This window comes from Octopus sinensis, linkage group LG1 (assembly GCF_006345805.1).
Source record: "Octopus sinensis linkage group LG1, ASM634580v1, whole genome shotgun sequence".
Taxonomy (NCBI): Eukaryota; Metazoa; Mollusca; class Cephalopoda; order Octopoda; family Octopodidae; genus Octopus; species Octopus sinensis.
In genome coordinates, this window is record NC_042997.1 from 81248565 (window position 1) to 81320653 (window position 72089).

General features: G+C 34.3%; 1 protein-coding gene across 5 annotated transcripts; it reads right to left on the reverse strand.

Moving 5' to 3' along the window:
* Nucleotides 1–28388: 28388 nt before the first annotated feature.
* LOC115218143 (transformer-2 protein homolog alpha) lies at nucleotides 28389–48232 on the reverse strand. 5 transcript variants are annotated; one of them, XM_029787943.2, is made up of 10 exons: nucleotides 47800–48227; nucleotides 41797–42038; nucleotides 40556–40627; nucleotides 40435–40449; nucleotides 40101–40239; nucleotides 38501–38629; nucleotides 35233–35292; nucleotides 34782–34897; nucleotides 34579–34667; nucleotides 28389–30992 (listed from the first exon to the last, which is right to left on the reverse strand). In XM_029787943.2, the coding sequence occupies exons 1-10, from the start codon at nucleotides 47818–47820 to the stop codon at nucleotides 30961–30963; spliced, it is 915 nt and encodes a 304-aa protein (XP_029643803.1). In that variant the 5' UTR covers nucleotides 47821–48227; the 3' UTR covers nucleotides 28389–30960. The 5 variants fall into 5 exon arrangements, with proteins under 5 accessions (XP_029643803.1, XP_029643805.1, XP_036358186.1 ...); XM_029787945.2 differs by having other exon boundaries at nucleotides 40101–40197; nucleotides 47800–48220; XM_029787944.2 differs by lacking the exon at nucleotides 28389–30992 and adding an exon at nucleotides 31108–31379 and having other exon boundaries at nucleotides 47800–48219.
* Between the last annotated feature and the right edge of the window lie 23857 nt (nucleotides 48233–72089).

A 72089-nucleotide genomic window follows, 5' to 3' on the forward strand; every position in this document is an offset into this window, starting at 1 on the left:
AAACAAACGAGAAAAACAAACGAAAAGGCCTTTTTTCTGGCTTAGACGGAAGATGTTCTAGCAGCGCATGGAAGCATGACTTTACAGTTTGAAAGCAGCGTGCAAAAGGAAGTGGTTTTGGCTAGCAGTGAGGAGGAGTGAGATATATATATATAGATATTCCAACCCATGCTTGCATGGAAAGCTGATGTTAAATGATGATGATAATGATGATGATGATGTATGTATATATCTGTATATGTATATCTATACCTATCTATCTATATATATGTATACAATTTTGTATGTAACACAATTTTTAATCTTCGGATTTTTAAATATGCTAAGCCACTGGTTTTAATTGATTAACATCAATTTCAACCCTTATTATTTAATTTTATGTATGTATGTATGTATGTATGTATGTATGTATTTTTCCTTGGGGCTGGCCGTGTTGGAGCAAATATCAGAATTAATCAGCTGAAATTTGCTTTGATGATCCGGTTTCTGACTGAAGATTAAAGGCTTTGAATTACCTGTCTGTTTTCTGTGTTCGTCTCTTTATATATAAATTTTTATTCCTAAATATATATATATATATATATATAATATATATATATATATATATATATATATAATATATATACAGGCTGCAGTGAATATAATGTTGTCTAAATTATACAAAAATGAAAACAACAATAACATCACATTTTAACAGAGATATATACCAAAATTACATAAAAAATATCTTGAAATATTAGAGAGTAAATACATTCAATAAAATTGCTATTGGTGACTTCAGACGACTTCAGAATCTCCTGACGACTTCAAATCAACAGATCAAGGTGTTATTGCAGTACTTAAAGTATATCATCTGCAGTGTATATTTGATCATGAATGTTATTCAATAAGGATGCCCAACACTAAAACTCTGGTAATTATTCAATGTTTTGCTTGCAGCTAAAATAATAAAAGGAGCTCAGAACAAAGTTACAAAGAATGAAAGGAAAAAACATATGCAAAAAATCCTTCTGTCGATTTATTGCAGTTTTGACAGGTATAAAGAACCAGAAGAAATTGTTTGAAATGAAACAGAAACAATCACTGATAATGGTTATAAATTACACCTTAGTTATTTCTATGAATGACATAAATAATCTTTCAATCAGACAACAATGAACTCACAGCTGAAGATCACATTGAAGTTAAAAAGCATGATCAAAGGACTGAAGAGACTCTTACAATGGAAACTCCTGTTTATTCTTTCACTCTTAAAGAGCTCGGCTGAATTTTTACACACATTCAAAAACAAACTGAAACATTCGAGTTGTAGGATTTAAATTTCAAGAGGAGTAGAAAAATTAATAAAGATCTAAATGTATCTCATGTCTGTTATCATGAAAGTTATATAGAAAAGACCATTGCAGATGCAAGCAACTCTTGATACATTTATAAATGCATTTTTCTACTTGGTTCAAGTGAGCCAAATATAAGCAGCAAAGTCTCATCCAAAGGGGGATCCAGAACGAATGGTAAAGAAACATCAAGGGACATATAAAATAAACTAGTGCGATTTCATTGTTTATTTGTTTATTATTTCCAAATGATTTATTTGATATGTACAGTCATGGCTGGGTGTTTAAGAACTTGCTTCTCTGCCATGTAGTCTTGAGTTCAGTTCCACTGCACAGCACTTTTGGCAAGTCTGATAAAGAGAGACAATAGGGTAGCACCATTAGTAGGAGAGGTTGGGAATGTAAAAGGGGAGAGTGAAGTGTAGTGTCACAATAAAATAGGGAACGCTAAGCTAAAAGAAGTTAAGAGAAATTTGTAAAAGTCAAGTTACTTGTTAAGAGAAGTTCACACCAACACATTGTACTTCAGCAAGTGTGTTCTACTATAATCTCAGGCCAACCATAGCTCTGAGTGGATTTGATGGACAGAAACTGAAAGCAGCTTGTCATATATATGTTTATTATATGTATGTGTGTGTGTGTGTGTGTGTGTGTGTGTGTGTGTATGTATGTATGTATCTATCTATCTATCTACATATATATATATATATATATTCTTTTTTATCTGAAGAAATTGACCCTAGGACTTATTCTTTATATATATAAGCCTGATACTTATTCTATTGGCCTTTTTTGCTGAACAGTTATGAGGACATAAACACATTAACATCAGTTGTCAAGTGATGGTGGGAGGACAAACACTGACACAAATGCACACACACACACATACAACAGGCTTCTTTCAGTTTCTGTCGACCAAACCCACTCATAAATCTTTGGTTAGTCCAAGGCTAAAGTAGAAGTGTTGTAGGGAATTAGGTATAATAGTACACCCCTCCCACGTGATGAGTGGAATGAAACAGCCACTATAAATAAGGTGATGTCAGCTGGTATCGAAAGAGTACATAGAGTATGTGTAAACTGTGTTGATAGTTATGTCTGTGCTGATATGGTAATTACACTGTAATATTGAGTGGATGTTATAACGATCCAAACTTTTGAGGATAATAATACTGTACTACTGGGGTGGGGGGCTTATACAGTTCCAGAAAGAAATATTCTATTGACAACTGTGTCACTGTGGCTTTGAACTGGTTGATCACTCTCCTTATTCTCCTGATTTGCCCTCATCTGACTATCGTCTGTTCCCCAGCATAAAACAACACTTTGCTGGATACCAGTATCACAGTGATGGTGACATCATATCTATTTTCGATGACTGTTTTGACCAACAGGGTGAATGCTACTTCACCAATGGGACTCAAGCACTGCAACACTGATAGAAGAAGTGTGGGGGTTACAAAAGGGACTATGTTGAGAAAAAAACTCATTTGGTCACATTCCATGAGAGTATCTTAGTCAACCAATGAACTTTGCAGCTTACCTTCGTACTATGATCTTCAGTCAACAGGCTACAAAAAGAATGCTTAATAACTCAAGATGTTTATAGAATATATCTTGTGTATACATGCACACTCATTATTTTGTATCATAGACATATAAAATGCTCTCACATAAAAGACACTTTTTAACTGTACAATAAAGAAAGAAAGGGAAAGAAAAGTTATACACTCATAATATAGACAAATATTTACGTGTTAGTCTATATAAATACTTCCCAAAGAAAACTCTTCAAATTGGAAAATGTATTATAATATCATAGAGTCATTGGCACAGCAACTCAAGAGATGATAACAACATAGATATAGCTAACAAGAGAGTAATTTAGTGATGAGAAAGTTCTGCAATTAACTGTATTATCTGAAGAATAGATCAGTAAGCAAAATATAGGAGATAATTTAGTGCCATAATTCGATATTCTCTTATTCAATATCTATTCATTTCTCTTTGAGAAGATATCCGACAGTTATTGACTGCCCAAACTCTTGAATCTGTTAATATAAATGTACAAAACCTATGGAGTGTAATTGAGACAGTTTTTCTTGAAATTGCAATCATTCATACCCAGATTTGTTTTGATTGAGTAGTTGTGTACAAATGGTGTTTTGTGGCTGATTTACAGAAAGCTGTCTCCTTTCTGTATAACATGGGCTATCTGCTTACTTTCCTATTTTCAAAAGTAAGTAAAAATTGATTCTTTGATATTCTACACACACACACACCACACACATAATTGCACATACACACAGATCTGTATACATTTATATATGTTTGTATGATTGTGTATAGAAGAATATATTAATCAATGAAATTCTAACAGTCTGATTTTCATGTTTTATTATTTACAATTTTTACAATTTTACAATATTATAATAATTGTGGAATATGACTGTCGCTACTACTACATAAACCTGATGATTGCATAATGCATGAAAGTACTAGTTTTATCACAATAAATATATAATATTCTATTGTTATAATAATGTAAAATTGTAAAAATTTCAAATAATAAAACATGAAAATCAGACTGTGTTGGAAGTTCATTGATTAATATATATATATATATATAATATATATATATATATATATATATATATAGGCGCAGGAGTGGCTGTGTGGTAAGTAGCTTGCTAACCAACCACATGGTTCCGGGTTCAGTCCCACTGCGTGGCATCTTGGGCAAGTGTCTTCTGCTATAGCCCCAGGCCGACCAATGCCTTGTGAGTGGATTTGGTAGACGGAAACTGAAAGAAGCCTGTCGTATATATATATATGTGTGTGTGTGTGTGTTTGTGTGTCTGTGTTTGTTCCCCTAGCATTGCTTGACAACCAATGCTGGTGTGTTTACGTCCCCGTCACTTAGCGGTTCGGCAAAAAGAGACTGATAGAATAAGTACTGGGCTTACAAAAGAATAAGTCCCGGGGTCGAGTTGCTCGACTAAAGGCGGTGCTCCAGCACGGCCGCAGTCAAATGACTGAAACAAGTAAAAGAGTAAAGAGTATATAAATATATACACACACACACACACACACATTTACATATATTTGGCACGTCTGTGTGGTCATGAAACTTGCTTCCCAGCCATGTGGTCTCAGAATGAGGCACCTTCTAGTTTGTTGTGTGTGCCTGATGATTGTAAATGAGCATTACTGTCATACAAGTGATGTTTGTTTCTATGTCTGGCCATGAGGAAATATTACTTTGCTTGGAAATTGGTGAGGGTTCATGACAGGAAGGGCATTCAGCTGTAAAAAGAAACTTGCCTCAAAAAACATGGAAAGTGGATATTAAATGATGAATGATAAATGAAGACGACAATGATAATGATGAAGACATATGATGGACTCTCCCATTGAAGATGTTGTATGAGTGTTCAGTGTTTGCTGAATGTCCTGCACAAATGATTTGTTTGTAGTGATCAAATGTATGTGCTGCACATTAGCGTACTCCTGCTATCAATTTGATATTGCCAGTACAGGTTCACAAGTGTGCCACGTGTCAGATGTCAAAATGATCACAAAACATTGTGAATTGAAAGTGCTTTGCTCAAGAACACAATGCATCGCTCATTCCAGGAATCGAACCCATGATCTAGTAAACATGAGTGCAACATCCAGTACAAATGAAGAACATAGTTGTTTGTATCACTTTTATTCCTTGGTTTACAGTTGTTTCAATAATGTATGGCTGACAAATCATGCAAGAGTTATGATACTGTCATATCAATTATGAATGATCCTCAGTCACCTCATAACCTTTGAGAAAAAATAAAAATATGATTACAAACTAGATGAATTCACTGTACGTATAGACGAACAGATGGTTTAGTGGAAAATGTTTGAGGAGTAAGCATTAGAAGTAGAAAAGAAGATGAGGTAAAATGACAGTTTAATTGTATCTCTTTACAAGATCATTTCTTAAGTTAAATTCATTAATCAGTCTGTATATTTAGATAGTTGTCTGGTCCAGAAGGTAAAACATCATTAGGTTTGTGTACTGTGGCACAGGCAGAATAATAAATTAGGTGGGAAATGCTTGTGTTAAATTGCTTCAAAGAAGATTTTAACTATTTCAAAGGTAAGAATAAACAACAGAGAGCTATGGGTGTACAAGCTGGAAAGTGTGATAAGAGCTGTAGCAATAATAAAGGCACAACTGGTGTATGTCTACATACATGTAAATATGTGTGTGTAAATATGTGTAAATATATAGTTGGATAGATAGATAGATAGATATAGATATAGATAGATGTATATTTTTTTGTGTCTAGGGAGAGTCATTAACATACCAGTTCGATTTCCACTCATTTATTTATGTAATAAATGAATAAGTAAATGAGTGGAGATCAAACTAGTGATTGTGTTAATTAATAAGGCATTAAAACAGAATGACACTCCCCAGACACAACAAAATATGCCTCAACACACGAATTCCCATAAAGAATCTTGCAAACCAGATACAAAAACGAAGTGTGTGTGTGTGAAACATCATCATCATCATCGTTTAATGTCTGCTTTCCATGCTAGAATGAGTTGAACGATTTGACTGAGGACTGGCGAACCAAATGGCTGCACCAGGCTCCAATCTGATCTGGCAGAGTTTCTACAGCTGGATGCCTTTCCTAACGCCAACCACTCCGAGAGTGTAATGGGTGCTTTTACGTGTCACCGGCATGGGAGCCAGTCACGCGGTACTGGCAACGTCCATGCTCAAATGGTGTTCTTTTACGTGCCACCTGCACAGGAGCCAGTCCAGCAGCACTGGCAACGACCTCACTCAAATGTTTTTTCACGTGCCAGTAAGGCGATGCTGGTAATGACCATGCTCGAATGGTGCTTTTTACGTGCCACTGGCATGGAAGCCAGTCAGCTGCTCTGACAACGATCATGTTCGGATGGTGTTCTTAGTGCTCCACTGGCACGGGTGCCAGTCATCGAATTTGATTCGATTTTGATTTCACTTGCCTCAACAGGTCTTCACAAGCAGAGTTTAGTGTCTTGCTTCAACAGGTCTTTGCAAGCAGAGTTTAGTGACCAATGAAGGAAAGGTATGCATAAGTGGGCTGGTTACATCCCTGGCATAGGTTACAGGTTGTGGTCTCACTTGGCTTGCCTGGTCTTCTCTAGCACTGCATATTTCCAAAGGTTTCGGTCGCTAGTCATTGCCTCGGTGAGGCCTAATGTTCGAAGGTCGTGCTTCACCACCTCGTCCCAGGTCTTCCTGGGTCTACCTCTTCCACAGGTTCCCTCAACCGTTAGGGTGTGGCACTTTTTCAAACAACTATCCTCATCCATTCTCGCCACATGACCATACCAGTGCAGTCGTCTCTCTTGCACACCACATCTTCTTAGGTCCAACTTTTCTCTCAAGGTACTTACACTCTGTTGAGTATGCACACTGACGTTACACATCCATCGGAGCATACTGGCTTCATTCCTTGAGAGCTTACACATCCTCAGCAGTCATGGCCCATGTTTCACTGCCATGTAGCATGGGTGTTTGTACACATGCATCATACAGTCTACCTTTTACTCTGAGCGAGAGGCCCTTTGTCACCAGCAGAGGTAAGAGCTCTCTGAACTTTGCCCAGGCTATTATTATTCTAGCAACTACACTTATTATTTTGGAAAATTTTTTTCAGAATCATAATCTCCATATTTTTCTGCATATTTTTTTTTAAAAATTGTGAAAAAAGTTAAAAATGAAGGAAACGGGGAGGTATTTTTAAAATGTTCATTTTTGCAAATTTTTTGCAGATTAGTATTCCCCATAGCCGAAAAGTGGGGTTTGTGTCAGAAAAAAAGAAAAAAATGTTTTAAAAATGGTGGTTTTTGGGTAGAAGTCTTGCCTACTTTTCTACTATAGGCACAATTCCTGAAATTTTTTGGAGGAGAGGTCCAGTCAATTAGGTTGACCCCAGTACACAACTGGTACTTAATTTATCGGCCCCAAAAGGATGAAAGGCAAAGTCGACCTCAACAGAATTTGAACTCAAAACATAAAGACAGATGAGATACTGCTAAGCATTTCGCCCGGAGTGCTAACAATTCTGCCAGCTTGCCGCCTTTAACCGTCACAATATAGAAACATTTCTCATGGCACCAGCATGAATTTTTCATGGGTCCAGCCAGTGTATATAATTATATTGAGGGAGCTAAGGCAAAAACAACCTGTCTCCAGCATGCTTGAAGTGCCAATACATATATACATTATTATTAATTTAATGTATTAATTACCTATAAATTTTTATAGCATGCTTGATAAAAATCATTAATGTGATTTTAATCCTTATATTCTTATATATATATATACATGCATACATACAAAAGAAAAGTATTTCAGGCTGCAAGTTCGTCAGTGGGACTTAAATCACATAAGTTCAATGACTGGTTCTCAGACAGATCAGCAGAAATTCATGATCTGCTTTTAGAAAAACAAAACTTAGGCAATACAATTCTTTCTCAGTCCTTGAATCCCAACTCAAATGAAGCTTACAGAAAGTTGAAAAGGAAAGTGCAGGCAAACGTCTATTTGCTGTTCTCACTGGAGATTTTGGGCCATATATCTCCTTAACATAAGAGTACAAACCTTTAGCACCATTTCTATCAGCTACTTCTTGTGCCCTTTTGTTCTATCATTCCACCATTCCTGTTTAATTTTCGTAGGAGCATCCTGCACTAAGGAAAATTAAAAAGGAATGGTAGAATGATAGAGCAAAAGGGGCACAAGAAGCAGCTGATAGAAATGATACCAAGGGTTTGTACTCTTATGTTAAGGAGATATATGGCCCCAAATTTTCTTCAATAGCTCCAGTGAGAGAAGCAACTGGATGTTTGCTTCTGACACTGCTTCTATTCATAAGTGCTGGGTAGAACATTTTTCCGCACTTTTGAATAGATCATCAACCACTGACATGAGGACGATAGAAAAAATCGAACACTTTCCAGTTATAGAAAAGATGGCATTTGAACCAACTCTAAATGACATTTATTTAGCTGTGAATAAGCTGAGTAACAATAAGTCTGATGGAATCTGTGCAGAAGTCTTGAAATATGGGGGTGACAAAATGTTTGAACTCTTAAATATATTAATTTGTCACTGTTCGAGAACTGAGAAAGTGCCTCAAGACTGGATTTATGCCATTTTAGTCTCCTTGTATAATCAGGGCCAAAGGATCTGTGTGGTAATTTTCGTGGGATTTCTCTTTTGTCTGTGGTTGGAAAGGTGCCTGCTTGCATTTTGTTAGAACGTTTAAATACCTTTATAGTTCCAAATATAGCATCTGAGTCTCAGTGTAATTTTCGTTCCTCCAGGAGCACAACTGATTGTATGTTTACTGTCAGACAATTACAAGAAAAGTGCATTGAATAGGATCTTGCTCTATACCATTGCTTTGTTGATTTGAGCAAAGCATTTGAGATTGTTATCAAAATGTTCTGTGGCTAATTCTAAGGAAAATAGGTTGCCCAGAAAAATTTGTAAACACAATCAGGGCTTTGCATCAAGATATAAAAGCTAGAGTTAACTTTGGTGGCAGGCTCTCTGAATCTTTTGCCGCGGAAAATGGAGTAAAGCAAGGAGACCTTGTTGCACCCACCCTCTTTGCGATATACTTTGCTGTTGTGTTGTCACATGCTTTTCAAAACTCTGAGGAGGGTATTTACATAAAATATCAAACAACAGGGAACGTTTTTAATCTGGCCAGACTGAAATTCAATATGAGGTTTTTACTTCACTCATTTGGGAACATTTGTACACTGACAATTGTGATCTTGTCAGTCATTCTGAAACAGGTGTGCAATCTCTTGTATCTGCATATAACTTGGCTTGTGATGATTTTGGCTTAACCTTCAACTTGAAAAAAGCAGTTGTAATGCATCAACCTGTGTGTAGTGCTGTTTGTAACCCCCACTAAAATTTTTGTTAAGGGTAAGTTACTTGAGGTTGTTGCTTCATTCATCTACCTTGGCAGCTCTGTTCAAAATGATAGAAATCTTGAAACAAAAATACAGCTGTGAATTCAAAGGGCAGCAAAAGCATTTGGTGGCTTGGAGTCACACATTTGATGCCAGCGACATATAAATAAGGATACTAAGCTGACACTTTACAAATCATTTGTTTTACCATTCCTGTTGTATTTCTGTGAAACTTGAACTTATTATAAAAGGCATTTTAAATTGTTAGAACAATTCCACCAACAATGCCTTCATTGCATTTTAAAAATTAAATGGAGTTCTTTTACTCCAAATACAGATGTCCTTGCATCTGCAGACATCACCACAATTAAAGCTATGATTTTGAGGAACCAAATGAGATGGTGTGGCCATATTGTTTGAATGGCAGATGAACGCATGCCGAAACAGTTATTTTATGGAGAGTTTGCAGAGGGGAAATGCTATCAGTAAACCTTAAAAAAGGTTTAAGAATGGCATAAGGACTACTATGAAGTCACTTGGAAAGGATCCAGAAGACATAGAAACCCTTGCTTCAGATTGAGTTGGATGGCGAACAAAATGTGGAGTGGAGTGAAAGCATTTGAAGAGGCCAGGATAATGCATGTAAGACTCAAAAGAGATCTAAGGAAAAATGTAATGATTGAGAAGGTGAATGACAATGACCTTTTTGTGACAGACCATGCCTGTCTTTTACTGGGCTCAGATCTCATCTGTGAACCCATGGAAAAAAGAACCTCCACCAACTATTCTGCCTATACGTCTTTGCATACCTTTGAATGCAGTGTATGCCAGAAAGTTTGCGAATCCAACGGAGGCCTCAAAAGACATTTTAAGATCCACAAAGATCAGAACTTATCTGTAGCTCTTTATGGTCCAAATCAGATGTGCAATCTGTGTGGGTGTCGTTTCAGAACATTGTCTGGTTTAAAAAGCCACATCAGATGCCATGATGATGCTACGGTGTAGGTACAGGAGGTGGTCAAACTCTACATAAGGAGTAGACAACCACCATATACATACATACATATACAAACATGTATATAAATACATATTGAAAGTAAAAGAAATGAAACTAATATATGTAGATACATAATGAAAGTAATTGAAATTGAAACCATGTAATAGTGAAAGTATTAATAGAGATGTTATTGTTTCACTTTCGAAACATGATACAGAAACAGTGTAAGAGATGAGATTGCTCCAGGCTCGCATTAGGCAAGAAGTGGAAAATTTTTTTGATCCATAACACTGCATATACCCTAAGTAAGGCATGTGTAAAATTTGAATGAAATCTGTTGAGTTATTCTCAAGTTTTAGTGATGCAGACAGACATTCTCAGTTTTATTTATATAGGTATCACGTGAACTCTCCTGTCATGAACAACAGATAAGGGGTCTACCATTTCTTGGTGAACAACCCGAACAGATAATTTGTTAATTGTGATCAAATGTTTGAGTTATACATTAGCACACTCCAACCATCAAATTAACATTGCCAAAACAAGTGCATGATGTGCCACACATCAGATGCCAAAGGGAAACTGGAGCAATATGAGATGAAGTGTTTTGCCCAGGAACACAATACACTACCTGATTTGTGAACTGAAACCAGTATCTCACAATCATGAACACAATATCCAACACCACTATAGAAATCTTCCGCATAGAAATCTATGTAATCCCATGAATGGAAGAGTGAACTTTTGATGATTATCACACATATACAAACAAGCACATATTTATACATGCATAAACATTTTTATATTGTCAAACAATATATTATTGGTTATGGTAAGTAACTGGTCAGAATGTAACCATTAGATTCTTGCCAATTATTGTCACTGGACCATACTGATGTTTCCTCAGACATACTGACTGGAAGTGCATAGTCTCTTTAGTGCTGAAGTTATTCCAGGCAACAAAATTTAGTGAAAATTTTTTTAGGAGGTTGAAGAATTAATACAAAAACAGAAACAAAAAAAAAAAGTAAAGAGATATTAATGATAGCAATAATGGCAAAGATAATGATCTTGATAAAAGGAGAAATATTGATTGTTATTAATGACAATGAAGGATGAAAACATTAATAAATAGGTTAAATCTAGGTAATAACTTGAAGAGGCATATGTATACACACACACATACATGCTCACAGCAACATACATATATATGTATGCATATTTCTTTACACACACACGTGTGTGTGTGTGTGTATTTATGTTCAGTTATAATAAAAAAACAATTACTCTATACTTTTGTAGAGTACAAATTTATTCTTCTTAAACAACAATATGAAAGATATTGACTGTACGTGTTGAGGTTGAGATGGAAACTGAGAGTAGCTACTTTGAGCAAACTATTGTCTCCTAGTCATAATCTAGTTGATATATTTTGATTTTTTAAAATACTATTGTTTTGAATGGGATACCATGTTTTGTTGTGTCTAGGGAGAATCATTATGCCAATATTATTAACACACACAGTGGTTCAAATCCACAATTGTTTGTTTAGCTTGGTTTAACAGCAAGTCTTTTATTTTGCTTGTTTTTGTCAAAGCTCTTTAATTAATTGCAAATAGTAACAAAAGAACCTTGACAAAAACCAAACAAAAACATAACAAATGACTTACTGTTTAACCAAATTAAACAAATAATGAATTAGTTAATTGGATATTTAACCAACTGACTAATAATAAAGGAGTGGAATTGAACCAGTGTGTGTGTTAGTAATAATGACAAACTGACTCTTCCAAGACATAGCAAACTTTTTTCAACACTCGAATTTACATAAAGAATTTTGCAAGCCAGATACAAAAATGAAATGTTTTCTTTTTCTTTTATGCTAACTGTCAAATTTACCCTGAACATTCTATCTCTCTCTCTCTCTTTATATATATATAAACTGAGCCACAAAAGAAACGTCGCACACATACTAAACAGGAAAACTGGTTTATTAACAGACTACCATAACATTGATTGAAGAGTGCTAATTAAGAAACCGTTCTTTCCTAATGATAAAACATCATTTCCTGAAACATGTTTGATGTCATATGGTATCACATGATGACGGAGTGTCCTGGATCCAAAGAGATGAACTCAGTTTCTCGTGTGACCGCAGTTAGCGTTGATTACTGCAGGCATCTTCTGTGCATTGAATGCACCAAATGATTGATGAAGGCCATGGAAATAGTGAGTTGTGCCAAAGTTGTCAGCTTTGTATGGATGTTATTTAGCCTTCTTTGGATTTCATCCCACAGGTGTTCTATGGGGTTCATGTATGGACTTAGAGCAGACCATGGCAGTGTCTGAATATTGTGCTGTTGGAGGAAGTCTGTTGTTAATCTGGCAGTATGGACATGAGCATTATGTTGGAACACGTGATTTCAATGACAGGCAAAATATGACACAATGTAAGGCCTCAACACTTGGTTGATGTAGCAAACAGGAGTTACTCCATTGCCCTGGCCTTGACTGATGTTTTGGAAGGCCACTGATCCCATAGGTATCATTCCCTCAGTCGCTTAATTGTCCGAATACTGCTATTCAAGTCATTAGCAATGCCCCATGGACATTGACCAGCATGGAGACGTCTGATAGCTTGCTCCCTTTGATTTCATGTCAGTCCTGGCATGCTTGCTGCATTCAAGGAATGACTAACAGGCTGGTAAATTAAAAATCAGGTAGTGTATTGTGTTCCTGGGCAAAACACTTCATCTCATATTGCTCCAGCTTCCCTTTGGCATCTGATGTGTGGCACATCATGCACTTGTTTTGGCAATGTTAATTTGATGGTTGGAGTGTGCTAATGTATAACTCAAACATTTGATCACAATTAACAAATTTGTATGCTCTGTTTTCCCCTTGAATCTCTCTCCACCACATAGCTATCCAGATGATGGTCACCCCTTCTTCTCCAAAGCTTAGCTCTGTCATCTGTCACAGAAATGCAATATTGACTTGCATCAGAGAAGACAACAGTCCTCCACTGCTGATATTGCCAGTTTTGACGTTTTGAGCCCACTGCGTTGTGCCCATCAATGACGATTAGTGAGGACAGAGCCCCAAGCTGGATGTCAATAAGACAGATTGAAAGATCTCAGCTAGCTGCGAACAGTCTCTGCACAAATGGGTCTGTGTGAGTCTTTATGGCCTGCCTAGATGATTCCATTGCCCTCCAGAACAGGTCCTGCAAGTGCTGTCAGTGCAGGTGGTGAACTTGACATGCTGTTGTGACCCTATGTGGACAATTATCCATGCTGTTTGTAGCATTGTATCATTCCCTCAGTCACTTAATTGTCCGAATACTGCTATTCAAGTCATTAGCAATGCCCCATGGACATTGACCAGCATGGCGACATCTGATAGCTTGCTCCCTTTGATTTCATGTCAGTCCTGGCATGCTTGCTGCATTCGGGGAATGACTGACAGGCTGGTAAATTTGGGTGCCTTTTATACCCAATGAGTCAACATCTTGCATGTGCATCATGCTTTTCATAAAGCAACTACAGCAGCAGCAACTACAACAGCAACAAGAAAACCAACAGTTGCTGGAATTAATGTTGAAGAAGTCTGAAAATACTTCAAGTTCATACTCGCCAGACAGTGTAGCAAATTCAATTGAAGAATTCAGCTATAATTCAGAAGAAGAGATTACCTTCTCTGCATATTTTCGAAGATATGAAGAAATCTTCAAAGAAGAGAGTAAAAGTTGGTCCAACAAGAAAAAAAGAACAACTACTTTTAAGAACACTATCAACTGCCAAACACGAAAAATACAGTAATTTTATTCTGTCAAAGAAGCTAGGTGAGATTTGTTTTGATGAAACAATATTTTATTGAAAATTTTCAGTAAAAGAACTTCTCAGTTCAACACTGGCTGGCAATATTTAAATTTGGTCAAAGAAGATGAAGATTTCTTCACCTATGCCAAAGTGGTTAACAGAGTGATTGTCAGAAATTCAAATTGAATGAGTTGACCCCAGACATGTTCATGTGTTTAATTTTTGTTCAAGGGCTTACTGCAAACAAAGATGCAGATCTACGTTATTTACATTTGACAGATATTTGTCCTCATCTTGTTTGTTGTTAACACAATGCTTTGGCTGATGTACTCTCAAGCCTTTGTCAGGTGTCTTGGGGAAATTTTGAACCTGGGTTCTCATTCCTAAGGTATTTTTCAATATTATTAATATTATTATTATTCACTGACCATTATCAGATAGCATCACCTCTGTTTTCATGGGAGAATTTTACATCTGTGGTGTCGATAGGATGGAATTTAAAGATGGAATGATTTTGTGGAGAGCTAAGTGTATTTGGAAGGAGAGTTGGAGGTGTTTAGATAGATAGTGGGAGGAGAAAATAGATTTCAGGGTTAGGGTTGATAACAAGGCTAGTGATAGTAGTAGAGGCAGAAGGTGGGAGGAAGGGTGGTTTAAGTAGTATGTGAGTGAAGACCTTTGTGATAATTTGTATGAAAGCTATAGAGTTAAAGGCTGAGATAGTGAAAAGTGCTTGTTATTGAGGGAAATGAGTTGACTAGTTCAATAGCTAAGCGGGGTGAGGAGGTGGTCAAAAGTAGTTGTTAGTGGGACAAAGGAATTGGGTTGGTAGTTTTCAAAGGGGTGGTGTCTTGTAAAGTACTGTTTGAGGTTTGGGAAAGTAGAAGTGGTTGATTTGAAAGTTTGGAAGAGATTTGAGATGTGTGTATGGGAAGGAATAAGATGGGGGCAGAGGTTAGTATTTATTAAGTCATAGGTTGCAAGGCTGACTTTGTTTTAGATTAAGATTTTTTTGAGTATATAAACTTATTATAGGATTATACAGATTTAGCAAAGTGCATGAAAGATGAGTAGTATCTGTGTTTACAAGAATAAATAACATCAGAGAATCTATTGAGTAATGAGGAGTTGTAAAGGTGAAGAATGGTTAATGATTCTTTTAGACATAACTTACACTTACCGATATTTGCATTGTATGGAGAAGCTTCACTTACTATGAACCAGGATATGTGTATGGAATATTTTGCAATTGAGATTGTGTATGTACGTTGCTAAGGAGGTAGACAGTTTCGAGTTCGGATTAATGAAAGAGTTCATGTGTGCATGGTAGCAGTACTTGAAATCTACGATGACACCAATATATACTCTTGTTTGGTGGGAGTTGGGTGTTACCATAGTACTTATAGATCATGTTTTTGTGCAGACAGGAGCCTGCAAGAGGGTAAAATTTAGATGCACAGCAGTTGCAAGTTTTTCTATTTGCTCCGTGGTTGGGGCTTACTGCTAGTGAGGATGAGCTTGGTTGGTTTGTTGTTAGTGGGGTGAAAACCTAAAGTGTAATTTGTATTTGTAAGGGACTGGGAGGTGGTATTGGAGCTAGTATCTGTTGTCACATAGGTAGGATTGTAGGATGTTGGCTTGAGTTTAGTATTATTTGAGGTAGGATTGTGTTATTGCTAGTATGTGGACTAACTTGGGGTGCAGTGTGAGAATTTAAGTGTTCAGAGGACTGGTGTTGAAGTTTGCATTTGTTCAAGCAGGTGATTATGAATACTGAAGTGGAGTAGATTTTCACAGATGATTTGTTAAAGATGGGATAGTATTTATGCTGTGGTAGAAAATTAAATTTTAAAATTTTAAAGAAGAGTTTAGGAAGAGATTTAACTTGGAGAGAGAAGGGTAGTACAAACCTTAAGATTTTCCCAGCCTAGAGTGTTTAGAATGTGTGGTTGTAGTGGGCTGATCAGGAGTAGGGGCACTTGTAGTTGTTACAGGCTTGGGGTGGCCAGCAGTGTGATGTGTAGAGGTGTTGGATTGGTGTAACGTGGAAGTAGTTTTTAGTTTTAAGCTTAGTGTTGGGAAAATAATAGATTTTTTTTGCAGAAGCCACTTATTTGGAGGGCTTGATTATAATAAGGGGCATGAGTGTTAAAAATTTCTTTGTTAGTGGATAAGTTAAGAGGACATTTATGTATTGTAAAGATAGGATGGATTTATGGAAAGGGTGGTATAAACATCTAAGAAATTGGCCACCTTAGTGTCAGTTTCGAATGAAATACTTTAGTTGTAGTTTTTAAAGAATTTGTGTAGGGCTTTCTTAGTGCATTCAATCAACAGTTGAGATAATCCAGTTGCTGAAAAGAGTGTGTCATCCCTGTATAGTCCACTGGATAGCTTGGGGAAACATTGTTTAGTTTGGGAAAGAAGGAATAGGTCCACAAGGTCGGTGACCTGGGCTGAGTTCAATGAACCCATGATTATATCGAAGTAATCCGTAGATGAGTTGCAGGTCCAATTATTATCCTTAAAGTGAATCAGTTTTCCTCACAGCTAGAATGATACTGATATCCAATCGGGAGATGGGAGCATATTTTTAGGCAAGGTTTTAAGAGAATTGGTGATATTGATGAGTAATAATTTGAGATGTCAAACTGAAGGAAATGGGTGTTTTGTTTATCATGAAGAGAGTGGGAGCTTAACATTAGTTCTAAAAAGGGGTAGAATATGGTCAATAATGCATTTACTAATTCAACTTAAGTCAGATTTTGTGGGACAGACAAGGTGAATGGAAAGCTTAGAGTTGGGCTCGTGGTCCTTCAGGATGAAATGGGAGGGTTAAGTGTATATGACTCAGTTCTATTTAGATCAGCAATGAGCTTACAATGGATGTTATTAATCTCCTTAAGAGCATTTCTATGTGCATGTTTATAATTCGTGTTTAGTTACTTTCATATGAGATTAGTATATGTTTCCAAGGGAAGGGAGTAAAGATTGCCAGTTTTTCAGAGAAGACATGCAGGTGTGATGAATTTCGCAAGATTTCACCTATTGCAACATTCCGAGTTCAAATTCTGCAATCAACTTTACCTTTCATTATTTCAGGGTCGATAAATTAAGCACCAGCAAAACACAGGGGCTGATGTCATCAACTAGTCTCCTCCCCTCAAATTTCAAGCCTTGTGCCTTTAGCAGAAAGGATTATTATTATTATACCAAGGTCAATGTTGCCTTTCATCCTTTTGGGGGTCAGTGAAATAAGTACCAGTCATGCACTGGAGTTGATGTAAGCCCCGTGCCTATAGTAGAAAGGTTTATTATTATTATTGGTGCTATTATTACTATTACTATCATCACTATTCTGATCCTTTCTTCATTTTTGACAAACTGGAATGCATGAATATCCTTCACTGGGAATATTTCTTCATTTTTACATTTCTCTGATGCTGGGAGAGGATTGCAGTGACTGGTGAAAATCAGGTATAAAGATGGGGTGGGGGAGAAAGCAGTGATACAATCATGGTGTACGAAGAGATGTAGTTCTTGAGGTAGGGTGTCTGAAAAGTTCGTTACATGTTGGTCGGAGGGACACAATGCTTCAAACATATTTTGTTGACATGAGCAAGTCTTCTCTAGAATCTCAGTCCATCATTTCTTCTAGGAGCTGCAACACCCATTTCTTCCTCTTCCACAGGTACCATTCACTTTCAGTGATAGGCACTTCTGTATACAGCTGTCTTTACTCATGTCCAAACTAATGCAGGCCTCTCCTGCATGCTATGCCCAACACAATTGAGCTTTGTCAGTCACAGTTCATTCTTACTAAAATATTTCTCATTATCTAGGAAGATTGCATCTGTGGTGCCTCTTCCAGGAGTAAAAGTGGCTTGCCTTGAATCTTCTACATCCAAGTTTCAATTAATGCTCTACTTTCTAGCCTGCACTTTCACATTTCAAGATGGTTAAGCAAGTAACACCAATGAACAAATGAAGAGAATGTTTCATGTCAGCATTTGTATCACCTTTAAATCTTTTTATCCCACCAGATTTGTAGGTGGAAAGACATTCCAACTTATTTTTCAATTATGTGCCCTTCCTATCTTGTCTTTGTTGAGAGCACTGATCAAATGAATGTTTCCCTTACCTTGATACTGTTACTAACAAATCTGCATCACACTTCAAAATGGTCTGAAAGGATCAGAGCCAAACTGAATAGTTTGCATATCATCCAGTTTCAGTGACATCATCACTTTCTGCTTCTCTCTTCCTGATTTTATACCTGCTGGATCACAACTTGTCTCTTGGTATCGTCAACACTGTACCTTCCCTAAATTTCAACTGCTGACCTCAGTAGTAATTGCAAGGAGTCCCTTGTGTAACAGAACTGAACTTTTTCCTAATACACTTTTCCTCAGTGATTTGAACTCATAGCAATGCCATCTTGTGAGTGTGCATGTTTAACCTATGCAAATTTTTATTTTACACAAGACGACCCCATACTATACCTTCCCCAATAATTCTGTATAAATTTATATTTTGTATGCCATGTCCAAGGAAGGACAACTGCTTTGCTGATATCTATTGAAGCAAAAATGTATCTCTTAATTGTTCACCCCAGACTATTCTTGGAAATTTTAAATTCCACTTTGGAACTAATTTCAATAGCCACTAAAGTTTTAACTTCACTGGAAGCACAACGATAAACCAAGAATTTCTCATATTTATCTTTGAGCTTCATGCCACTCACAATCTTTAAACTAGGTCATTCATTTTTATTCTTCACTGTTCTCAGTACTGGTGGAGACCCTCTCCTTCCAGCTTTCACATCCTAGACCAGTGGTTCCCAACCATTCTTTCCCTATGGACTCCTTTGATTCCTATTTAACTTGGGTGGACTCTTCATAACTATTTGACTTTTTTCAAATTAAATGTTATTAGGAATTGTACCAAAAAAAAAAAAATATTCTGTGTATTGTAGAAAGTTGAGAATCAATTCTAGACATTGTTGGGTCACTGAAGAGCAGACAGTTGCCTATGTGCTTGGAATACAAAGGTACATAAAATATTATCCTCAATCCAAAGCAAAAAGTATACATGCCTGTATTTTATACCTTTGATAAAATACCGAGACAGCCGGAGATGATCATCAAAAAGTTTTGAGTGTCCATGAGGCTTACCCCCAGTCTGGGTCTGACTAAAGAGAACCATCTTTGGGAGCCAGTTACCTGGCATCTGAATCACATGGCCAACCCAGCAGAGAAAGTAACAAAGGATGCAGGCCTCAAGAGATACTTCCAAAATAGCAGAACGAATACACCTATGGTAGTGGAGCATCATCATTAAGGATGGGCTGAGTACAGAAATTAAGTTTTTCACATGTTATGCAGTGTCCCACTCAACTGGTTGTTAATCAGAAGGCATGAAAGTCCATGTGTGATGCTGGAGTGGAGAGCACTTTGAAACTCAACACAGAAGACTACATAAGATGTTACCAATCCACTGTGGCTGTTACAGAATCTTGCCAGTCACATCCACTCCCATGAAAAAAGATGTACTGAAGGATGAATATCCTGGATCAATGCTGTCATAAATTTACAGAACACTTCAAAATGTTAAAACTATCTTATCTGTAGCAACAGATTTTCTCTGAGAAACAATGCTTATTAGAATTCTATTAAACACAATTCATTTGTTTCCCTGGTTTTATTTCTGAACTTTCTCACCACTAGTTTTTAATGTAGAGAGAAGACTTTACACAAGAATTCAGACATCAGCTAAGTAATCATGTTACATACATGGATGCAGGTCAGAGTAATTTGTTTACATAAGTGGGTTTCCACATACTTGTACACCACAGGTATAAAGTTCTGTATCATTTTTCATATTACTTCCCTGGAACACTTGAGCTTCGTGAAACCCACTTTCTAAATATTCGTGCTGCCTCAACAATTAGTTATAAACTAGGCATATACATGTACACAAACACCAGTTGCTAAAGAAATGTAACCTTTGTGCATGTGCATCAAGGGTCATGAAAGTGTTTGGGCCAGTTTATAGCAAAAGAGGAATCTATGTATTTATGGAAACCTTCATATACATCTAAACATTGCTGTTTTGCATTGATTACATAAGTATCACTGTGCAGCACTCAAAAAAGTACGAGAGATCTGTGGCCATTTTTATATGCAAAATGACATGGGAAATCAATTTCTGGCCTTCTTTTTGTTGAATTAGGCATGGTTTCTACAGAATTGTCACTGTATACCCTTTTTGTCATTATTATTAAATAAAATTCTCTATTACATTGTAAAATGGTTTTCAACCCAGGCCAATCTTAGTAACACCTACAATGTGATTCGAAGCTTGTGTTTAATGTTATTTTTTATCTTTCAGATCTTATTTGTTTTCAACAAGGAGTGCAAAAATGATCCAGATTCTATTATATCTGTGGGGAATTGACTTTTGCAAAAGAAAGTGTAGTGCTCAATGCCATATCAAGAAAATATACAAGGCATACTTCGATTGTTACTTAGGAGACCAGGATAAGTCATGGGCTCCTCATGTGTGAAAGCATTGAGTGCCTGGTATGCAGGAAAAATGTTCACATTAAGTTTGGTGTGCCAATGATTTGGCATGAGCAGAAAGATCACTCTAACGATAGCTATTTCTGTTACCATGACTTGTGCAGGGATCTCTAATGAAAGAGAAAAGTGACTGGCATCAAGAACGTAATTTTGAGAAAGGAGTGAAAATAACACTGTACAGAAAATGTACAGAGGATCTGCTTGCATTATTCACCATGAAGGATTACTTAGGCTTTTGTAATGACATTGCTGAACTTTTTGAGCAACTGAAAATACCATATGATAAAACCAACTGACGACTTTTCATAAATGCATCCAAGCTGTTCTACTACACAATAGTAACACTCTGCCTTCTGTTCCCATAGCTTATAGAACAATTATGAAAGTATCATATGAAAATCTGAAAGCAATTCTATCATACAGTATGATGACCATACCAGGCATATTTGTGCAGATTTTAAGGTTGTGGCCATGCTTACTGGCCTTCAGCTTAGCTATATTATATTTTGCTGCTTCCTTATGAAATTCCAGAGCAAGAGCTGAATATTATGTACGCAAGGATTGGCCGATCCAAGATGAAATTGAGCAAGGAAAACACATGAACAAACCACTTGTGAAAAGTGATAGAATTTTTTTTTTACTACCTTTGCATGAAACCTTCATCACACATCTCAAGAGAAAAGAGAAGCTTGCCTTTAAGTCATTCAAGAAAGTTTGTGATAACTTCCTGGGCAATCATCGTTCAGAAGACTATGTTGTGAATGATCTGCTGAGTCATTATTATACGGGATGTAACATGTCTCTAAAAGTTCATGTGGTTCACTACCATTTGGATTTTTAGCGAAAAATCCTTTTGTTGCAGTGTATTCTGCCTTTTTGTGTACACATCTAAACATTGCTGTTTTGCATTGATTACATGAGTATTCAGCCTTTTTTGTGTATCAAGGACTGCATTATTTAATGTAATACACTTTATTGAAGACAGATGCTATTCTAGCAGATCAAACTTTATTTTTGTCCCTTCAGTATGAATGAGTGTATGTTTAATGTATGTAGTATATACACTTGTATGCAAGAAATAATTTTGAAAATATGGAAGAATTTAGTAAACTAATTTGTCTGGTGTTTGGAATAAGTTAACATGAAATCCTGATTATAAAACAATTTGTTCCACAAAACCAATGGTAGTTTGGTATCAAAAAAAGTTTAAAAAAAAAAAAACTTTTTAATCTGGTCATCAAATACATAACTGAATTTAACAGCAGAGTCAACTATTTGCTATTTTTATTCACAGAACACAGACATTACAAAGGTTAGGTAATATTTCAAATCTCCTAAACCACAACTTTCTGCCAACAACCATACCTTCAATTAACTGATGTTTACAATGATAATAGACTCAGAGTTATACTCCCAGATCATTGTAGATTTACAATTTTTTGTGTTAGCCATAAACCCCAGTAGCCTGTTTTGTTATAAAAGTGAAGGAAACTAAAACACACACAAGTGTCCCAATTGTCACTTCAAGGGGTAATGTTAAGTAGAGTTACATGGTTTCCTTTGTCGCATGTTGAATGTAGACAACAGGCAAATGGATTGACTGAATGAAATTCTGTTATAATTTCAAACAATTTATGACCCTGTCCAACTTCAGCCATGCTTATCCTCTATTTAGACATCACATACAATTATATCTTATTCATGAAAAAAGTCATCTAGAAATTTAACAGCTATTTCTAGCAGAGAAATTGCACAAGGTTCTTACAGAACAGGGTGGTTTCCATAAGAAACAGAACTCTACCATTGGATTTCATGAAGTCAAACTCTGGAAAAACTTTGGCATGATTTCACTGTCCCACTGACAGACTTGATTTTGCAGAACCATAAAAAAAAAAATTACTTTCACATAGTATCCTGATTGTATCCTGATTGTACCAATGTATATGGTTAATCTAGGTTTCAAAGCAGCTGATCATATTTTGAGTGAACTTTCGTTTAATTACATAACATTTACATAAGTTCCTTAAGAGATCTTGGTACATAAAATACAATGTCTTCATAGCACCGTAAGCAGGACACCTGCAGAGAAAATTTCCAACAAGAGTCTCTGGAATCGTTCCCTGTTACCATATCACCAGTATATGCACAACTACAGGAGCAAAAGCACCTTCACTTCAAATCAAGATCACCAGCCCCAACAATATCATTCACTCTGAAATGATTCTTGATGCATGTTAATGTTTAAGTTATCAGTATCAATGTTTGGAGACCTTCAAAGAAATGCAACTTTTGTGCATGTGCATCAAGGGCCATGAAATGTTAGTAACCACCTTAATCTGTTTTCCACTATGCCTTGCTATAGCTCTGCTTTACTATCATTACCATGTTGTTGTTTGTACAAGTGAAAACAGTCTATTTTTCATTTTATTGGATGCTTCCCACCAGATTGCACAATGCACTGTTCCCAAGGATTAATACCCAGCTACTGTATATGAACTGCTCACAATTATGAAACATATATTAATGCCTTAAGAACTCTTGCAATTTTTCCAAATAATGATCATTCTTATGTACATGATAACGCTATTCCTAGCAAATATTATTCATATTTAGCTTAGACACATCAGGTCAACTCTGCACTGTTTCCATGGACAGTGACACTAAAAACATACCTTAATGTGATAGCATTAAGTTCACAACCAGAAAATACATAGCCCTTGATTAGCTAAAGTAAAGATCAATGATGAAATACTTTTCACGTCAATGTGTGCATGACTGCTGCCACATTTTATATCTTTGAGAGAATTAAGTATATCTCACCAGGAGAATTGGGAATGATCATGAACAATGCACCTTATTTGAGACTAATCTGCCTCATCAATGAGTATTATATTGCTCACACAATACCTATACCTGATAAATGGTAATCAAATTGATTCATAATTGGTTGCTATCTTTCCGTATTTAGTTTCATGACCATGAGTGAATGAAGGTTGCAGTAGAACAGGATTTCATATCTCCCATTCCCAAAAGACTCCTTTGATCAAAATTTTCATGGAAATTGAGTTTTAGGTGATATACTCAAAACGAAGCTTTGTCACACACTTTGCTATTGCAAATATGTCAGAAGTACATGGAGTCAGTATATAACTAAGGAGACAACAAAAGATAATAATGGAAAATTCATTGAGTGCTATAATATAAGGGCTGTGTAAACCAAGAAAACTGGTAGGTCTGACATTGGACCAGCACTTACTTTATCATTCACTTTTGTCACCACATATACAACCTAATCCTATTCACAAAGCAGTCAACCTGAATCCACAGTTAAGGCACTGCATAATGACAATGAGCTCAAAACCACTTAATAGAAGAAAGTTTAATTACCTGTAGTCACCTGCAGTACATCTAAAGAAACAAATATTTGCAGTTATCAGATGACAAAGAGAAAATAGAAAAAAATTAAACAGATCAATACTCTCGTAAAAATCAACATCCTATAACTACTGAAAAGTTATCTCCCTTAAAACCATTATGCCTTCCCAAATTACTGCCAGTAAAGTTTTTGTAATCTGACCTAAAAGCATTCAAATCAAAAACTAACCCCACTGCCAAATTGGTTATCAGGTTCAAGAAAATTATCCATTACTATCAACAAATTTTAACGTTTTCAAACACTTCAATACTAGGATTTCTTCTAAATCTTTTTACCAAATATTGCCAAGTCTTGTTTTTCTTAGCAGGTTACAACTTTTAATTTCAGTCACCTTTATCGAAGTTAATTGTCACTAATTATAAACTACTACCAACCTCCCCTCCCCCCGTCCATTGGACGGTTTGTATAGGTGAAGAGGGTTAACCTGGACGTTGTTAAGGAAGTTTTAATCATCTGATGGACAAGGCTATAAGGATTACAAAAACAGCCATTCTGACTTTGAAACTGTCAATTTTGAAAATCTTTTAAGATTATAGAACATGCCCACTCTATCCATGTTTAAAATTTCAGCACCATCAGATGAACAATGCTCAAGTTATAAGCACACAAATGACAGACCGAACAGTATTTATATATTAGATGAGCCAATGAACGAGACCTCTACATGATAGCAAGACCTGGTAGAAATAACAGCCAAATCTCCCTCAAATCACACCTTACTGTTTATGCATATTTATTTATGAGCCAATGAGGGAGACCTCTACATGGTAACTATACCTGGTAAAAATAGTAGCCAAACCTTCAAAACACCCTACTGTTATCAGTTCCTTTACATTTGACTTGCTTCAAGTTAGATAAGCGTATTGAGCCCTCTGCATATAGAGAAAGGAAAGAAGACAGATAGCATAGCTACGGTTTTGGCTGACTGTCATCTTGTACTCACCTTGTTGCAAGCAAAATGGTATGTACCAGCTGTCTGAGCAACTCCTTGCTTTTAATGAACAGCATGGAAAAAATAGGACAAAAAGATTACAGAAATAGCGATTCTCTCTTTGAAACTGACAATTTTGAAAATCTTTTTAGATTATGGAATGCCCCACTCTCTCGTGTATCCATGTTTAAAATTTCAGTGCAATTGGATGAACAATACTCGCTATGTTCTGAGTTCAAATTCCGCCGAGATTGACTTTGCCTTTCATCCTTTCAGGGTTAATGTAATCGACTTAATCCCTTTGTCTGTCCTATGTTTAGCCCCTTGTGGGCAATAAAGAAATAAATACTCGAATTAAGCGCACAAACAGAGAGAACAGGATTTATATATCAGATTTTAAATTTTAGAGTTATTTCCCTTACACTAATTTTCTCGCACAGCAGGAATAACTTTTAATCCATTACCAACTAGATTGTCAAATCTAACGCCTATTCATTACTAGTTTTGAATTAATCATGCATTACCGTTTTTGGTTTGAGATTCCGATAATGTACTTGTTTATGACATGGTAGGGTAAGTGTGAGACTGAATATGGCAAGTCTGCACATAAAACAGGTATATTTGGACTGATATTGTCAGTTTAAATGCTAAAGGGTTAACCCTAAATTATCCATAGTTAATTTCCCTCAAGTCATATTTAAAAAATGACTTGATAAATCATAATGAAATTATTTCCAAATCCCACACTCTAGCACAATACAATCAGTGAGAACTGAGATACGACACAGTGGCATGCAAATTCATGAGCAAGAAAACTACTATGCCAAATGAAATGTATGGTAACCTCTAAGATATAAACTTACTACTGCAGTTATTACTTATAGCTAGATGCCCTCCTGACACCATGTATTACTTTTTTAAAAATTTAACCTCATTAGTCTTTTAACTAAAACTAGTTCTTTTTATCTATTTTATTCTGACTTGTCAGTTTCAACGGCAAATAGCAGAATACACTTTTTCAGGACATCAAACTGTATGTGTTTTTAAAACAAATTAACGTTTATGTTGCCAGTAGCTCATTATCAAGCTACATACATGTTACTTTGTTGCAAACAATAAGAATATTATTGACCAATTTAAGAACATGCTAGAACCAACCTAAGCAAAAATTTCCATTTTGGGATACCCTACCCCATTGATTACTGAAATTTTGCCATACTTTCCATGAAAGTGATATAGCAATTCCATTATAAGTGTTGCATTAATTTTTTTTCCTAAATTTACATCTAGCTATATGTAACTTTTTTTTAGTTACATGCTCTTGGTTCAATGTTCCTGAGCTGAAGTGAATTTAACTAACTAATGGCAGTACTTAACAGGTACTGGGACTTTTGTCAGCCCAATGAAAAATAGATCCTGCCAGTGACAGTTGCTGTACAAAATCACAACTCCAGAAGACAAGTGAAACATATCGATGAAATGGTTAACTCCGTTGCCCCCCCCCCCCCTATTTTAATTTGGTACATCACTTTTCCCATTTGATAACAAACCACCCCAACACTAATCTAAATGAACGCTCTTAGACTGTTCCAAAGACTCATACTTTCATCAATTATATATTCCTTTTATCAAATAGAATTAAAATATTCAACAATATATAACTCAATATTTTTGTCTAACTCCAAATATTTGAGGGTTCAACTCACTTAAAAATACCAAAATTATTTTCAAGGTTAATTTACTTTTACCTTCCAAATATCAAACTTTTATTCAAGCTACCTTGTAAATACCATAAGAGTTAAACAGTGAAGTGTTTGTATCAAAAATTCAAGCTGAATACTTTACATGGAGACACAGCAAAGCATCTAGCCAATTAGTTACCTATCATTCAGGCCAAAAAGATAAAAACCTGCAGTGCAAAAAGCAAAAAATTCTCAACTACACTAAATTGCACATGATAACCAACCAGTTAAATGAGAAACAAGATACCAGGCTAATTAAGCATATATCTATCTGCAGTATAAGGAAGATAAATTGTTTTAAACTAAAGACTAGTACTTCTAAATGGCTAAATGCGTTATTCATATAAATTATAAAATAGTACTTTTAACCCTTTAGCATTTAGATTACTGCCAAATGTATTTTTGTTCACGAATGTCAACAATTTTTATAAGTAACTTTTAACATGAGGATTTATATAGATATGTATTGGTCTTATTGTTTGGCTGTGATATTGTGAATGGTACTCTGAAGTTCATCCATTTCACTATAAAAATACCGTGTCATTAGTTGAAAATTCAAAAACATCTATATCCGATTCAGCCCAAACAAAAGTCACTTTACATTTCTTTCTACCAAATTTTTTCAAATCTTCAGTTATTACAAAAATACCAAGCTCATCAAATCTTGTGCTGCTTAAAATAAAGCATTATTTACAATCATATTTAGGTAGAAATGGTTTGATCCCTACAATCATATTTAAGTAGAAATGGTTTGATATATTTTTTTTAGAGATTGCAGGTTAGGTGCACGAGGTCAAGCCTGGCCAGTTTGAACACACAAACAGAGTATTTGAAGCAGGTCCAAGTATAGCTTATTTAAATGCTAAAGGGTTAAAATGAAACGTACACTCACTACGTTACACAAGCTGCTAAGTATAACAATATACCAAAAGCAAATTTATGCTACTCTTAGTCTATCAATTTACCAGAGTGAACAGAAAATCATTAACTTTCAATTGCTTAAACCCCACTATCAATTGACAAAAAAAAAAAAAAAAAAAAAAAAAAAGGCACTGTAGAAGAGTATCATGCTAAAATGCAAAGCAGAGACTTTGCAGCCAAGAACAGGATCCTACCTTTACAGACAAATAAGCCTGGCAGTTGTAGAAGGAAACAGCTAAGCACATATTGAAAAAGCAGTTAACATGAAAAAATCTGCAGAGCAGTGGTCACACTGGGATATAACGAGTGGCTACCTACTAAGCAAAAACTGCCTGAAGTTTTTTTTTTATAAAATAAAAATGTGATTGTAAGATCATATCTAAAAGCAGAGAGCTTCAAATGTAATGCAAACACGAAACAGTAATGCCAAAATTATGTAGAAAATATCAAAAACCAGTCAACTGGTTTCAATACGAGGCCAGAATATCTAAGTAAAGCCTGTAGGAAAAAGAAAAACCTAGATATGCTTTTAGAATCTCCAAACCTTAAGTGAGTTTCAATAATTCCCATAATTTCACATTGACTGTATGGACACAAATGTTGATTACACTTACTTTTACACAACTAAGACTGAAAACTAACAAAACATTTAAAAAAAAGAAGAACCTTTTTATTTCTGCCATAATACAGCAATTAGCTGAAACGAAGAAACACTAAAAGACCATTACCTTTATTACCTCCAGTGCTTCAAGTGTTCATCAAGCCTGAACAGCAAGGGAATAAATCAGTGTCAACATCCCCAAGATTTGCTAGTGCTTAACAAGTAGCAACATTGCTTAAAATATTACTATTAAGTTGACAAATGGTGGCTTACTTTCATATGAAAATGTGTGTAAAGAAAGTATAACTGTTCTTTAAAACATTAAGCAATCAATGGAAATAAATTCTATTTGCACATACAATTGAAAGATTTGACAACAAATCACTTTAGGCCATTTGAAACTTCACACACAATACAGAACATTTCAACTTATAATAAAGCTTACAAAGCTGTGTCTAATATATGGTTACTGAATACTTGAGCTTACAACATTAATTTATAAATAACTGTTGTAACTTAGAATCCAAAATGACCGCTATAGTATACACTGCATGATGCAGAGAAACACCACTACTTACCTTCTTTCTTAAATTTGATTGTTAATTTTCAAACAGATTTTCCTATCAAAGCCAAATCATCTTCAATGACATTGTACATTTTCCATTTGAGAAATATTCAGCAGGACAGTAATTTCAATTTAAACTTTTCAGCCAACTTCAGTATTTTATGGTAAGCTTTCTAGCGGAGGTGTTTGAAGTATGAACCTCCAAGTTAAAAGACATTGCTTCTAACAAATCCAATTCAAAGCAAGTTTCCAGCAGATTAGTGTAACTCAAGATTATAAATATCAACTATCAATCTCAAATTTAGTTGAGTCAAGTCAACATTCAGCAAACAACCTATTTTATGTCTAGATTGCCAAGATTTAGAGTTAATCAAAGAACTGGGTATATATATATGTCTATGTATATATATACACTAAACAGAAATTTCATATTTATACTGACCAATTTTCACTTCTATGTAGAATTTGCCCCATTCAAAAATTTATGTACTTCTTTGATAAGCTTCATTAGAGTATGTAAATTAAGTACTGCCATCTCCTTCATTCTTAACATAACAGTCAGCTTTGTATCCAAAGTGTCGTGATATGTAATGTAATGAGGTGATGTTCTGTTCACAAGGAGAAAGACAGCTCTAAGGAGTGGCAACAATAGTGATGGGTCTTCGTTAACAAATAGTTCTTCATCATTAAGTTTCATACTTGCTGCTGCAAAAAGATCACAGGCAATATAATTCGAATGTGATAAAAAAAAATTGTCTTGGCTCTTACTGAGTTAAATTTTGAGCTGAAGTTATTGTGGGAGTAAAATTTTAGATTGAAATAGAAAATGTAATGTGCTCAAATCTAAAGTTAGATCTTGTCTTTTGTAATGAAGAAATGACTAAATATAAGGCAACAAATTACCTTAATTTTAGATGGTTATTATCTTTATCTTTAACGTATAATGTTTGACAAATTATGAAAAGAAAACAAGTCTTGCCCTAAACAAGCAAACAAGTAACCATATAAAAGCAGAAATTAAAAAAAAAAAAAAATTGAAGTTTCAGTGCTATTATAGTAAGAAAGTTTTCACCTTAAGATGCATCACTTTCATTTCAAGCAATATTGCCAAGTTCACTCATCTATTATATTCCATTTCATGTAAGGCACACACCCATTTCCACTATAATTCTCTGTAATGGGAGGTAAATCCATACGCAAAGAACAAAACCTACAGAACCTAACGTTTTCTCTTCTCAACTAAGGATCCAGTCGAAATTTTACTAGAGCAGGGAATACTAATAGATCAACTGTTTCCAATTTGGCCAATCTAATTTTGCAAGTGTCAATGTCAAATTGGTGTGAATAATAACCACCAGATCCTTTTAATAAGTTTATTAAAACCAGAAAGTATTACACAGTCTTGCTAAACAGCAAAACCACAGGTTTTCTCAGCTTAAAAGAACTATGAAGTTAAGAAAAAAGACAAAATTTCAGTGAACTTGAAAAGAGTAAAAAAAAAAAAAGAAAAAGTGCCCATATCTATAATATTTGAATTAAGAACTGATAAGTTAAAAGAATGGGAATGTTTTTAAATTTACAGAAATGGTACCACCACACCTCAATGTAACTTACATCTGATAAAGACCCCAGAAACTTTTTTTATAAAATGAAGGTGATATAACATTATAAAGTTTAAAAGCCTAAATTTAGAAATTAGCAACTTGTGTTTTAACAAAACAAGACAAGCAAGAATATCCTATGTCAGTTCAGTCTAAAATAGTCAGCAGTCAGCTAAATCAAAATTGGAATAAAAATGTTACCCATCTGCTCGATTCCAAGCGATCTTCTGGCTTCTTTACACAGCTAAAGACTTCTATCTTGGCATATCAAACCCATTTTCTCATTCCCACTTCTTAATTCACCAACTCATTATCTTCAAATTTTTTTTATTATTTTATAAATTATTTTTCTCATTTTTCTTAGCTTCCATGATTTTCATTCAGCCTATTCAGATTTTTCTTCTCAGTTCATTCTTTCTTCACGTTCAATCCCCTGATTTCAGAGTTCTTTCTTCACCAGCCCATTTCATTTCTTTCTTCATAACCTTTATACAATACAAGAATAAGTAACATTAATTTTTGGGGACAAAAAGTCTGCAGTCTACTTTTTTTTTTTTAACTCTTCATTTGATCCTGGCTTCATAAAACAACAAAAAATGCTATAGATTAAGACACTCCCATTGATCTTTATTGAAAGTTGTTAACAGTATAGCAGGGAAATAGACAGCACAAAAAAGAACTACAGCTACATATTTGGTTCTGGCTATAGAGGGAAAGATATGATAAATTGTGGAAGATGCATTTCTGCCTTAGAATTGCTCGGAATTTCCTCACAGGCACAAATATTGACTACACCATAATTATGTACATTTATTGAAGAGCTGCTTTTTACTGTAGGCTCATCGCATAGGACAAAACATCTCAATAGTGACCTGAGGAAAAAGGGAAACAAAGAGAATCATGTAATAACACTGAAGCAACATAAAAGAAGGAGATGGACAGGCTGGGTTAAAATTTTTACATAAGGGAATTAAAGCCAATTACATATTTAGTAAAATGTACTGAATTTCTAAAATAACATTAGAAAAGAATTTTATAAAGTGCTTTAGTTTGGAACTTCAGTAAATCACAATGGATTTCTGAAACCAGTTACTCAATTTTATATATATATATATATATATATATATATATATATATATATATGCACATACTGAAGGAAGCTTTTTCTTTACAATTAGAAAAAAAATAACCAAACTGATTTTTAAAAAAAAACATGCAATTCCTTAAACTAGAGAGGGAATGCCTGTTTTTAATGGATAGTTAATTGCACATTTTGAAAACTCAGAAGATATCAAAATCCTAGACCTCTTTAGCAGAATATATAATTTAATGCAAATTATTTACACAATAAGGACAAAGAAAAGCAAGGCACTATTTACATGCAGATTAAAACAAATATTTTAGATCTAAATCAGTAAGATAGACCTGCAAGAAATATTTAGATAACATTCAATTGTGTGTAACAATTACACTTAGGTGCTTTTTAAGTAAAATGTTGACCACTTAAATCAGTGTTTCTCAACCACTGTCTCTGGACGCCATAGTGATTCAATGCTTAAATAAAATCCTGTATTTTCATAATTGAATATATTACAAATTGTATTTAAAAAATAGTTTTAATGTTTTGTGTATTGTAGAAGTTATAACCAATTTTATTGCACATAAATTTAAGCAAAATCTTATATGGAGTCCAGTTGAGAACCACAAATTTAAATAGATAAGCTGAAAATGAAGATCCAACAAAATTGTTAGTAAGCAGAGTATAAGAAAATTTTTCACTTTGTAACTGCAGATATATACAATTACAATCATTTTACCTTCATGAATACTTTTAATACTGATATTTCTAATGAGTGAAGAAACTGAATTCATCTAAATATTAAAAATTAGTTTTAAATCATGACAAATTTGAATACATGGTCTAAATGTTGGGGTGAAGAAAAATTATCCTACAGTTAATAAGTGCTTTTAATTGGGATTTACTGTTTATTCATACATTAGCAAAACCCAGAAAGATAGAGGGGGAAAAAAAAAAAAAGAAAGAAAACTAGGACCATTCTCAGCAGTTGCACATTTGCAAATTTTAGATTTTAAGAAACCAAAATTCAGCCTTTGCACAAGGTTAATTAGCCTTTAGCATTCAGATTACTTTGTCAAATGCAATGCTTGTTTATTCACATTGTTTTGAATTGATAATGCACTACCTCATAGCTTTGCAATTTTGATGTGATTATTTTTAAAATGACGTCGTAAAGTATGTGTGAAAGGCCAGATCTAGCTGGTTTGAAGATAAAAGAGGTAGAATATTTTGGCTAGATACAACTGGTTTAAATGCTAATGGGTTAGTACAAAAAACAAAGCTGAGCAGCAGAATAAAAGAAAATTAAGAGCACAGGTAAATCATAAATTACACAAAAAAATGTATCTTGTTGATTAGAAAGGCAAAGAATATTGGTTTTGACACTGCACAAGAAAATGCATGTGATAATATGAAAGCTGTTGACAAGTACTTTTGATTACTCCTTTCATCACTAATTTGCTATATAACATAATTACCTACATATATTTAAATTTTGTTAGTGGAAGTGACTTTATACAACATTTCCATGACAAATTTATGGTCTCTAAATTTCAAGGGATATTTTCCCATATTTTAGTCTTTTTAGAAATGAAGCAAAAGATCCCAGCAATTACAAATCAGAAGAATAACAATGAAAAATTTTAACAAGCATAAATGCTTCATTTCATTTTCCAATTATCTTTTTCTGAATTTTTCAGTAGAAACCAAGCCCAGACTTTCTGATGCTTTTGAAGTATATGCAGCCTAAGACAGACTTCTTATTAGGAGATTATGTCCTATAACACACCTTGATGAGATTCAAGTATTTTTTTTTTAATATACATAATAGACATTTGGAAGGTGCTCAGGAGAACAAACTTATTGGAGCACAGATGACTCGTACAACAAATCCTCATATTTTCAGTATTATGGATTAGACCATGGATTTTAAATTATTGGCATGAACACCAGCAGTACATCTTGACCTCTCTTAGATGCTCTATCACTAACCAAGAAAAAACTGTCCATTTATGAAAGGACAGTGGGATAGAAAAATTAGGTATACTTCCAGCCACACACACTAAGAGCAAACTTACAATATGGGGTATCAAAGAATGAAAGATTTAGTTCAACTTGTCCTAATCTAAATTTTTTTAAATCTGTTTTAGTTAGAAACCTGTCAAATTTTTCAAACTAAAACAGCCTATAGAAGATTTTAAAATCTACTTGCATAGAAACCAAAACCTCCACTCTTTGCAAAACTTTGTACATTGATAAATATACACATAACACTGAATCTTTCAGGTTGTCTACACAGCATTTATTTCGTGATCTTGACATCTAAAATATAAGCTTTAATCATTAGAAACCCAAACAGAAATTATTAAAAACCCTTTTGTTACCAAAATGCAGGTGCCAAGTTTAATATCAATGCATTAAAAATAAATGGAGCATTACCAAGCTTAGAAAGCAAAAAACTATGTTAAAACTGCTAACATAATGGTTACTGACTATGATGTGCAGGAACTGAACTTATTTCAATAAAACTTTTGTTTTTAATATACAATTGAAATATTAAGCCAGAGAGCTCATATACTTCAATTTGGCAAGTTCTAAATGTTCAGATGTCACTTTTACTAACAGCATATATTTTAAAATTTGGCAAAATTTTACTCATCCAAACATTTAGCTTTTACTTTGGTTTAACTATACAGAGCAGCATGTCATTTCATATACCAAATTATTGGACTGAACAATTACACTGGATAAAAATTCTAAATTGTGAAATGACTTTTGCAGTTTTAATCCAAAAAACTAAATAAGGGTTAGTAATAGTAAAATCAAGACTATACAAGAATACCGTAGCACATCAAGTTAAAGCTTATATGGTAACAATAGAGTTTAAAATAATGGGTCTATTGTACTTCACATTGATAAGCAATTCCAAAAGTATTTCCATATGGAACATTCAAGTGGAGTTGTCATGCGAATTTAAGGAAAACAAAACTTACGGGGAGAAAATGATCTGGAACGGGACCTAGAGTAACGACTTCCACTGCGTCGATAGTAAGGAGATGGAGAACGTTTACCTCTGCCTTCTCTGAAACATTAAATTGGAACCAAGTGAAGCAACATAAAAACAAACTTGTAAAACTAATGCTGAAAAATCAAGCAAAACAATGTATTAAAGGTTTAGGTGTAAGAAGATACTTACGAAGTTGGTTTCCCTAAGTAAATACCAGGTGTTGGAGTATGAGCTCTTTCTGTAATGGAATAGTCAACTCTAATTCTTCGACCATCAACTTCTATTCCGTTGCACCTATCTTTCGCCTGAAATAAAATACAAAAAAAACCTAAGTATGAGCCTATATACATGTATAGGAGCTTTTAACAATTAACATAGATACACCTAAAGTATAAACAGAAACTAAATGCATTTAAACATGCTAGAAGTAAACAGTCTCCATAACCATCCTCAACTGAAAAATTCATTGTAGATATGAGAATCATCACATGATCAGGTCGCATATCAGTCAAAAATGTATAAATGAAGGTTGTCATATGAAAGTTATATAAAATTACAGCAATATAGACAATACCAAATGAAATTTTTAGAATAAACTGCTAACTGGTTTTGATTATAGAGTTCATGAATTATGACTTACCTCCATGGCATTGTGTGTGGCTCTAAAATACACAAAGGCAAAGCCTCGTGATCTGCCAGACTACAAAAAAAATGAATACATAATATTCTTAAAATTATTTCAGACATCATTCATTGCGCACACAAAATTCCTAGCTTAAAGGTTTCGTTTTAAAAATTTGAATGAATCAAAATGTATGACTTTTTTTTTTTCACTAAAACTAGAACTGCTCAATCTCAGACATTTTAATGCTTTATTTCCTGCATTACTGATTCTACAAAGTGAAACAACTACATCTTTTTCAACATCTAAATTTCATGTTCAGACTGTTTCTATCTGACCATTTTAAATTTATGATTTAGCATTAGAGACTGAATGGAAATGATTGTCAAAGCAGCAAATAACAAAAATGTATCCAGGGTAACACACGGTAGACTGCCAACAGTTTCAATTTTCAACTGTATACAAAAAAACTGCACCTGACTCACTTTAATTCCAATTCAAATGTTCTACAAGAGTGAAAACTAATGCATTACGTGAACAAAGTCAAATTGAATTATTATACTGTAAATACCAGAAAGGGCATTTTTATTGGCAAATAATTCATTCCATATGGCAACATCCAAGATCACAATTTTAACATGGATTTTGAAGTTAGATCAGTATTTCTATATACAAAACACCAATAGCATGATAGTGAACACTATAATGCCAAGTCCTACTACCAACTAAAAATATTTTCTATTGATAAAGGTTTGACATGCCTTTCTCCACATCAGGTAAGCCCACAAGGGTGGTAAGATATTGCTGGGGTTTTAATGTTTATCTAGTGCAAGTAAGTTCAATGAAAGTTACACCAGATATAGCAGGCCAGACATTAACCCTTTAGTTACTATATTTCTGACCAAAATATACCCCTCATGAGTTTCAATTAAATTCTAAAATAATCATGAATTTAGGCTTGTTTCATTAAATAACTAACTTTTTTACTTAACATTTTGATAAAGCAGAATTGTGCACATCACTAGATCATCAGTTGAATTTAATGCACAACAGAACAGGTGTACCATAAAGGTGGAATGAACTGAAATATTGGAATCCACCTAAATCCACAGCAAGTTTGACCGAACTAAAGAAATCGGTCAAAAAATAATATACGGCCCTGGTTATGGTAGTGATAAATTCCAGACCACATCGTTCCCTAGGTCATTATTTTCCCTGTATAAAAACTAGATCCACAGCAGTACCCAGTATTTTGCTTCACAAATTTTCCAAACTTTGATTCCCCATTTCGTGTTTTTTTACATTCTGCGAAATAGTTTGTTTCCGAAGTGATCGCTTCAAACAAGCATACTGAAAGAAAAGTCTAATGGTTTCGCTTCCTAAGAAAGACTATAGATAAACTATCCATCTTCTCAGAAAAATTGCTAATAAAAATATTTTTTTAATTTTTATTTCATTCCGATGTAAAATCGTCTTTGCTGTCGCTATCACCGCTTTGTTTCTTTGGAATCGCTGCTTTTAGAAAAAGAAATATCCTATTCATTATTGTACACCACGTGCTTTTGTACCTCATTCATTCTTTTTCTCGATATCTCCCTATTTTCCATTGAAAAAGCTTTAAATTTGGAATCAATGCTTGATGACATGAAACTCCTATCTATTTTCAAAGTTGAAGAAAAATCGATGCCGAAAAAAATCTCCCAAAATTCACTGAGTTGAGATATCACATCAAGCAATGTCGGATACTATAACCCAACTATTTACAAAGTGAAATCACGTGTTTTAATGAATGTACCAACGAGATCTGAGTTCAAATTTACATTTAAATAACAATAGGTTCTCTCAGCCAGCTTGGTAGTATGAACCAAAAATTTTTTTGGCCGGGTTAGTAACGAAAGGGTTAAGGGGCACTATAATACAAATTTTTTTTTCTAACAATATACCAAATTGTGAAGGGCTAAAAATCAATGTGACCATCTAGTTCCAAGCAGATACAATACAGTTGAGAGCAAGGATACCCATCTCATTTTAGCAGTTATAACAACAACAATACTCAAAAGCCACCAATTTTAAGTAGAAGGGCTTGTACTGACCACAGTACCTGACTGGCACTTTATTTTATCAACACCAAAGGATTGAAAGGCCAAGTGTCAGAGAAAATACTGTTAGGGATATTTTCCAACACTAATGATTTTACTAAGTCACTTGTAAAATAGTTTCTAATTCAGGCACAAGGTCTGCAATTTTCGAGTGGAAGGTGTTAATTACAAATAGTCACAAATGATCCCCAAGAGATTTGAACTGAGAATGTAAAAGAACAAATTAAAGCATTTCCCCAATAATACTAACAATTCTGTTAAATAATAATAATCAAAAAGTGTCAAGAATTTTGTATATCAGTGAATTGAAACAATAATCTAACATGTTTAGCAAGATTACATAATGTAGAGGGGAAAGCTTTACAAAATTCTTTTTTAAATTCCTTCTGAAATGAATTATTTTCATCTACCGATACATCTGAACTAGTGTCTTCACCTAAATTGTTAGTGTTTCAGCTACGTATAGTCATATTTGCACCTTCAAGCTTTCTAGTACCTTTTATATTCAACTTTGTTCTCAGAATTTTAAGCTGAAACTTTCATCATTTTAGAATTTACTTTATACAAACTGGAAATGTATTTTAAGCTAGAAATATACAAACAAAAAACTTAAATATGAACCCAATTGCAAAGAACTATTGTTTTTTACAATTTACAATAAAAAACATACTAGGGAAGGTAAAAAATTATCTGCACTTTTGCCAAAACTCTTAGGTCAGCCACAATACCTTCCGTACCTACAAAATAAAAAGGTGGTTATCTAACCAAGATTTGACTGCAATTGCTTTGTTTCTTACTTGTATTGCAGAGTGGACAATCTGCTGAGAGTGTGCACCAAGGAAGAACAGAGATCAGTGATCCGATTTCCTCTAGTCTGAAGATGTTTACATATGCTGAAATTCATCACAGGCTTTCAATACAATATGAGAACAGAGCTCTAATATGCAGAAGTGTGTAAGAGTGAATTAGGAAATTTTGAAATGACTGGACAAGTGGTGCAACCAGCTGAAAAACTTTTCCAGTGGAATAAACAAGCATCAAAAAGCAAGGAGCCTATGTAGAAAAATTATGTAACTGTTTAACCCGTTTTTGTTCAAATTAATTACAGAAACAAGAGTGTGTATAATTTTTGATTTAACCACATTTTCCTATCATAAACTGGAGAAGAGAAAAATATAAAATATTACCTGTCTGTCATAGACAACCTGGACATCTTCGACTGGACCATATCGAGTAAAAACCTCTCTGAGATCTCTTTCTTGTGTATACAAACTGAGACCAAAAACACCGAGACACCGTGAAGGCTCAGGGTTGTCCTGAAAGGAAAAATAGTGAAGAAACTAAACTGCCCATGAAAATATTTGAGGTATGTTCTCAACTATGAAAAACATTGTAAACCACTTGTTAAAATGGAAATATCATCCAATGAGCCATACTGCATGAAGATGTATAAAATGGTGTAAGTATACAATAAAGATTACTTACATAATATGGCTTTACACTTGAGTAGAACAACAATTGTGGTTATATTAATTAGTTGTAGTTCTTGATACAAATTTTGTTAACTACCAAACCAAATTTTTTTTTATATAAAAAAGACTTTTTTCCAATAGCCAAATCATGAATGAATTTATCATTCAAATATCCTAATGCTGAAGAGACTAAGCCCTTTTTAAAATATTCCGTAAAAATTCTTACGACTGAAATCAACCATAAGTGTACCAGTCACACACACAAACACACAATTAAAAAAAAAAAAGTTGCTAATGCCATAAGATGTAGTTAGTGTAACAGTTTACCTCAATGCATTACTACTTAAAACATTAAGAGCACATCAGTGGATTGCACTTGATGCATACTCACGAATCAGGATCAATGCTTCAAAGAGCATAGGCCCTATAATTCTTTGAAATTCTAAAGCCATGGATATTTGTAAGTGTTCCAAGAAGGATCCCCCATAACCTTGTTTTCTTCAATTTCACTTCCATACTCTGAAGTATGTTGACACCATTTTTCATTATTCACAAGTTGTTTTGAAAATATTGTTCCAATAAACTGGAAGTGAAACCAATCATATTCTTCTAAAATCTTCACTATATTCTCAGTTCCAATTATTTTCGCTAATCATGTCCGCTTCAGCCATATTTGATGCACACATGAAAAAAAACGGTCATATTTATTAAAATTTGTGTTGTGACAAAATTTTATGGGTACTAAGTTAGGGTTTACTCTTTTAGCATACTTAACTGAGTAGTTAAGATAGCTAATGGTGAGTCACTAATTATCATTTAAAAGCCAAACAACATAAATAACAAAGAAATAAGAATTTTCCTAAAATCCAGTATCATTGATGTTAAGACAAAGTAAACAAATACACCTAATCATAGTTTTTTTTTTTGTTTTCTTTTTTTACATAATCCAGAATATTTAGTGCTGTGTACATATTCAACAATCAAAGCCAAATACATTGAAACTGAATTCAAAAGTATGATTGCAGCATTGTTTGCACTAATATACATGAGGATCTTATATTTAAGATGCGTGGCATCTTAAAACTAAGATGACATAAAAGGTAAGTTCACATATCTCTAAGGAAGTAAACTTAGATTTTTTTTTTTTTAATTCTACACAGGTTAAAATGAAAACCAACAGCTCACAGCAGCTGCTAAACTGAAAATAAGATTAGTCCTGCTGGAATATCCTACCAAGGATATCTTGTTAGGTTTTTTTTTTTTTTTTTTAAAGGAATGGGAGAAAAGGAAAAGTAAAAATAAAAAAATCATGTACCTCACTTACTCGGCTCCCACCAAGCCTGCGACGACTAGACATTGGAGATCTGCAATGGGTGCGATAATAACCACGTCTTCTGTCATTGTATCCATCTCTGTAATAGTAGGGGGAGTAGCGTCCACGACTGTAAGAACGACTGCAAGGAGCAAGGAGCAAAAGGTACATACATATCGAGATCTACTTAAAGACACAAATCAATTGAATCTATCTAACATGTTTGATTTGTGTTTAATTAAAACAATAACAATATATATCTTTAAAAATTACACAAAATTAAAACTAGCTTTGTCTACTCTGGGGTGGGTGGGAGGGTTAAAACAAAGTAGCTTACCTCCTGCTTCTTGAGCTGTAAGAAATAAAGTATTCAGGTCATTATTATTAAGTAAAAACCAAATTTCTTTTAAATATAAATTATCAACTGACAACAAAATAAGATTAATTAAAATACTTACTATCTACGTCTCTGTGAGTAAGGAGTTCGTGACCGAGAACGAGAACAGTACCGTCTGCTTCGACTTCTTGATCTATTACAAAAAGTTGATAATTGTAAATTTCAACTTTATTACCAACCTATCTGACATAAACTACTCATATTTAAATGAAAATATCAACAGATTTCATTACTGCATTAGTGATAACAATTTCACAAGATTAACATACAAGTAAAAATGCTGTCATCCATACATACAGGCTTGTCCTTTACAGATGCTGGCACCACGTAAAATGTACTCATGCTGGTGCCATGTAATAAGCACCCTGCACACTGTAAAGTGATTGGCATCAGGAAAAGCATCCAGCCATAGAAACCATGCCACAACAGACAATTGGAGTCTAGACAGCTCCCTGACAGGCAGCCCCAGTCAAACCATCCAACCCATGCCAGCAAGGAAAACAGACAATCCATTTTTATCTAACCAAATTATACGTTTTGTCATGTTCAAAAGCTAGTTTTATATATATATATGTGTGTGTGTGTGTGTGTGTGTGTATATAGATAGATAGATAGGTTAATAAATAACTGATTCATGGAAACCATCAGTTTTTGATTCAGAATGCAATTGAAACAGGTGGGGAAGGAGCATATGACAATCTATTTTTAGTGCAACAGTTCAAAAAGTAAAATTTGCCAAAAATTTAAGAGAAAATTTATTTGTTGAATGTGATGATGCCATTTTACATATTACAGTAGAGAGTGAATGCTTTGGCCCAATACTGGGAGTGGTCAATGAGTTATGTTAATTTGGAGACCTTTGGAAATTGGATTGCACATGAAATTGAGAACAATTTACCAACTTGTGTTCAGAATTCCATTGTTATATTTATTCTTTATTGAAGTACAATTTTCAAGAATAACATATGTTCTTTGATAATCATATAATTATACATAAACTTGGTTTAAGTATTTTTCAACCACCAGTATGTTTTTTGAATTTTCTACATTGATGCTGATGAAAACCATTTTCAAGAAAATGTCAGCAATGGAGGCTCCGGATTGGCTAAAATCACACAACTTTATTAACTTCTAGAGAAAAAGTCCATTTTTGTCATCAGCGGTGTAGAAAAGTCTTCAAATTTTACTTTCAATTAGATTCCATTTTAAACTGGATCACTATATTTTAGAAATATAAAAAAATGCTAAATCATAGAACTAAGCAAGCATTATTTGAAAAAACTAGCATATGGTAAGATTTACCTTGATCTGCTGTATGATCTCCTATGTCTATGCTTTGATCGAGATCTTGATCTAGATCTGGAACGAGATGGTGAACGTGACTGGGATCTTGATCGAGAACGAGATCGGGAGGCAGATCTCTGAGAACGAGCAGATTTTGGAGTTGGAGACCTTGAATAGGAGCGAGAGGCTTCCGACTTATGAGAACCAGATTGGTGAGATTTTTCAGATATTTTTGATTCTCTGGAGGCTGAACGGCTCCTCTGTAACAAAATAAGACAATAAAAAAAAAGTGAGACAAGCAACAACATAAAACAGTGGCAAGAACCTCTCAGGAGAGCTGAACAGCAGGTCTTAGAGAAGAAACCCAACTAAGGTAAGTGTTTCGGCCCTTAACTTCTTATGTGCTAATACAACTACAAAAGGAAATCGAGACTCATTCTAACTTTAAACAGTTTCGATATTAAGTTTTGTTGACGCCAGAACTTAAAAACTTCCAAGACAATTTTATTGAAACAATGATCTCGAAGTACATGAAGCTATGAATAATAGCATGTAAAGCTGAAAAACTAGGATTTTAAAAAAGAAATTGAAAAGTGCCCATGGGACTGACAGCCTTTTGCATTTTCCCGTCCAAAAGGGTTTTTGAACCAAATATCTGTTTACATTTTACTATTCATAGCTTAATGTTTACAAGTACACCGCCCCCCCCCCCAAAAAAAAGGAAGTGGGGGGGGGGGAATCGACCGTAATTTTTTCAGTGGATCCTTGTTTTCAATGACAGAGACCCTAAGTATGCCAAAATCCATGTTTTTAAAATTTTCAGTTCCTCCCTCTCCACCCAAAATTCTAAAATTTTAACTTTTTCCGAATATTTTTTTTTCAATCTACATGGAAAAGCATGGAGATTAGGAATATGGAAAAAAAGAAAATTAATTTCAATGAGGAAACTCCAAAATTGATTCATACATCCCTTGTCACTCCATCCCGCTAACTAAAATTGAAAATGAACAGCTTGCAAATATGAAAGGCTACTAAATGTGAGAGAGCTGCCCTAATGTGAACGTGAGGGTCCAACCATTCTTCTGGGAAGCTGTTAAGAATATGAAGACTGAAAGTCCCTTGTCCATCAGGAATTATTTATAAGTGCATAAATATGTGGCGGGGGGGAATTTCGGAAAATTCACCGGAGTCCACTTCAATTCGTCTTAACTTTCAAGAAAATGGATGTTATTAATGAAATTCTATACAAATATGGACTTGTTCGGAAACACCCGCGAGTGGGGAACGGTTCTCAAAAATAACCCCCAAAATTCCAGTCCTCGGAATCTACATAGTCCGAAGTATATTTGTAGATAATTTCATTAAAAAATATTCATTTTCTTGAAAGTTAAGACGAACTGAAGTGGACTACGATGAATTTTCTGAAATTCGCAACCCTAAAACACTTTCCCCCAAAATTTTGTATATTTGGAATCTACATGATATAAGACATATTCGTAGAAAATTCCATTAAGAAATATCCTTTTTTCTGCAAGTTACGATCATCCAAAATCGGGAGGGGGGTGCAGAAACCTGTTATGCCCAAGTAATATACCAAAATTTCATAAAACACGTTTGATATTTCATGGGGATCTTTGTATGTGGGTCAACGATTCACTCAATTTTTTTTTTATCCAAACATTCATACTCAGACAATAGAAGGGCGATGGATGTTCAAGAAGGTGATATTGTGGAGTTACTCCTTTACTTGCTTCAGTCACTTAACTGCGGCTATGCTAAAGCACCGCCTTGAAGGACTTTAATCAAACGAAACGACCCCTTATTTTTGAAGCCTAGTACTTATTCTACTATTGCCTTTTTTTCCGAACTACTAGATTATGGGGATGTATACACCGGAACATTAGGCACTCCTTCGATATAACTCGATAAAATCAGAACATTTCACTTCGGGTATTTCCGTGGTTTGTGGAGTATAGATATAACGAAATTATGCCAATAATGTCTCATTTAAAAAAAAAAAGCCTTGAATATTTGTTCTTACCTGTTTCATTTGGTTATGTAAAATCCGAAAATTTCCAAGCAGAAAACAGAATCGAACTGTCATTTGCTTCCACGGAAATACTCGAAGTGAAATGTTTTGATTTTGTCGAGTTATATCGAAAGAATGCCCAACATTAGTCCAAGGGTTGGGTTCAAAATTCCACCAGAACACATGAAGGCTGGAGAGTACATCAGCCGAAACTTTGTGATAACAACAAACACGATGAGCATACTTATCTCTCCATTGCAAATAATGTACAGCAACAGCAGTTATAAGCAGTGACGAGGTGTCAAACAAAGATACACACTTAGACACATACATATATAGGCCGACATCGGAGTTAGGAAGCATTAACAAGTTGGAGTTTCTCCGTTTTGAGATTTTTCAGATTTCTTTTCACGGTGCCCTTGGAAATGATCTGGAGCATGTTTTACAAAAATGCTCATCTTCCCTTCTCTGGAATGATTGTCGTCAATTTTGTGGGCACCATGCACTTAAAATTCAGGCATGGCTAGATTTCGGACCCACCGACTTTGGATGATCATAACTTTAAAAAAAATGGATATTTTTTATTGAAATTTTCTACGAATGTGTTATATCATGTAGATTCCGAATATATTTGCGAAAATGCAAAACTGACGTATACGACATATTTCAGTGTATTTTCTCTGTTCATTCGCACGCGTATACAAGCCGTTCATTTTCACTTATAGACAACGGGATGGGGTGGCGAGGGTGTATGAATCCATTTTGGAGTTTCCGCACAGAAAATTTGAAATTAATTTTCTTTTTTCCATATTCTTAATCTCCATATTTCCCCACTTAGATTGAAAAAAAATAAAAGTTAAAATTTTAAAATGTGGGGTGTGGAGAGGGGGATTGAAAATTTTGAAAACAAGGATTTTGGCATATTCAGAATCTCCGTCATCGACAAAATCGAAGGAAAAAAAAAGTCGATTTTTTTCGTGTCGGTGTACTTGTAAACATGAATTTTGATGGTTATCCCCACCCAAACGAAATCGTCGTGATGACTACACAAACCGCAAATGCCACATATCCTCTATCATCAAATATTCAAATGACTTTCTTGACCAAGAAATTTACCGAATCAACTCTACATTGAAAATTTTGGTTAATGTTTACATCTTTTATTTCCAACATATTTACATAACGTAAATTAATCATTCAAAGCCTCCTCTGCTGGTCATCCAGTTTTGATGTCTTATTTGACACGAAAGTAACTACGGTTAAGAGTATATTTATATTTAATTCTAATTACGCTATGTTTTATATATATATATATATATATATATAACTTGGCGTGATTAAAATTAAATTTTATGACAATCTGTATTTAGAATACCATGTGCATTATTATGTTAGTACTTAATTTTTTTAAACTTACTTTATAGTAATAAAATTATCTCCCTTCGTTTCGAGTGAAAGGGGGAGTTCAAGCGAAACTCAATAGTAGTACTTTCACTTTAGAAAATGCTGCTTGGAACAAGCCAATAATAATTTAACAATTACATTTCAATTTTACATTTAAAAAGATGTTTATTAATACTCAAAATAGAAATTCAATCCTGTGTCACCTTCATCGAAACTAAAATCCAAAACAATTGATGGTTTCAGCACAGAAGAGTTTATGGAAAAATTCAGGGCTTAAATCCTTAAGTTCAAGAAATTTAGGCGAGCTTTCAGAGAAAGTCTATCAAAACTCGCCTAAATTTAGTGCATAGAATTTTCAAAACAAAACTAAAAGGCATTTTCTTTTCCTTTTATAAAACAAAACCGTGGCAAACAACTTTTTTGATCGCAGTATCAAATATAAGAGCTAAAACCGATTACGTAATATAAACAAATTCGAATGAATAAAAAATATTTATGAACTGACATGTATAGACTTGCGATGCACAAGTCAAAACGTGTAAATGATATATTTCAAATGCATCAATAACCTAACTAGCTCAACCACAAAAATTTCAGCGATTGATTGATTATACAGGTAACTGTTGATTATTAGTTGAGATCATTTTTGCACACACATACATTCTGAACATATAAATTATAATTCATAAACTAAATAAAAAGTACAAGATATATTTAGTCTCAACACAATTATATCAACTGTAAAATATACGAAAATTGTAAATATTCATTACACGAACCCAAATATAAACAATAAAGCGATATTATTTTAACAAAACAATACAGGCTTGAACATTGAACACACGTAAGATACATGTTCAGTTATTCAATGGATTGTTTAAACGCACTCCATCTCCTCCCTTAAATATGCGTCTATATTAGATTCAAAAATTTAGGATTTCGACGCTTAAATTTTTGCAACCGTTATATTAAAATATTTGTATATATGAACCAAAATAAGAGGAACAAAAAACAAAATATTTTTAATAAAATATAGCATTAAATAAAAACAATTGAACACAATAAGCCTCTTCCTTAGCGACTGACATCAAATAATTAAAAACACCTATATAGAAAAAGCATGGCCTTTCAACTTTCCAACCATTTTCTTTATTTTAACCATTACAGCATAGTATTTATTTGTCGGCCGTTAAAAGTTAAATTCACTTTTATCTTGTTAAAATATGCATCCAAGTATTTCTATCGTATGATGATCTGGACACTTATACTTCATACAAATGCTGATCGTACATTCAAGAGGATGGATACTTTATATTTTACTTACACTGCTGTAATAGAAAATGTAACAAATGGAACATGTTTTCAACCATTATTATAAATTGGTTCACTTTCTATACACGATCTCAGATCAAGACACAATTTCTCCAATTCAGTCATATTATTCTTAACCCTTTTAAGTCATCCCTGCACATGTACATTTTCTTTGCCGCCATAGAAACTAATGCAGGAAGCTTCGTTAGCAGAATCCTAAATCTATTACTGCTAACTGCAGATTTACTAGTTTAATTTTATATATTTTTTACATCTAAGTTAAAAATTTACTTTTGGTGAAAATGATTACCTATATATAAATTTAATGGAACAAGTACGTATATTGTACACAAAACGAATATTTCTGAATGATATCGAATGCCTATATATCTTTAAATCCCTAAAATGTGCCATTATCAATCATATCAAGTCATGTAACATTAGAGGGACGAACGAAACAGACCTACATGAAAATGCTAATATTTATTCTAAGAGCTTTATGATAAAATTTCACGATTCGCATTATTGTATGTCACACTAATGACGAAACTGTTTATTTAATCCTTTTATTGTCAGATAAAAAAAAGTCAATATAATACATGCTAAGATTATTTTTAATATTGAATAACTTAGCAAAAAATTAGCAAGGCTTGAGAACTGAGAGAACTTAAACCGACACGCGGTGGATGCTCCTTTAAAACACCGAAGCAATAAGTATGTTTGTTGTAACGCTAGAAATGGCGGTCAAGCGCCAACAAGTTGAGATAGCTCACCTAGCTTATCGCCTGGTTTGAAGCTATCATTACATTACAAATAGAAGATAAAATCTTGGATGAAATAATTCAGTACGGAAAAATAGTTAATGTTTGTAGCAAAACTATGTACTAATCAGCTATCAATAAATGGAGAAAATGTAGAGTGAGTGAACATGCAAGATAACACTAAAAACAAGACACTGGGTATTTATTTACGGTACTATTTATTTACTAAATGCATAAGAATTCTATAAACCGAACGAAAGGAAAAAAAAAACCTTAGATCGTTTATAATTAATTTCTCAGTAGTGAAAAGACTAAATATAACATTTTCGACAGGGTTCCATCCGTAAATTGATGCGATGTATTTAATGGCCTATACGATTCTTTTAAAAAGCAAATATATACATTTTCCTTTACAAGTGATAATTATATGAAATAAGATAACTACATTTATCATAAATAAAAATCTTTTTTTTGTATAAAACCAAAATATAGATAAATTTGTTATAGTTAACTTACCTCGTTTTCCTTGTCACTCATTTTTGTTTTTTACTTTTGCTTAATGTTGATAAGATGTAAAACTATATTCAAATAAAAATTACTCTGCTACTAATGCGCAAAGTAGAAAAAAAAAGCAGAAACTTTCCCCAACGCTCTAATAACGAGCTGAGGTGACGGATAAGTTTGTTGTTTTTTTTTTTCTTCTCTAAATGCGTAGAGTCAGAAAAGAATCTCAACTACAACCATACGAGAGCATGTGTGTAGAGAGAGAAAATATGGCGTAGAATAATCCTGTTCCCTCACTGTCTTACCTCTTACCTTCACTCACTCATTAAAACTCCTCCTTCTTTCACCTCGTTTTGGGTTGGTTTTTTTTTTCTAGAATCTCTCTCACTTCTTTAATCCCTCTTCCCGCTCCTCACATATACACGTCACATTTACAATATTACAAAAAGTATATACACAGAGAGAAGCTATACGCCTAAACAAATTTATACCGACATATACATGCACATGTGTGTGTATATGTAGTGATAAAGGAGGTTCATCTACGCGCCTTCTACAGAGGGAGAAGAGAAACATGTACGCGTTTTTATTAAATGTTGTTTCTATTGTTCAGAGTTACCGGAATTTACCGAATTTTGCCGATCGTTTTTGTATTCATGCACACACGCTTACACACAGCATTTATGTTTAATTAATAAACTAAGTAGGTATAGTTAATTTCTTAAGAAAATTACACGATATCGCAACTGCTGCATTTTAAAACCAGTTTATTTTACTAACTTAGATATTGAACTTAGGTAATATTAGTGTTTCGCGCCGAATCTGGATAAGGGCCAACAAATTTGTTAGATGTTTTCTCGGCCAGAAGGTACAAAGACGAATTTGAAATAGCTAAGATTTGAACTTAAAAATAGAACCCCGAAAAACTAAGACAATACATATACTCTGACGTTCAACCGATTATGCTAATTTCATTCAGTTTGTGGAAAGGAAAAGAAATTTTGACCCTTCGTTTTATAATTTGAAATGATACGAAATCATTTTTTAATTCAAACTGGATATTCATTTAGTTTATTTTTAGTATGTGTTACTAAGATACTGTCCTAGACATTAAAGTATATTTTTTTTTATTCGATATCAAACTTCACTTGATAACTATCAATTACACAGCATTAAAAGTCATTCAAATATAATCACACGTATTAATTTTAACACTAACAGCAAATGCATGTAAAGAGATAAATATATTTACATTGACACTAAATTTGAAATGTGCGTAGGAGGAGAGTTAATTGTGTTTACTTTGAAAATAGTCATAAGCTTTCAGATAACTACGGTGGTTCAATTTCTCATAGAAATTATTTGGAAAACCATGTAGAGATTATACTTGGCCTGAAATAACTCATTGGAAAGACCATTTGTTAATAACTTTCGGCATCAAAGTTATTAACTGTATATATATATATATATATATATATATATATATATATATATATATGATCCTATATGGATCTTTTCATTTTTGAAGCCAGGACCACAGATCTTTCTACTTAACTAAATAATTAGAATTGAAAAGATCCTATTATATATATATATATATATATTATATGGACCTAATTGCTGTTCACCTTTTTAGGGCTTTAACGAAGTGAAGAGAAATGTCATAAGGATCGATATTGAATGATTGATGTACATATAGTAACATCCTACCGTCTCAAAAAGAGAAGGACACGTTTAATAATGGTCTTAAATATCCCTTTTAAAAATAGCGAGATAGTCACGGAGGTCTAATAAATGTTCATTTAAGACAGAAACTGTCAATTTAGTTCAGCTAAGAATTTGGTACAAAGAAACTTTTCTGAGACATTGTGCTTGATGGAAAATATGTTCGAAATCATTTAGGTTAACAGCGATTTTCTGACAGATTTTATAGCAATTTGAGTCTGCAAAAGGGAAGTTTATTGGGTTTAGGACAAACTGAACTGTATTGTTGCTTCTTAAAGAATGGTTAAATTGGCTTAAGAATCAAAACAAAAATAAATATAAGCAAGATAACTGCTACATTATATAGTTAGTGCTTCTAAGTAATTTCACTTGAAGGTTGTTAGTTATTTAAGTGGAAGTTGCCTCCATATACCAAAGAAATTTTAACTGAATTAAAGGGAAATGTCCTTTATAAATATTCAAGTTTCCCCCCACCCCAACATTTTTCTTGACATGTATTCTCTGTACAAATACGTCTTTTTAATAAATTATATTTATGCTCAGTAATTGCGCTTCATTTTTCAGCTCCCATTTAAATGAATTCATTTGAGAAATTATGCAACTCTATACAGTCATGTACACACACTCACTAATCCTTAAGGCGTAATATACGACCTAAAAGCAGCCAGATTACATTTAAAGGATATATGTTTATATTTCAAATTAAATTATTTTTTTATTCTTGTCAATTTAGAAATGAAAATTAAATATTAATCAACATTCGATTACATAACTCTCTTGTACATTAACAAATAAAAATCATTTCGGACAAAACTCAACGATTATCTTGCAACTGTAAGGTAATCCATTTACTATCAGTTTTTTCCCCCTTTGGTAACCAATACTGAAGGTATGCTACGCATGTGCTTTATGAATGTAAGAGAAGCGATGAACTTTTCTCCATTTTCATCTTTTCTGGCTGATTATTTTAAAGAATGAATATATATATTTTTCTCACTTCTATATTTTTTATACCTTTCTTTTCCTTTTTCTCACGTTTTTCCATTTCTGTGAAAGAGTGGTGGTGTCTGTAGAAACACTGTTCCCTTTTGCTGTTGAGAGAGAGGGTCTGCCTAATATGTCACTAGGTTTTTGATACCATCATCAAGTATTTATTTGCTTTTAGCATTTCCCTCTGTTGACATCAATCGGATCAAACCCTCTCAATTCCACTTTAACAGTCTCTGTATGCCCTTCGTTTGAGCTCTGTTGCTTTATGTCAGTTAAATTTTTTCATTGAATCTCGTGAGCCTCAAACCAGTGGGCGATGCTGTTATAAGCTGTCCCCTCAGCTCATAGCGTACAGTTTTCTATATCTCAGCATGTTACAGGATTTGTGAGGCATATTCCATATCATTGACTTCCAATTGGGCTATCCGCAGGAACTGACGTAACTTATAAATCTTTCCATCAAAAATACTCTCTGGAAAATCAGCACATTGAAAAAGGCAAATAAAAAAAAAATCGACCAAACTACTAACATTTTTTTTATCCATAGGCTCGTGAACAGCCCCTAATATTTTTGGGCAGCAATAAAAACTCTGAACATCCTCTTGTAAATCGTCGTTGCGAAAATGAACAAGCATAGAAACATTTTTTGACTGATTTCAAACATTACTTTTCCATTATAGGATTTATCTGACTTCGATGTACAAATATATTTACTCTTTTACTTGTTTCAGTCATTTGGAGCACCGCCTTTAGTCGAGCAAATCGCCCCAGGACTTATTCTTTGTAAGCCTAATACTTATTCTATCGGTCTATTTTGCCGAACCGCTATGTTACGGGGACGTAAACACACCAGCATCGGTTGGCAAGCGATGTTGGGGGGGGGGAACAAACACAGACACACAAACATATACACACATACATACATATATATACATATATACGACGGGCTTCTTTCAGTTTCCGTCTACCAAATCCACTCACAAGGCTTTGGTCGGCCCGAGGATATAATAGAAGACACTTGCCCAAGGTGCTACGCAGTGGGACTGAACCCAGAACCATGTGGTTCATAAGCAAGCTACTTTACCACACAGCCACTCCTACACCTATTATTATTGTATCTGTGTTTGTTTTGATATTAAGACAGAAAAATATCAACCTTCTTTGTAAAAGATTTTGGACCGAAACAAATTTTGTTTCCACAAGTTTTTATCTCACTATCATGTCTAAGATCAAAAACTTCGGTCAAACTTTGATCCTCTTCTCCACTTACTAACACTCAAATTTCATATGTCTTATTCATCTCTGAGACTGATTTCTCACCAACTATTTCTAAAAACCACTTTCCCTTTTATCCTTGATATCAAAAATAAAAATATCTAATTATTTTGGCTCAAAATCTCCCTTCACCTAAATTCATCTTCTGTCTCTTCCACTCACTGACCTGCAGATAATGCAATCACATTTGCTGCCTGCTTTACTTCCAGCTCTACACAGTTCACAAAACAGGACTCCTTATAAACTATATTCCAGGCGTGGAAGCAAAATCTAGAATCTTAAAGTTAACTTAGCAAAGACTAAGGTCCTAGTAAGCAAGAAGACTGAAAGGACCCTAATCCCCTCAGGTAGGTGACCCTTTTCAATTTTTAGGAAAGGTGTAGGTAGGAATTCCATTTAGTACTTAGTGTAAGCTATGGACACACGAGATGCAGTGGATTAATAGGAAGGTTATCAGAGAAGATGGTTTTCATGTGTGGCAGATGCACAGGATCCATAAAAATTTTGGAAACCCAGTAAATTGATTCTCTCAAATGCCCTGGTGGCTCATTGGAGGTAGTAGATAATTTCTACCACCTAGGAGACCAAATTAGTAATGGGAGAGGATGCATGGAGATTATGATAGCTAGAATAAAATTAGGATGGAGCAAATTCAGAGAGCAGTTTCCTCTATTGGCCTGGCCATGAAAGATTTCCCTCTATGAGTGAAAGGAAGATTGTATAATGCATGTGTACAGACAACAATTCTACATGGTAGTGAGATGTTAGCCCTGAATACAGAGGACATGCAAAGGTTAGAAAGGAATGAGGCTAGTATGATCCACTGGTTGTGTAATATAAGTGTACATGTTTGACAGATTGCTAATGTTTTGAGAGAGAAGTTAGGCTTAAGAGGAATTGGCTGCTGTGTTGTTTTGGTCATGTGACGCAGATGGATGCCAACAGCATCATAAAGAAGTGCCAATTTCAAAGTGGATGGAACACATGGAAGTAGGAGACCCAGTTAGACATGGAATGAAGTACTGAAGAACAACTTCAGGAAGCTGAACCTTTCATGCAATATGACAAAAGACCAAAATGCTTGGTGCCTTGCTGTACTCAAGAAGACCTGTACTCTGTAGCAGAAGTGTTAAGACCAGTTCCGCTGGTGGCGAAAAGCACTCATGGTAGTTCCACATAAAAGTGCTACGTAAAAGTGTCCATGCAGTGCCATGTAAAAGTACCCAGCACATTCTGTAAAGTGGTTGGTGTTAGGAAGGGTACCCAGCTGTAGAAACCATGCCAAATCAGACTGGAGCCTGGTGCAGCTTGCCAGCTCTGGTCAAACCATCCAACCCATGCCAGCATGGACAGCACATTTTAAATGATGATGATGATGATGTTTAATCAACACACAAGTTGAGTGCAGAAACTTCTTCAATCACTCCAACTTTAAAAAAAAAAAAACACTGTTGGTCTCCATAGTTTCACTTCCATAACTTGCAAACAGTTTTTTGTTTTGTTAAAGCTAGCTGCTTTCCTCACCAAGCTCTTCAATCTTACTTTATAGGAATATACTATAATAACTTATGGAAGAATGCAACGAGGAAACCCTAAAAAGACAATAACTTTGACCCTGCCAACTTATCTAAGGCCTACACAACTGAGCATCACAAAAGTGATGGAGAAAATTTGTAAACAACCAATTTTTTTTATCACCTCCATGAGTTTTTCTTTTTTTAGTTATCACTAGAATTCCAATAGTCTTTCTTAAGTACATTATCATGCCCTTCTCTGTCACTCCCAACAACATACCCCTTGGTAATTCTTCTTGCACAATAACCTCCTGTGTGCATACACACACACACACACACACAGGTGTCTGTTAACCAAAATCAACTATCAAATCTCATCTCAGACTGGTATTGCTCTCTTGTTGTTGTTGAACATATCAGTGTGATCATTGCAATAGGCTTCTGCTAAAGGATCTATTTCATCTTGACAAGGTCATTACCCGACAGCTTAGCTGCTAGTGATGACAAGGCAGTACTAATTCACAACCTTGGCTCACCATTTCTTTAGTCTTGTAGGACATTGTACACATACAAGTATTGTTCTGTTTTGTTTTTGTTTTTAAGGGTTCATACACACATGAATACATAATATTTCAAAACTAGGCTCAGTCATATTTTTATGAAGGGAATAAATAATTATAATAAACCCACTTCTCTATTTTATCATCTTTAGAAGGATGAAAAACAAAGTTGACCCTATATGATTTAAACACACATAATATGAAATTTGATACTTTATATATTGACTGACAATTATTTCGTATACTTATTTTTTTTTATTCTACTGAAGGCCTCATGGTTATGGTGTTACATTCATGATCAAAAGATTGTGGATTCAATTCCTGGACTAGGTAGTGCATTGTGTCCTTGAGCAAGGCATTCCATTTCCTATTGCTCCAGTCTATTTAACTGAAATAAGCAGAGTGTTGATGCACAATTTGGACATTCTACTTGGTGGAAGATGGAAGAGCTAAGAAGATGTTTATGTCTGCTCACAATTAAATTGATATCCAAAACAATTAATAAATGCATGGTAAATACCACCAGGTGAGTCCTGGCTATATTCTTTCAATCCTATACATATTTACCCCTGATTTTTGTTGCATTAAAATATTTATTTTTCATTATAATATTCTTTATTTTTCTTTTTGCTTCTTTTTTAGCTGAACAAAAACTCTGGCCTACACTGTTCATAACCTAAGAAACATGTTTATTTTTAGCATATTCTCGGTGTAGATAGTTGCATCAGTCAAATACATGAACATACACAAACCAATAAGAGAATCTCTATGATTTCGTTCATCATGTTAGAAATAACAACCAAATTTCTTTCCATTCACACCCTACCATTTTAAAAAATGAAGGGCACACTGAATATTGTCATTTTAGATATGGCATTAATACATGATTAGTATGGTTTTTGAGTATAAGTCATTACGACTGAGAATGAGCTGGAGTTAAACAACAACATAAGCAAACATTAGAACAACTTACTGTATGTCAGTTCTGTTGCAAACAATCGATCCCCCTTCCAGTTGGTCAAAAACCTTAGGTCCTGTTTCTTCTAATACATTTGTTTTCTAAAACAATCATTCTTGTAGCTCAGAATCTATGAAAGTAAGAAAGTTCAACTACATCGATGCATCAAAAAATTAACAAAACAAATTGTTGAAAAATCATTTTTGTCACATTTTTTCATGATTTAACTTTTTTACAAGTTATTTGAGATAAAATATACAATCAATCTCCATTTTGATATGTGGTATGCAGAGTGGGAAATGAAATACGATAAACAAAATGCAGAAAATTAAATACAAAAGATGTAAGTTCAGGCACATATGTATGTAGTAACATTATTTCTTTCAAAGTGAGCTAGCAGAAACGTTAGCACGCCAGATGAAGTGCTTCGCAGTTGTGTACTGGGGTCGATCTAATTGACTGACTCCACTCTCCAAAAATTTTGGGCCTTGTGCCTTGAGGAGAAAAGAACATTATTTCTTTCAAACATTGACCTAAATAGTCAGTAGTGCAAAACACATTCATAGATTGTCTGCATATGTAAGGAAGACTTTTATATTCATTTGTAAAATCATTTTTAATATTAAAGTCAAATATGTATATTTTTTTCTATTATATTACATTAAGGGCTGTTACTAAGTAAAGCCACTCACTGGAAAGGGTGTGGCTTTACTTATAGTAACAATCTTAATGTAATAATGTATTTTTAAAAATTATATACTTAGTTTTAATTTTTTTACCTTAATCGGTTTTACATACTGGCTACTTCATAAAATCTTATATAGATTTTATCCATATATTTAATTGATATCTTTTCTCCTATGTATATAACAAAATGCACATCTAGTCTAACATTGTATTTCATATTTTTATATTCATGTAAGTTCACACATTTATATATACACAGTCAGATATATACTGTTAGAATATATATAAATATTAGTTTTTTTTAAAAGAAGTGTAAGGAAAATGGCAAAAATTTGCCTTAAGACCTTTGTCTGAATGTAAATTTTTATGATGTGCATGAATTTAAGTTCATTCACTCTTAAATTGTGCTGTATGTGAAGCATAAGTATGTTTAAATGATATTATCCAAATGTGTTGAGAAAAACTGGGCATGAAAGGAATCAGATGTAGTGTGCAAGGGGGAGGGCAGCTCTGGTAAGAAGATGTGATGTGTATGGATGAGGCCAGCTGTATAAAGAAGTGCTGATCACTTAATATCGATGGAGTTTGCAGAAGAGAAAGCCATGTAATGAAATACTGAAGGTTAATCTCAGGACTTTGAATCTTATGGATGAGATGACAAAGGACCAGCATGACTGTTATTATGCAGTTCTCAAGAAGACTTGCTAACCTCAGTGAAACTGAACTCTGGAAGTAGTGTGTGTGTGTGTGTGTGCATATGTGTATGTGTGTATACACATATGAGCCCTTCATCCAATTTCTTACTTAAGACATCTCCAGCACTCATCATCTCTCTAAGTTCACCCTTATACTATCCTCTCCAGCTATATTTTACATTGATCCTCCCACTCTAAGCCACTAATTTATCTCCACTTCTATATCACATCTCTCTCTCTCTCTCTCTCTCTCTCTCTCTCACACTCTCTCTCTCTCTCTGTTTCTTTCTTCTGCTGTCTGCTGCTTCAACATTACTATTCTGCTATTTTTCACCCCTATGCATCATTGGACATAGCCCCACCTTATCCACCATTCTTCAACACTCATCCCTTAACAGATATTGTTTATTCATAATATTCACACATCCATTCACTCATTTCCAAACTCTTGCTTACCCATACACTCTTGCAATCTCTACACACCCACACTTCTGATTCCTCTGTCTCCACTCACTTCAATTCTCCTCATACTTTGAAGGTTCTCCCAGACACCTTGCCACTATTTTTTTGTCTCTTCTGAACTCCACCCCATCATCCCCATCCTCTCTCCTAAAATGTGAGTTACCTTGTAGCTTCCTTAGAACAAGAAACCTGTTGCACCTGAGCCTCTTCCCTCATATTTTAACCCCTAATCTTTTGGCATAAAGCTGCCTTACTCTTTATCTGATATTAAACTTTTAATACTTTTTGATAGTTATATTTAATATTTAGAAAAAAAAAATAAATAAATAAAAAAATAGATAATAATAATATATATATATATATATATATTATATATATATATATATATATATTTAAAAATTTATAGGTATAAATTATTAATTTAAATAATTTTTTAAAATTTTAACTTTAATTTAAATATTTAAAATTTTGAATTTTATATTTTACTCTTTACTCTTTTACTCTTTTACTTGTTTCAGTCATTTGACTGTGGCCATGCTGGAGCACCGCCTTTAGTCGAGCAACTCCACCCCGGGACTTATTCTTTGTAAGCCCAGTACTTATTCTATCGGTCTGTTTTGCTGAACCGCTAAGTGACGGGGACATAAACACACCAGCATCGGTTGTCAAGCAATGCTAGGGGGACAAACACAGATACACACACACGCATATATATATATATACGACGGGCTTCTTTTATATATTTTATATATTTATAAATTTTATATATTTTTTATTAATTAATTTTATTTCTATTTATAATTTTCACTGTTTGATTTGCCTAATAGTGATTTTATCTCTAATTTAATATAAAAAAAAAAATATATATATATATATATATGATGATGATGATATATATATGTATATATTTGATGATATATATATGTATATATATTTATGATGATATCATAATGACCAAATATAATTTTCATAATTTTGAAGAATGTCAGCAAATATATTTTTTATTCTGCTGATTATAACTGCATTTGCTGGGTGGATTTGAAAAATTATAATGTATATAGATGGAACATGTGCTGTCTTCAATGTTCTGTGAATATATATTAATTGTAGCACCTGTGCTGAAGAGAACACAGATAGCAAATTATTTTATTTGTTCATTGATGTTCAAAACCTATTGAAAATGTTTTTATTTTTCATCCCCTTCGAAATTACTCTTAACCGTGGTTTGGGCTTTGACTGCTCCTTTTAGCATGCAAGGTGTCCTGTTAGGCTCACCTCTTTTGTGTATAAATGTACACTAATTTTATATGAAAAATATGTTATCTATCGACTCTTTTATGCATGCTAGCCACTGATTGAAAGATTCTCTAATTTTCCTACCCTATATATATTTTCTATATATATATATTGGTAAAAACGGTAAGATAACAAAAGAAAGAAAGAGACCTCAATATTATGTAAATAGAGGAAATTTATCTATAAAATAATATGTTACAATTACTCAATAGTCAAGATAAAACTCTGACTTTCAGATGCCGAAGTGGAAATCCACAACACCATCTCTTCGGTTATCTGGCCAACTGAAAAAACGCTATGAAAAAATACCGTTATATAAAGGGAAATTACTGTGTTATAATTCTGCTACTTATATAAAATAAGATTAAATTTTCATAGTAAAACACGTAAACATGGCTAGTCATACGCTCACATGTGTACTTGCGGACCCACGTGCGTACTTATACATCACTATGAAAACGTACACATCTTCACTCGCATTTTTCGCCAAATATATACGCATATATATACAACCTCATACACACACACATGCGTACTGTAAAAGTTCATACATACATCTATATACGCACAATAATAATACACATTTATATATGATTATGATATCTATATATATATATCAATACAAGAAGATACTACAATGATATATTAAGATATATTAAGATATATTAAACACCTTATAGTATGTTTGGCTAGCAATTAAAAACCAACAAGGGTTTAATAAATAAAAGGGTGCAAAATAGCACCAGCGATTACTAAAAATAAGAGTCAAAAAAAAAAAAGGCAAGAGAAACAAAACCTTATTGGTTAAATTTTGAAATCATGTGGTAAAGCATCATCCAGCTATTTCTTTTGTGAGTCCATTTTGTGAGATCATTTTAGTTTGCTGTGCTTGCTCTCCATAAATGTAATTGAGGTTAGCGTCTTTTTGTGGTTCTCAGAGTTAATTTTTTTACTCTCATTTTTAGCAATCACTGGTGCTATTTTGCACGCTTCATATATATATATATAATATATATATATATATATATATATATATATATTATATATATATATATGTAGGTCCCGGGTTGAGTCGGGGTTAACCACAGTAAATAAGGTACTCAATACATAGCAGAGTAAATTAATTTATTTTATAGAAGGAGCTTCTACAGGACTAGAACTGTTTCATTCAAATGAAATCATGAGGAAGCTTGCTGTCAAAATAAGTTCTGGCATTTATACATTTAATGGGGTGGTGGTGGGGGACATTTTTTGGGTATGCAGGGCACAAACTGTCTTTCTTAGGGGAGTGGTCAAAAGAATCAGTGATAATACAGACACACACATACATACATATAAATACACTAGCACATATATATATATATATATACATATACATACATATATATATATATTTACATATATATAAAAATATACACATATATAGATATATATGTATGTATGTATGTATATATGTATATGTGTGTATATGTATATGTGTATATGTGTGTGTGTATGTATTAATGTATGTGTGTGTGTACACGAATATATATTTATGTGTAGGTATATGCATGTGTATATGTTTATGTATGTGTGTAAATGTAAATATAAATATATGTATGTATATATGTATTTATGTATGTATATATTTTTATATATATATAGATATAAATATGAGTATGGATATGAATATAAATATGAATATGGATATGGATATATATATATGTATGTGCTTATGTGCGTGTATCTATGTGTGTGTATGTATGTATGTATGGGTGTATATGTATATATATGTACGCATGTGTATATATATATATATATATGTATATGTATGTGTATGCGTATGTGTATGTGTAAGTATAGGTATTTGCATGTATATATATTTATTATTTGTGTATGCATGTATGTATATGTGTATATGTATGTATGCTTGTATGTATTTATGTATATATAGATGCGCATGTGTGTGTATGTGTATGCATGTGTATATACATATGTATATGTTTATGTATGCGTATGTGTATTTGCGTATATATATGTATATATGTGTATTTGTGTATATATATGTATATATATATATACGGTTGGATACTTGTGTGTGGGTGTATGTATGTATATATGTATATATTGTTTATATATATATATATATAATATATATATATATATAGGTATATATGTATGTGTATATATATGTATATATATATGTATGTGTATGTGTGTATATGTATGGACTTGTAGACTTTTTTATATATGTATATATATATGTGTGTGTGTATGTGTGTAGATATGCGTATATGTATTTGTATGTGCATGTGCTTGTATATATATATGTGTATATATATATATATATATGTATATATATATATATATATATATTGGTGTATGGGTGTAGGTATACATATGTATGTATATGTAGGTATATACGTATGTGTGTGTGTGTATGTATACATATATATATATATGGACTTGTAGATTTTTGTATGTGTTTATATGTATGTGTACATGTGTAGATATGTATATGTATGTACGTGTACGTATGTGCATGTATGTATGTATGTGTGTAGGTATGTATGTGCATGTATGTATTTATGTACACATGTATGCATGCATGTGTGCATATATGTATTTATAAGCGTATGGATGCATATATATGCGAATGTATGTTTATATGCACATATGTTTTTATATGAGCATATGTGTTTACATATGCGGGCAGATATTTATGTGTGTTTATGTGTACTGAAGTACGTTTATATAAGTGTGTTTGTGTGTACATAGTTATGTATACGTTTATGTGAAAGTGGGTACATTTATGTATGTATGCATATGTGTACTTGTGTGTGTATATGTATGTGTGTATATATATATATATATATATATGTGCATGTAGAGAGAGATATATATACATATGTATAAGTGGATGAGGAGGAAATGAGTGAGAGAACATGTGTGTTTGTGTATGTGTATGAGTGTGCGTGTGAGTGTGTGTGTGTGTGAGTATTTGCGTTTGTATCCGTGGGTAAAGAGATAGAAAGGAAGGGAAAGGGGAGCGGTAGATGGATTTCATTTAGGCCTGCTGGAACCCTGGGGAGTTCTAGGAACTTTTGGCATTTGTCTACTCTAGCGCCACTAAATGTGTGTCGGTGGGTAGGTAGGTCATATATTATACCTTTTATGATTTTGAAGACGGTCAATGGAAAATAAAAATAAAATAAGGGAGGAAGATGAGGAGAGAAAAAAATATATATATATATATATATGTGTGTGTGAGTGTATGGGTGTGTATATTTATATATATATGTGTAGATATGTGTGCGTGTGTTTGCGTGTTTGCATGTATGTGTATTTGTATATATGTGTGTATGTATATATATGTGTGTGTATGTATGTGTATGTGTATATTTTTATATATATGTATATATATATATATATATATATGTATGTATATGTATATATATATATATATATATGTATGTGCTAGTGTATTTATATGTATGTATGTGTGTGTCTGTATGTATATACATGGGCATATGTATATGTATGTGTATGGATATTCGTATGTGTATGGATATTCGTATGTGTATGTATGTGGGTTTGTATGTATATTTATTTTATATGTTCTTTTATGTAGACTTATCTACTTCTTCCTTCCACTTAATAACAACAACAACAAACTGACTAAAAGTGATAGTCTTCTAATTTACCTAAAACTCTATTCAATTATTCTATTTATTCATTTATTTACTTTATCACTGATTCTTTTGACCACTCCCCTAACAAAGACAGTTTGTGCCCTGCTTACCCAAAAAATGTCCCCCACCACCACCCCATTAAATCTGCCTAAATGCCAGAACTTATTTTGACAGCAAGCTTCCTCATGATTTCATTTGAATGAAACAGTTCTAGTCCTGTAGAAGCTCCTTCTATAAAATAAATAAATATATATATATATGTGTGTGTGTGTGTGTGTGTGTGTGTAAGGCTACAGGAGTTCTGTGATGCAAGCAACCTATTAATCTGCAACACCAGGAAGCCAGACAGCCACCTGATAACCTATTAATCAGACGACTCTGCTAGCCAGATTGATTTCATTCTCACCAGATAGCAGGATGCATAGTTGCTCTTAAATACAAAGACCCTCACTAGTGAAGAATGTACCCCCTAGCATAGACTGGTCATTAGTGACTTTAGACTCAAGGCCAGAAGGATGCCAAGAAGCAGACCAATCCAGAAAAAAAGGATTTGGAAGCTAAAGAACCATTCACATGGTCAGAGATTTAGGGACATCCTCATTGAGAAATTTGGTAAGAGGGAGGAGGAGCTACAGACTTGTGACATAGAGGGTAACTGGAAATTCCTATGTGACAGCTTACTGAGCACCACAGACCAAACCTACTGCTGGTGCAAAGTCTCTTCTAAACTTAGGGTAACATGGTGGTGGAATAATATGGTAGACAGGGCCATTAGAGCAATGAAACAGGCCTGGAAAACCTGGAAGAATGGGAGTAGCAGGGAACTGTACAAGATAGCCAGAAGGGAGGCTGGGAGACAGGTATATATAGCCAAGGGAGAAGCAGAAAAGAAGTTTGCCAATGTTCAGTGACATGAGGACCAAAACACTGAAGTATTTCAGATTGCAACACAGTGTGTGAGAGAAAATTGTTATGTTACAGGAGAGAAATGTGTCCGCATGGATGCTGGTGCACTTGCTTTTAATGATTCTACAAAGAAAGAGGCTTGGAGATGCCATAATGAAAGGTTGCTGAATATCGAGAATAAATGGTAGAAGGAGAGCCTGCCAAATGTTGACCCAGTTGGGGGACCAGCTATCCGATTTGATAGAACCTGGTAGATAAAGCAATTAAGGATATGAAGTTAGGAAACCCCCCAGCTCATCAAGAATCACTGCTGAGATGCTTAAAACACCTGGTGGTGTGGGTTATGGTCTAGTCACCTGTATTGTAAATCAGGTGGTTCATGAAGGAGTCATACTCAATGATTGGCGTAGCAGCACCATAGTCAACTGCTACAAAGGTAAAGGTGATGCTTTAGATAGAAATAACTACAGGGGTATCAAACTGCTGGATTGGGTGATGAAGATCATGGAGAGAGTCATAGCCCAATGGGAGAGAGCCAGCCTAGATGAGATGCAGTTTCATTTTGTGTCAGGTAGAAGCACCACTATATTTCTGGTAAGGCAACTGCAGAAGAAATATCTAGCCAAAGATAAACCCCCTATACTTGGGTTTTGTTGACTTGGAGAAGGCCTTTGACAGGGTTCTCTGATCCCTTATCTGGTGGGCAATGCAGAAACTAGGGATAGACAAGCTGTTAGTAAGAGCTGTACAGGGATGCTGTCAGTAAGATAAGGGTCAGCAGCAAGTATAGTGAAGAATTCTGGGTAGAAGTAGGGGGTTCACCAATGATCAGTCCTCAGCCCCCTCTTATCAAGTCCTCCAGGTAATAACAGAAGAATTCAAGACAAGCTACCACTGCATGCATTGCCAGAATTAGAATAGATGTGCAGGTGCTATGGTTTATTTCCCTTGAGTGTTTAAAAAAATTGTGCAGGTGGTATGGGTTATTTCTCTTGGGTTTAAAAAAAAAAATTAGATATAAAGATCCCTTCCAGGGGCCGTATTGTCGATAATTCAACAATCTAAGTATGTCACAAGGTTTCCAGACATGATTTCTATTCATATGTCAAGTTTCATGAAAATCAATAAAACAACATAGGAAGAGTTAGCTAACAACACCACAAACAAACACACACCGATTTTCCACATATGTAGTAATGACAACATATATATATATATATATTCCTCTAGTTTCAGCTCAGGGCTGTGGCCATGCTGGGACACTGCCATTTTGCTACACTGTTATTATTGAGAGCCTCCTTTAATATGTGGCATTTGGTGAATAAGGGAGTTTGATGTTGCTAACTTCATTTGCACCTCTTGCTGCGAGGTAAATTCATCTGGTACTCCCGACAGGAAGAGAGTCCAGTTTTGATTTGAAAACACCTACATCCACTTTGTGTAGGTCCTTCAGGCTCTTTGGGAGAATATTAAAAAGCTGTAGGCCCCTGAAACCCAGTAACTGGTTCTGAAGCACTATGGCATTGCTGGGATCTTTGGCACAGTGCAGTGTCGACCCGTTCTGGCATTGGTGTAGCTTTCAATGTAGCTTTCCTCAGGTGACTGAGGAAGATTGTCCTCCAGAGGACCGTCATGGTTTCCTTCTCTCTGGTTCTGAACATTCTCAGGATCCATTCAGCCAGTCATCTGCACTTTGTCACCATCCTGGTAATGTGCACTTTGAAAGATGTATCATCACTCATGTCAATACCCAGCTACCTCATTGATTTAGGCTCTGGGATTGTAGTCCACTGTGGGCTAGTCTACCTTGTAAGTTTTATATTCAATTTTGGATGATGGTACTGCAGAGCTTGGAATTTTTCTGCATTAAACTGCATATTATTATTCTCAGCCCATCTATAAATTGAGTTCAACTCTTGCTTCAAACGTGCAGCATCGTTTTTTCTGCAAGACTTTCATATCATCTGCGTAGCTAGCAAGAATGGCTATCCCAGCAGTTGAAGGCCACTATGAAAAGCAGTGGTCCCAAGACAGGTTGATATACATACATATATATACATACATATATATATATATATACTACATATATATATATATATATATATATATATATATATATATATATATATATATATATATAATATATAATAATATATATATATGTATATATATATATATATAACATATATGTGTGTGTACTAGCAGAGATACCAAACCTTGCTTGGGATTAAAATGGCATAGTTTTTATTGTTTTACTTGTTTCATTCATGTGACCACGGCCATGCTGGAGCACCACCATTGGTCAAACAAATTGACCACAGGATTTATTCTTTGTAAGCCTAGTAGTTATTTTATCAGTGTCTTTTACCGAACCTCTAGGTTATGGGAATGTAAGCACAACAACATTGGTTGTCAAGCAATGGTAGGGGTACAAACACAGGCACCCCCCCCACACACAAACATACAAATATAAACGACAGTCTTCTTTCAGTTTCTGCGTATGAAATCTACTCACAAGGCTTTGATCAGCCTGAGGCTATAATATATATATATATATATATTTATATTCATATATATATATATCTGTATATATATCCATACATATTACGGAGATATACTTGCATAGCAAGTGACTTGATCTGAAATCATGTGCTGGAACGAAAACAATTGCAGCATGGAAGGTGTTTATAAGCCATTTAAGAAACACACAAAACTGTTAGATTCACTTCAACATTTAAATTTAATTTGTCAAAATATTTTCGTCTAACGGTTTCTTAAATGGCTTATAAACACCTTCCACGCTGCAATTGTAGCCATATATATATATATATTTATATATATTAATAATATATATATATATATATAGGTGAGAGAGTTAGTGTGTGAAAGCACGTGGTTGGATGTATAAAAAATAAAAAAGAGTGAAAAAACTGCAGAAGGCTTGTGTGATGAGGTTAAAGAATATATTTAAGTTGTTATGTTAGAAACAAATGTTATAAAATCTCGTGTATAGTAACATAGTTTTTGGAGAAATAACCGGTTTCATATAGTCTTTTCAATACATATAGTCTTTTCAGTACAGTAATTCAAGATTTTAAATTTGAGAGTGCTGTAAAATTAAACATACTTATCTGACCAGGCAACATCAGACAATGTATATCCAATGACCAGTACTTCCGAATTCAAACAGACGAATGAGATCTCGTATTCCTCCTCATTCACCCATGTGTGCTAGTGAGTAAAATTCCACAGAAAATTGCAGTTTACTATCAGGAAGAGAATTATATTATGAATAATAATAAAGGGTAAAATTAATTAATTAATAAATAATTTATAATTTTACCAAGTAGTTCGGTATGTTAAAAGAACCATTAATGGTAAACTTATGCAAAAATTCTATAATTATGAGTATAATTATAATTAGGATTCAGCAAAAATTTGCTTCACCAAGTATGTTTAATTTTTCAGTGCGCTCAAATTTAAAATCTTGAATTACTGTACTGAAGAGGAGAATGGGAGAGTAGAAATATGATTTTATATTTTTCACATCTCTCTAACTCCAAAACGCATATACAGTTAATCAAAGTCGGGTGGATTCATTATTTTTTTCTCTTTACCTGTGGGAGTTGTTGAGTATTGCTCTCTGGGAGATTTTCTTATAGTAGGGAAATAGTAGTTTAACTCCTATTTCTAAATTTCAGTATGTGGTGAAGCAAATATTTGCTGAACCCTAATTATAATTATACTCATAATTATAGAAATTTTGTATAAGTTTACCAATAATGGTTCTTGAAACATACCAAACTACTTGGTAAAATTATTAATTATTAATTAATTAATTAATTTTACCCTTTATTATTATTGATGATATATATATATATGTGTGAAATATTTTATAATTATATACATAATAATGACAAGGGGTCAGCTTTCTGCCTCACCATGCACTGTAAGAAATAGACACTATAGTCCTTTTTACTACCTTAAAATCTCCAAGAATAACATATTTTATTGTAGGCAAGCAAAAGGAAAATAATGAATCATAACCAGCCTTATTAACTCATAATTTTTCTTTTGCTTGCCTCTAATAAAGTGTGTTATTCTGGGATATTTTAAGGTAGTAAAAAGGACTTTGGCGTCTATTCCTTATGGTGCATGGTGAGACATAAAGCCAAACCCTTGTTATAATTACGTATATAAGTATAAAATATTTCGTAAAATTTACCTATAAGATTTTTATTTCCACACTGGCTACATGGTAAAATTATTACTGGTTTTATCCTTTATAATTAAAATTTTATATATCCATATATATATATATATAATATATATATATATATATATATATATATGAATATAAAGATGGAACAAAAAATGCAACAGAGGACAATAAAACATTCGGACAGATAGGCGATACAAAGGCAGACAAGAGAAACAACAATTAGAAGGACAGGCAAAAAAAAAGATGGGTCATTTGTTGCCTTCTTTCCTCAGTCAAGTATCAGAACTCACGACCATTTCAGGCAGTTACGCTTGAGATGGTTTGATCTGGTTGCTCCCAAAAAAGTCTAAGCTAAGAGCATTAGACCCCTTTGTTAGAAAGCTAGCAAATGTTTACGGCAACAAATACATAGAAAGGAGAACATGGTACACAAAAAGACGAAAAACGGAGAACATGGTAGACAATTACAAATGCAAACAACAAGAAAATAACAACAGGTGTCTTTCGACTGAGAATGAATCCAATTGAGCTGGCGTGTATGAAGTGAAAGCAAAAAGGCAGGAACATAGGAAATGGACATAAGAGGTGTTGGCAGTCGGCACTCGGGCCAAGAAAGAAAGATCATGGCTGGCTAGACACCAGTCACATGGAAGGAGGAAACATGGGTAGGGGGCAGCAGGATTGAAGGATTAGAAAAAAAAGATATACATATACACACACACTCATGGCCGATGCCAGCACCGCCTCGACTGGCTTCCGTGCCGGTGGCACATAAAATACACCAATCCGACCGTGGACGTTGCCAGCCTCGCCTGGCACCTGTGCAGGTGGCACGTAAAAAGCACCCACTACACTCACGGAGTGGTTGGCGTTAGGAAGGGCATCCAGCTGTAGAAACATTGCCAGATTAGACTGGAGCCTGGTGCAGCTTTCTGGCTTCCCAGAACCCCGGTCGAACCGTCCAACCCATGCTAGCATGGAGAACGGACGTTAAACGATGATGATGATGATGATGACACACACACACACACACATATATATTTAGACATTGATTTTATAAATTACAATATTACTCCTCTTATAACTTTCTCATACCTCTGTTTATATTTTATTTAATATGAATAATAGGCGCAGGAGTGGCTGTGTGGTAAGTAGCTTGTTTACCAACCACATGGTTCCGGGTTCAGTCCCACTGCGTGGCACCTTGGGTAAGTGTCTTCTACTATAGCCTCGGGCCGACCAAAGCCTTGTGAGTGGATTTGGTAGACGGAAACTGAAAGAAGCCCGTCGTATGTATGTATATATATATATGCGTGTGTGTGTTTGTGTGTCTGTGTTTGTCCCCCTAGCATTGCTTGACAACCGATGCTGGTGTGTTTATGTCCCCGTTACTTAGTGGTTCGGCAAAAGAGACCGATAGAATAAGTACTGGGCTTACAAAAGAATAAGTCCCGGGGTCGAGTTGCTCGATTAAAGGCGGTGCTCCAGCATGGCCGCAGTCAAATGACTGAAACTAATAAAAGAAAGAAAAGAAAGAAAGAAAGAATATAATGCATGTCATAATAATAGTAATAATTGATTCATTTGTATGCATATACATGCAAATATGCATGTACATTTAAGTGTAAGTATATGTATTTATGTATATTTATGTATATTTATGTATATGTATGTATATGTAAAAGTATGTATATATGTGTATGTATTTATATTTATTACTTCACCTTATGTACTTTCTAAAATCTCTGATGAAGCCTAGAGCAACACCCAAGTATCTCAGTTTCATCTACTAATTACTTCAGTCCACTGGGGAGATAAAGGGAGAATGAGGTATTTCTGCCTCTTGGCTGAAGCAGCTGTAAGATATTATCCCAATTTCTATTGCTATATGTTATATATTTCAATAATTACTGATATTTTTATATTTTATATATTATATATGTAAAGCATAATATGTTATACATGTATGTATATTGTTATAATTGTCCTTTTAGCAAATAAATAAATAAATTGACATAATATAATGTCTAAAAGTTGATGGATACCACCTATTGATCCCCTCCATTTTCTTATTGCTCTACATACACACACACACACACACACATATATATATATATATATATATATATATATAAAAAACTGAGAATGTGTGTCTGTCTGTCTGTCTGTCTGTGTGTTTCCCTAAAACTTGAGAACTACACAACCAATTTCATTCATATTTTACACATGCCTTACTTAGGGTCCATGTAGTTTCATGGGCAAAAAAAAAATGTTCAACTTCTTGCCTAGGGCGAGCCCATAGCAATATCATATCTTCTCCACTATTTCAGTATTACGTGTTAAAAGTGAAACAAAAACATCTCTCTATTTTATGTCAGATATTTTCACATTAGCAATAAAAATAATAATAACAATTGAATTATATGTAGTAAGTAATAATTAAAATCAAACTAAAGTAACATGACAAAAGTAAAAATAGCAATTGGTATAAAATTGCATCAATGACTTGAACTTGAATAAGTGGTTTCACATGAATGGGAATAAATTAAAGATAAAATTAGTGTGCAGAAATAGAATAGTCCAGATGGAGCTGTGCACATACCCTTTACCACGGCTTTTACATTAGATTATCTGCTAATTAGCTAGCATTAAGTATCTATATGAAGTTTGGCTGTATGTAATATCTGTTTTCTCAAACAGCCGCTTCTACTGAGTACTGCTGTTGGTTTATTTCTTATACATAAAGGACTATAGCTTCAATTGTGTACTGCTTTTTGATTCACCATAAAGTTTGTTATTATTATTATTACTGTTTAACTATTGTTATCATGTTTGCTGGTTCCTCGTAAGGGAAATGTTGTTGCGTTGCTTTTGTTAAATAATTGTAAACCGTAATCCTCCCCCTTTGGGAGAAGGAACTTTGGTTATTGTTTAAAAATTGAATTGTTTCCCTCTTTGGGGAAATTGACAATATTTTCACCGTTTATACAGAAGCATTTTTATTAAAATGCCTTCGATAGAAGAAAGTCCCAAAATGAGTTTTGCTGCAGCCGTCAGCGGGCGCGAACTCATTAAAATTAAAATGGAAGAAATACAAACCTATTTTGGATTGATCACCGACAAAGACGGTGAATTTAGGATAACACCACGAAATGAAATAAAAGATAAAATTAAAGAAAAGACTATTGTCTATAAAGTATACAATGTAGAGAAAAAAAAGATTTGAACACCTGGAGGAAAGCACCATCAAAAAGTGTCTTGGTGCGACTATGAAAGATATCAAGTATCTAACCAGAGGCGGTAAATTCGCCACAATAGAAGCAAGGTTTGAGTCAACGGAGTGTGCAAGGGAGTACTCGCCGCGAACCTTAAAAAGTGGAAATATTTTATTTTTACCTTTTTTATTTGGGATGTAGGACGTCCCGGATAAAAATTTAAAATGTCCCCCAAGAAGTAGAGGTAGGCTGGATTGTAGCCACACTTCTATACAAGAGGGAGGACAAGATACAATTGATCGAAATTGCAAGAGATGGGCCTACAATTCCAGTCTGTTATATATTTTGAGTAACCCATGCTAGCATGGAAAACGGACGCTAAATGATGATGATGATGATGATGATGATGTTATCACTAGCGATATATCAAGATATAACTTTGGATTTTGTATTTTATGTGTAGATGTATATATATAGATGTACATGTAATATGTACACATATATATACACATATATGCATGCACTAGCACGATGACCCGGCAACGACGGGTCATAATGCTAACTGTGTCGGTGGCACATTAAAAAAAAAAAAAACACCATCCGAGCGTGGCCGTTTGCCAGCCTCGTCTGGCACCTGTGTCGGTGGCACATAAAATCACCCACTACACTCTCGGAGTGGTTGGCGTTAGGAAGGGCATCCAGCTGTAGAAACACTGCCAGATCTGACTGGCCTGGTGCAGCCTTCGGGCTCCTCAGACCCCAGTTGAACCGTCCAACCATGCTAGCATGGAAAACGGACGCTAAATGATGATGATGATGATGATGATGATGTTATCACTAGCGATATATCAAGATATAACTTTGGATTTTGTATTTTATGTGTAGATGTATATATATAGATGTACATGTAATATGTACACATATATATACACATATATGCATGCACTAGCACGATGACCCGGCAACGACGGGTCATAATGCTAACTGTGTCGGTGGCACATTAAAAAAAAAAAAAACACCATCCGAGCGTGGCCGTTTGCCAGCCTCGTCTGGCACCTGTGTCGGTGGCACATAAAATCACCCACTACACTCTCGGAGTGGTTGGCGTTAGGAAGGGCATCCAGCTGTAGAAACACTGCCAGATCTGACTGGCCTGGTGCAGCCTTCGGGCTCCTCAGACCCCAGTTGAACCGTCCAACCCATGCTAGCATGGAAAGCGGACGTTAAATGATGATGATATGTATACACATAAATTACTTTTTTACTCTGTTACTTGTTTCAGTCATTTGAATGTGACCATACTGGAGTACTACCTTTTTGTTGAAGAAATCCACCCATGGACTTATTCTTTGTAAGCCTGGTGCGTATTCTATCAATATCTTCCACTGAACTGCTATGTTAGAGGGATGTAAACACATCAACATCGGTTTCTAAGTCATGGTGTGGGAGGGACAAACACAGACACAAATACACATACATAAATATATATATATAATGATACTGGAAGTTCTGGAAAAGAATATATCATAGAGCTTGTGTTTCCCAACGGTAGAGTTATTGGATCAGATGATGTAAAAATAAGAAAAATCTAAAACAGAGGAGTTCTGTACACAAGTCTAATGACAAGGCTTGAAATGGTCTTCCTTCTGAACTGTGTAGGTCAATTCAGGTGGTTATTTACACATACACACACACACTCCTTTTATGGCAATCTGCCTCACAAATCCTTATCATCTATATCTTCCTCATCTTTACCACAATTATTATCAACCACTCCTATCATCCTCAATATTAGCTTCATGATTATCATCCCTCATTATTACCATCACCATTATCATCTACATCAGTGGTTCCCAAAGTGGGTGGTACTGCCTCTTCTGAGAATAGTGGAAAGAGCCAGGGGGTGCTGAAGAAAAGTGGGGGCAGTAAAGGGGTGGCCAAAAGAGGACAATGGATGTAAAAACAACAAAATAGTGGGTTAATTAGCTTAAGCTTTATTTGGGAAATACTGCTGTTTTGAACTTGATGCAGAAAGTAGTCTATGTTTGTGGTGGTAAGTGGGGTGGGGGCGCTAGGAATGTGACCTGGGTGCCAAGGGGATGGCAACCTGAAAATGTTTGGGGACC

What these genes read in the sequence shown, in the direction of transcription:
- LOC115218143 (XM_029787943.2), bottom strand. Translation starts at nt 47,820, where the DNA reads ATGAGTGACAAGGAAAACGAG. An exon ending in AGATCATACAGCAGATCAAG is followed by an intron (nt 40,628 to 41,796) that starts GTAAATCTTACC and finishes TTTTTGTAATAG; the next exon opens with ATCAAGAAGTCGAAGCAGAC. An exon ending in TTCCAGATCATTTTCTCCCC is followed by an intron (nt 30,993 to 34,578) that starts GTAAGTTTTGTT and finishes TATTGTATAAAG; the next exon opens with GTTATGAAGAAAGAAATGAA.